Source organism: Halichoeres trimaculatus, unplaced genomic scaffold (assembly GCF_033239565.1).
Source record: "Halichoeres trimaculatus isolate MK-OKI-2021-1 unplaced genomic scaffold, fHalTri1.1 fHalTri1_scaffold_16, whole genome shotgun sequence".
NCBI classification, from domain to species: domain Eukaryota; kingdom Metazoa; phylum Chordata; class Actinopteri; order Labriformes; family Labridae; genus Halichoeres; species Halichoeres trimaculatus.
In genome coordinates, this window is record NW_027437194.1 from 21,234,001 (window position 1) to 21,298,496 (window position 64,496).

The 64,496-nt window shown below is 44.1% G+C and overlaps 6 non-coding genes across 6 annotated transcripts; all 6 read left to right on the top strand.

Moving 5' to 3' along the window:
• The first annotated feature begins 349 nt into the window (after window positions 1–349).
• trnas-gga (transfer RNA serine (anticodon GGA)) lies at window positions 350–422 on the top strand. The gene has a single exon. It is a non-coding gene; the product is annotated as a tRNA-Ser (tRNA).
• A 2,958-nt stretch (window positions 423–3,380) lies between these two features.
• Window positions 3,381–3,453, top strand: trnas-gga (transfer RNA serine (anticodon GGA)). Its single transcript has one exon. It is a non-coding gene; the product is annotated as a tRNA-Ser (tRNA).
• A 35,774-nt stretch (window positions 3,454–39,227) lies between these two features.
• Window positions 39,228–39,300, top strand: trnas-gga (transfer RNA serine (anticodon GGA)). Its single transcript has one exon. It is a non-coding gene; the product is annotated as a tRNA-Ser (tRNA).
• Window positions 39,301–45,288: 5,988 nt separating this feature from the next.
• trnas-gga (transfer RNA serine (anticodon GGA)) lies at window positions 45,289–45,361 on the top strand. The gene has a single exon. It is a non-coding gene; the product is annotated as a tRNA-Ser (tRNA).
• A 5,482-nt stretch (window positions 45,362–50,843) lies between these two features.
• Window positions 50,844–50,916, top strand: trnas-uga (transfer RNA serine (anticodon UGA)). Its single transcript has one exon. It is a non-coding gene; the product is annotated as a tRNA-Ser (tRNA).
• A 4,472-nt stretch (window positions 50,917–55,388) lies between these two features.
• Window positions 55,389–55,461, top strand: trnas-gga (transfer RNA serine (anticodon GGA)). The gene has a single exon. It is a non-coding gene; the product is annotated as a tRNA-Ser (tRNA).
• Window positions 55,462–64,496: the final 9,035 nt, after the last annotated feature.

The following is a 64,496-nucleotide window of genomic DNA, read 5'->3' on the forward strand; positions in this document are numbered from 1 at the left end:
CAGAAAGGCACTTTGAGTCCAACTTCCAGCCCAACTGTCCTGAGGCCAGGCACATTGAAGTCCATTTTCTGAGAGCTCATGATGTCAGAAAGAGTTTTCTGTTCTTGGTTTTGACCAGTCCATTTCATGGTCCCATGGTCATTGAAGGGCCCCTCGTTTGGACTTTGGGCTTTGCTTGAAGGCAATGTTTCAATCATGGGCATATTATTGAGTCCAAACTCTATTGCAATCCTCCCTTGTTAAAGCTTTTTCAACCTCACCAAGCTTGTCCTCTTTCAACTATCACAGTGTGAAAGAAGGCACACATGTCCATGAGGTTTTTCACATGTATCTGATTGGAGCTGAAGGAGCCGTAATAGCTCAGTTGGGAGAGCTTTAGTCTGGAGATCTAAAGGTTACTGGTTCAATCCTGGGTTTCGGCAGCCAAGCATTGCGTGCACACATGTGTCTTTCAAATGGTATTCATTGTAGGCCAAGTGACCAAAAACCTTTGAAGCTTGAAAAACAGAAAGGAACTTTGTGTCCCTTTTTTCAGCCAGACTGTCCTGAGGCCAGGCACATGGAAGTCCATTTTCTGAGAGCCCATGATGTCAGAAAGAGTTTTCTGTTCTTGGTTTTGACCAGTACATTTCAGGTTCCCATGGTTATCGAAGGGCCCATAGTTTGGACTTTGGGCTTTGCTTGAAGGCAATGTTTCCATCATGGGCACTGTATTGAGTCCAAACTCTATTGCAATCCTCCCTTGTGAAAGCTTTTTCAACCTCACCAAGCTTGTCCTCTTTCAACTATCACAGTGTGAAAGGAGGCACACATGTCCATGAGGTTTTTCACATGTATCTGATTGGAGCTGAAGGAGCCGAAATAGCTCAGGAGGGAGAGCTTTGGTCTGAAGATCTAAAGGTTACTGGTTCAATCCTGGGTTTCGCCAACCAAACATTGCGTGCACACATGTGTCTTTCAAATTGTATTCTCAGTTGGCCAAGTGACCAAAAACCTTTGAAGCTTGAAAAACAGAAAGGCACTTTGTATCCAACTTCCAGCCAAACTGTCCTGAGGCCAGGCACATGGAAGTCCATTTTCTGAGAGCCCATGATGTCAGAAAGAGTTTTCTGTTCTTGGTTTTGACAAGTACATTTCAGGTTCCCATGGTCATTGAAGGGCCCCTAGTTTGGACTTTGGGCTTTGCTTGAAGGCAATGTTTCTATCATGGGAACTGTATTGAGTCCAAACTCTATTGCAATCCTCCCTTGTGAAAGCTTTTTCAACCTCACCAAGCTTGTTTTCTTTCAACTATCACAGTGTGAAAGGAGGCACACATGTCCATGAGGTTTTTCACATGTATCTGATTGGAGCTGAAGGAGCCGAAATAGCTCAGTTGGGAGAGCTTTGGTCTGAAGATCTAAAGGTTACTGGTTCAATCCTGGGTTTCGGCAACCAAGCATTGCGTGCACACATGTGTCTTTCAAATGGTATTCATAGTAGGCCAAGTGACCAAAAACCTTTGAAGCTTGAAAAACAGAAAGGCACTTTGTATCCTATTTTCAGCCAGACTGTCCTGAGGCCAGGCACATGGAAGTCCATTTTCTGAGAGCCCATGATGTCAGAAAGAGTTTTCTGTTCTTGGTTTTGACCAGTACAATTCAGGTTCCCATGGTCATTGAAGGGCCCCTAGTTTGGACTTTGGGCTTTGCTTGAAGGCAATGTTTCTATCATGGGAACTGTATTGAGTCCAAACTCTTTTGCAATCCTCCCTTGTGAAAGCTTTTTCAACCTCACCAAGCTTGTCCTCTTTCAACTATCACAGTGTGAAAGGAGGCACACATGTCCATGAGGTTTTTCACATGTATCTGATTGGAGCTGAAGGAGCCGAAATAGCTCAGTTGGGAGAGCTTTGGTCTGAAGATCTAAAGGTTACTGGTTCAATCCTGGGTTTCGCCAACCAAGCATTGCGTGCACACATGTGTCTTTCAAATTGTATTCTCAGTTGGCCAAGTGACCAAAAACCTTTGAAGCTGGAAAAAAAGAAAGGCACTGTGAGTCGGACTTCCAGCCAAAATGTCCTGAGGCTAGGCACATTGAAGTCCATTTTCTGAGAGCCCATGATGTCAGAAAGAGTTTTCTGTTCTTGGTTTTGACCAGTACATTTCAGGTTCCCATGGTCATCGAAGGGCCCATAGTTTGGACTTTGGGCTTTGCTTGAAGGCATTGTTTCCATCATGGGCATTGTATTGAGTCCAAACTCTATTGCAATCCTCCCTTGTGAAAGCTTTTTCAACCTCACCAAGCTTGTCCTCTTTCAACTATCACAGTGTGAAAGGAGGCACACATGTCCATGAGGTTTTTCACATGTATCTGATTGGAGCTGAAGGAGCTGAAATAGCTCAGTTGGGAGAGCTTAAGTCTGAAGATCTAAAGGTTACTGGTTCAATCCTGGGTTTCGGCAACCAAGCTTTGCGTGCACACATGTGTCTTTCAAATTTAATTCTCAGTTGGCCAACTGACCAAAAACCTTTGAAGCTTGAAAAACAGAAAGGCACTTTGTGTCCTGTTTTCAGCCAAACTGTCCTGAGGCCAGGCACATTGAAGTCCATTTTCTGAGAGCCCATGATGTCAGAAAGAGTTTTCTGTTCTTGGTTTTGACCAGTACATTTCAGGTTCCCATGGTCATTGAAGGGCCCCTCGTTTGGACGTTGGGCTTTGCTTGAAGGCATTGTTTTCATCATGGGCATTGTATTAAGTCCAAAGTCTATTGCAATCCCCCCTTGTGAAAGCTTTTTCAACCTCACCAAGCTTGTCCTCTTTCAACTATCACAGTGTGAAAGGAGGCACACATGTCCATGGGGTATTTCACATGTATCTGATTGGAGCTGAAGGAGCCGAAATAGCTCAGTTGGGAGAGCTTTGGTCTGAAGATCTAAAGGTTACTGGTTCAATCCTGGGTTTCAGCAGCCAAGCTTTGCGTGCACACATGTGTCTTTCAAATTTAATTCTCATTTGGCCAAGTGACCAAAAACCTTTGAAGCTTGAAAAACAGAAAGGCACTTTGAGTCCAACTTCCAGCCCAACTGTCCTGAGGCCAGGCACATTGAAGTCCATTTTCTGAGAGCTCATGATGTCAGAAAGAGTTTTCTGTTCTTGGTTTTGACCAGTCCATTTCATGGTCCCATGGTCATTGAAGGGCCCCTCGTTTGAACTTTGGGCTTTGCTTGAAGGCAATGTTTCTATCATGGGCACTGTATTGAGTCCAAACTCTATTGCAATCCTCCCTTGTTAAAGCTTTTTCAACCTCACCAAGCTTGTCCTCTTTCAACTATCACAGTGTGAAAGAAGGCACACATGTCCATGAGGTTTTTCACATGTATCTGATTGGAGCTGAAGGAGCTGTAATAGCTCAGTTGGGAGAGCTTTAGTCTGGAGATCTAAAGGTTACTGGTTCAATCCTGGGTTTCGGCAGCCAAGCATTGCGTGCACACATGTGTCTTTCAAATGGTATTCATTGTAGGCCAAGTGACCAAAAACCTTTGAAGCTTGAAAAACAGAAAGGAACTTTGTGTCCCTTTTTTCAGCCAGACTGTCCTGAGGCCAGGCACATGGAAGTCCATTTTCTGAGAGCCCATGATGTCAGAAAGAGTTTTCTGTTCTTGGTTTTGACCAGTACATTTCAGGTTCCCATGGTTATCGAAGGGCCCATAGTTTGGACTTTGGGCTTTGCTTGAAGGCAATGTTTCTATCATGGGCACTGTATTGAGTCCAAACTCTATTGCAATCCTCCCTTGTGAAAGCTTTTTCAACCTCACCAAGCTTGTCCTCTTTCAACTATCACAGTGTGAAAGGAGGCACACATGTCCATGAGGTTTTTCACATGTATCTGATTGGAGCTGAAGGAGCCGAAATAGCTCAGTTGGGAGAGCTTTGGTCTGAAGATCTAAAGGTTACTGGTTCAATCCTGGGTTTCGCCAACCAAGCATTGCGTGCACACATGTGTCTTTCAAATTGTATTCTCAGTTGGCCAAGTGACCAAAAACCTTTGAAGCTTGAAAAACAGAAAGGCACTTTGAGTCCAACTTCCAGCCAAACTGTCCTGAGGCCAGGCACATTGAAGTCCATTTTCTAAGAGCCCATGATGTCAGAAAGAGTTTTCTGTTCTTGGTTTTGACCAGTACATTTCAGGTTCCCATGGTTATCGAAGGGCCCATAGTTTGGACTTTGGGCTTTGCTTGAAGGCAATGTTTCTATCATGGGCACTGTATTGAGTCCAAAGTCTATTGCAATCCTCCCTTGTGAAAGCTTTTTCAACCTCACCAAGCTTGTCCTCTTTCAACTATCACGATGTGAAAGGAGGCACACATGTCCATGAGGTTTTTCACATGTATCTGATTGGAGCTGAAGGAGCTGAAATAGCTCAGTTGGGAGAGCTTAAGTCTGAAGATCTAAAGGTTACTGGTTCAATCCTGGGATTCGGCAACCAAGCATTGCGTGCACACATGTGTCTTTCAAATGGTATTCATAGTAGGCCAAGTGAACAAAAACCTTTGAAGCTTGAAAAACAGAAAGGCACTTTGTATCCTATTATCAGCCAGACTGTCCTGAGGCCAGGCACATTGAAGTCCATTTTCTGAGAGCCCATGATGTCAGAAAGAGTTTTCTGTTCTTGGTTTTGACAAGTACATTTCAGGTTCCCATGGTCATTGAAGGGCCCCTAGTTTGGACTTTGGGCTTTGCTTGAAGGCAATGTTTCTATCATGGGAACTGTATTGAGTCCAAACTCTATTGCAATCCTCCCTTGTGAAAGCTTTTTCAACCTCACCAAGCTTGTCCTCTTTCAACTATCACAGTGTGAAAGGAGGCACACATGTCCATGAGGTTTTTCACATGTATCTGATTGGAGCTGAAGGAGCCGACATAGCTCAGTTGGGAGAGCTTTGGTCTGAAGATCTAAAGGTTACTGGTTCAATCCTGGGTTTCGCCAACCAAGCATTGCGTGCACACATGTGTCTTTCAAATTGTATTCTCAGTTGGCCAAGTGACCAAAAACCTTTGAAGCTGGAAAAACAGAAATGAACTTTGTGTCCTATTTTCAGCCAGACTGTCCTGAGGCCAGGCACATGGAAGTCCATTTTCTGAGAGCCCATGATGTCAGAAAGAGTTTTCTGTTCTTGGTTTTGACCAGTACATTTCAGGTTCCCATGGTCATTGATGGGCCCCTAGTTTGGACTTTGGGCTTTGCTTGAAGGCAATGTTTCTATCATGGGAACTGTATTGAGTCCAAACTCTATTGCAATCCTCCCTTGTGAAAGCTTTTTCAACCTCACCAAGCTTGTTTTCTTTCAACTATCACAGTGTGAAAGGAGGCACACATGTCCATGAGGTTTTTCACATGTATCTGATTGGAGCTGAAGGAGCCGAAATAGCTCAGTTGGGAGAGCTTTGGTCTGAAGATCTAAAGGTTACTGGTTCAATCCTGGGTTTCGCCAACCAAGCATTGCGTGCACACATGTGTCTTTCAAATGGTATTCATAGTAGGCCAAGTGACCAAAAACCTTTGAAGCTTGAAAAACAGAAAGGCACTTTGTATCCTATTTTCAGCCAGACTGTCCTGAGGCCAGGCACATTGAAGTCCATTTTCTGAGAGCCCATGATGTCAGAAAGAGTTTTCTGTTCTTGGTTTTGACCAGTACATTTCAGGTTCCCATGGTCATTGAAGGGCCCCTAGTTTGGACTTTGGGCTTTGCTTGAAGGCAATGTTTCTATCATGGGAACTGTATTGAGTCCAAACTCTTTTGCAATCCTCCCTTGTGAAAGCTTTTTCAACCTCACCAAGCTTGTCCTCTTTCAACTATCACAGTGTGAAAGGAGGCACACATGTCCATGAGGTTTTTCACATGTATCTGATTGGAGCTGAAGGAGCCGAAATAGCTCAGTTGGGAGAGCTTTGGTCTGAAGATCTAAAGGTTACTGGTTCAATCCTGGGTTTCGGCAACCAAGCATTGCGTGCACACATGTGTCTTTCAAATTGTATTCTCAGTTGGCCAAGTGACCAAAAACCTTTGAAGCTTGAAAAACAGAAAGGCACTTTGTGTCCTATTTTCAGCCAGACTGTCCTGAGGCCAGGCACATTGAAGTCCATTTTCTAAGAGCCCATGATGTCAGAAAGAGTTTACTGACCTGGTTTTGACCAGTCCATTTCAGGTTCCCATGGTCACCGAAGGGCCCATAGTTTGGACTTTGGGCTTTGCTTGAAAGCATTGTTTCCATCATGGGCATTGTATTGAGTCCAAACTTTATTACAATCCTCCCTTGTGAAAGCTTTTTCAACCTCACCAAGCTTGTCCTCTTTCAACTATCACAGTGTGAAAGGAGGCACACATGTCCATGAGGTATTTCACATGTATCTGATTGGAGCTGAAGGAGCCGAAATAGCTCAGTTGGGAGAGCTTAAGTCTGAAGATCTAAAGGTTACTGGTTCAATCCTGGGTTTCGGCAGCCAAGAATTGCGTGCACACATGTGTCTTTCAAATGGTATTCATACTAGGCCATGTGACCAAAAACCTTTGAAGCTTGAAAAACAGAAATGCACTTTGTGTCCTGTTTTCAGCAAGACTGTCCTGAGGCCAGGCACATTGAAGTCCATTTTCTGAGAGCCCATGATGTCAGAAAGAGTTTTCTGTTCTTGGTTTTGACCAGTACATTTCAGGTTCCCATGGTTATCGAAGGGCCCCTAGTTTGGACTTTGGGCTTTGCTTGAAGGCAATGTTTCTATCATGGGCACTGTATTGAGTCCAAACTCTATTGCAATCCTCCCTTGTGAAAGCTTTTTCAACCTCACCAAGCTTGTCCTCTTTCAACTATCACGATGTGAAAGGAGGCACACATGTCCATGAGGTTTTTCACATGTATCTGATTGGAGCTGAAGGAGCCGAAATAGCTCAGTTGGGAGAGCTTAAGTCTGAAGATCTAAAGGTTACTAGTTCAAATTCTGGGTTTCAGCAACCAAGCATTGCGTGCACACATGTGTCTTTCAAATTGTATTCTCAGTTGGCCAAGTGACCAAAAACCTTTGAAGCTGGAAAAACAGAAAGGCACTGTGAGTCGGACTTCCAGCCAAACTGTCCTGAGGCTAGGCACATTGAAGTCCATTTTCTGAGAGCCCATGATGTCAGAAAGAGTTTTCTGTTCTTGGTTTTGACCAGTCCATTTCAGGTTCCCATGGTCATCGAAGGGCCCCTCGTTTGGACTTTGGGCTTTGCTTGAAGGCAATGTTTCCATCATGGGCATTGTATTGAGTCCAAACTCTATTGCAATCCTCCCTTGTGAAAGCTTTTTCAACCTCACCAAGCTTGTCCTCTTTCAACTATCACAGTGTGAAAGGAGGCACACATGTCCATGAGGTATTTCACATGTATCTGATTGGAGCTGAAGGAGCTGAAATAGCTCAGTTGGGAGAGCTTTGGTCTGAAGATCTAAAGGTTACTGGTTCAATCCTGGGTTTCAGCAGCCAAGCTTTGCGTGCACACGTGTCTTTCAAATTGTATTCTCAGTTGGCCAAGTGACAAAAAACCTTTGAAGCTTGAAAAACAGAAAGGAACTTTGTATCCTGTTTTCAGCCAGACTGTCCTGAGGCCAGGCACATTGATGTCCTTTTTCTGAGAGCCTATGATGTCAGAAAGAGTTTTCTGTTCTTGTTTTTGACCAGTCCATTTCAGGTTCCCATGGTAATCGAAGGGCCCCTAGTTTGGACTTTGGGCTTTGCTTGAAGGCAATGTTTCCATCATGGGCATTGTATTGAGTCCAAAGTCTATTGCAATCCTCCCTTGTGAAAGCTTTTTCAACCTCACCACGCTTGTCCTTTTTCAACTATCACAGTGGGAAAGAAGGCACACATGTCCATGAGATTTTTCACATGTATCTGATTGGAGCTGAAGGAGCCGAAATAGCTCAGTTGGGAGAGCTTTGGTCTGAAGATCTAAAGGTTACTGGTTCAATCCTGGGTTTCGCCAACCAAGCATTGCGTGCACAAATGTGTCTTTCAAATTGTATTCTCAGTTGGCCAAGTGACAAAAAACCTTTGAAGCTTGAAAAACAGAAAGGCACTTTGTGTCCTATTTTCAGCCAGACTGTCCTGAGGCCAGACACATTGAAGTCCATTTTCTGAGAGCCCATGATGTCAGAAAGAGTTTTCTGTTCTTGGTTTTGACCAGTACATTTCAGGTTCCCATGGTCATTGAAAGGCCCCTAGTTTGGACTTTGGGCTTTGCTTGAAGGCAATGTTTCTATCATGGGCACTGTATTGAGTCCAAACTCTATTGCAATCCTCCCTTGTGAAAGCTTTTTCAACCTCACCAAGCTTGTCCTCTTTCAACTATCACAGTGTGAAAGGAGGCACACATGTCCATGAGGTTTTTCACATGTATCTGATTGGAGCTGAAGGAGCCGAAATAGCTCAGTTGGGAGAGCTTTGGTCTGAAAATCTAAAGGTTACTGGTTCAATCCTGGGATTCGGCAACCAAGCATTGCGTGCACACATGTGTCTTTCAAATGGTATTCATAGTAGGCCAAGTGACCAAAAACCTTTGAAGCTTGAAAAACAGAGGGCACTTTGTATCCTATTTTCAGCCAGACTGTCCTGAGGCCAGGCACATTGAAGTCCATTTTCTGAGAGCCCATGATGTCAGAAAGAGTTTTCTGTTCTTGGTTTTGACCAGTACATTTCAGGTTCCCATGGTCATTGAAGGGCCCCTAGTTTGGACTTTGGGCTTTGCTTGAAGGCAATGTTTCTATCATGGGAACTGTATTGAGTCCAAACTCTATTGCAATCCTCCCTTGTGAAAGCTTTTTCAACCTCACCAAGCTTGTCCTCTTTCAACTATCACAGTGTGAAAGGAGGCACACATGTCCATGAGGTTTTTCACATGTATCTGATTGGAGCTGAAGGAGCCGAAATAGCTCAGTTGGGAGAGCTTTGGTCTGAAGATCTAAAGGTTACTGGTTCAATCCTGGGTTTCGGCAACCAAGCATTGCGTGCACACATGTGTCTTTCAAATTGTATTCTCAGTTGGCCAAGTGACCAAAAACCTTTGAAGCTTGAAAAACAGAAAGGCACTTTGTGTCCTATTTTCAGCCAGACTGTCCTGAGGCCAGGCACATTGAAGTCCATTTTCTAAGAGCCCATGATGTCAGAAAGAGTTTACTGACCTGGTTTTGACCAGTCCATTTCAGGTTCCCATGGTCACCGAAGGGCCCATAGTTTGGACTTTGGGCTTTGCTTGAAAGCATTGTTTCCATCATGGGCATTGTATTGAGTCCAAACTTTATTACAATCCTCCCTTGTGAAAGCTTTTTCAACCTCACCAAGCTTGTCCTCTTTCAACTATCACAGTGTGAAAGGAGGCACACATGTCCATGAGGTATTTCACATGTATCTGATTGGAGCTGAAGGAGCCGAAATAGCTCAGTTGGGAGAGCTTAAGTCTGAAGATCTAAAGGTTACTGGTTCAATCCTGGGTTTCGGCAGCCAAGAATTGCGTGCACACATGTGTCTTTCAAATGGTATTCATACTAGGCCATGTGACCAAAAACCTTTGAAGCTTGAAAAACAGAAATGCACTTTGTGTCCTGTTTTCAGCAAGACTGTCCTGAGGCCAGGCACATTGAAGTCCATTTTCTGAGAGCCCATGATGTCAGAAAGAGTTTTCTGTTCTTGGTTTTGACCAGTACATTTCAGGTTCCCATGGTCATTGAAGGGCCCCTCGTTTGGACTTTGGGCTTTGCTTGAAGGCAATGTTTCTATCATGGGAACTGTATTGAGTCCAAACTCTTTTGCAATCCTCCCTTGTGAAAGCTTTTTCAACCTCACCAAGCTTGTCCTCTTTCAACTATCACAGTGTGAAAGGAGGCACACATGTCCATGAGGTTTTTCACATGTATCTGATTGGAGCTGAAGGAGCCGAAATAGCTCAGTTGGGAGAGCTTGAGTCTGAAGATCTAAAGGTTACTGGTTCAATCCTGGGTTTCGGCAACCAAGCTTTGCGTGCACACATATGTCTTTCAAATTGTATTCTCAGTTGGCCAAGTGACCAAAAACCTTTGAAGCTTGAAAAACAGATAGGCACTTTGTGTCCTGTTTTCAGCCAAACTGTCCTGAGGCCAGGCACATTGAAGTCCATTTTCTGAGAGCCCATGATGTCAGAAAGAGTTTTCTGTTCTTGGTTTTGACCAGTCCATTTCATGGTCCCATGGTCATTGAAGGGCCCCTCGTTTGGACTTTGGGCTTTGCTTGAAGGCAATGTTTCCATCATGGGCATTGTATTGAGTCCAAACTCTATTGCAATCCTCCCTTGTGAAAGCTTTTTCAACCTCACCAAGCTTGTCCTCTTTCAACTATCACAGTGTGAAAGGAGGCACACATGTCCATGAGGTTTTTCACATGTATCTGATTGGAGCTGAAGGAGCTGAAATAGCTCAGTTGGGAGAGCTTTGGTCTGAAGATCTAAAGGTTACTGGTTCAATCCTGGGTTTCAGCAGCCAAGCTTTGCGTGCACACGTGTCTTTCAAATTGTATTCTCAGTTGGCCAAGTGACCAAAAACCTTTGAAGCTGGAAAAACAGAAAGGCACTGTGAGTCCAACTTCCAGCCAAACTGTCCTGAGGCTAGGCACATTGAAGTCCATTTTCTGAGAGCCCATGATGTCAGAAAGAGTTTTCTGTTCTTGGTTTTGACCAGTACATTTCAGGTTCCCATCGTCATCGAAGGGCCCATAGTTTGGACTTTGGGCTTTGCATGAAGGCATTGTTTCCATCATGGGCATTGTATTGAGTCCAAACTCTATTGCAATCCTCCCTTGTGAAAGCTTTTTCGACCTCACCAAGCTTGTCCTCTTTCAACTATCACAGTGTGAAAGGAGGCACACATGTCCATGAGGTATTTCACATGTATCTGATTGGAGCTGAAGGAGCTGAAATAGCTCAGTTGGGAGAGCTTTGGTCTGAAGATCTAAAGGTTACTGGTTCAATCCTGGGTTTCGGCAGCCAAGCTTTGCGTGCACACATGTGTCTTTCAAATTGTATTCTCAGTTGGCCAAGTGACAAAAAACCTTTGAAGCTGGAAAAACAGAAAGGCACTGTGAGTCCAACTTCCAGCCCAACTGTCCTGAGGCCAGGCACATTGAAGTCCATTTTCTGAGAGCCCATGATGTCAGAAAGAGTTTTCTGTTCTTGGTTTTGACCAGTCCATTTCATGGTCCCATGGTCATTGAAGGGCCCCTCGTTTGGACTTTGGGCTTTGCTCGAAGGCAATGTTTCAATCATGGGCATATTATTGAGTCCAAAGTCTATTGCAATCCTCCCTTGTGAAAGCTTTTTCAACCTCACCAAGCTTGTCCTCTTTCAACTATCACAGTGTGAAAGGAGGCACACATGTCCATGAGGTATTTCACATGTATCTGATTGGAGCTGAAGGAGCTGAAATAGCTCAGTTGGGAGAGCTTAAGTCTGAAGATCTAAAGGTTACTAGTTCAATCCTGGGTTTTGGCAACCAAGCTTTGCGTGCACACATGTGTCTTTCAAATTTAATTCTCATTTGGCCAAGTGACCAAAAACCTTTGAAGCTTGAAAAACAGAAAGGCACTTTGTGTTCTGTTTTCAGCCAAACTGTCCTGAGGCCAGGCACATTGAAGTCCATTTTCTGAGAGCCCATGATGTCAGAAAGAGTTTTCTGTTCTTGGTTTTGACCAGTACATTTCAGGTTCCCATGGTCATTGAAGGGCCCCTAGTTTGGACTTTGGGCTTTGCTTGAAGGCAATGTTTCTATCATGGGAACTGTATTGAGTCCAAACTCTATTGCAATCCTCCCTTGTGAAAGCTTTTTCAACCTCACCAAGCTTGTCCTCTTTCAACTATCACAGTGTGAAAGGAGGCACACATGTCCATGAGGTTTTTCACATGTATCTGATTGGAGCTGAAGGAGCCGAAATAGCTCAGTTGGGAGAGCTTTGGTCTGAAGATCTAAAGGTTACTGGTTCAATCCTGGGTTTCGGCAACCAAGCTTTGCGTGCACACATGTGTCTTTCAAATTGTATTCTCAGTTGGCCAAGTGACCAAAAACCTTTGAAGCTTGAAAAACAGAAAGGCACTTTGTGTTCTGTTTTCAGCCAAACTGTCCTGAGGCCAGGCACATTGAAGTCCATTTTCTGAGAGCCCATGATGTCAGAAAGAGTTTTCTGTTCTTGGTTTTGACCAGTCCATTTCATGGTCCCATGGTCATTGAAGGGCCCCTCGTTTGGACTTTGGGCTTTGCTTGAAGGCAATGTTTCCATCATGGGCATTGTATTGAGTCCAAACTCTATTGCAATCCTCCCTTGTGAAAGCTTTTTCAACCTCACCAAGCTTGTCCTCTTTCAACTATCACAGTGTGAAAGGAGGCACACATGTCCATGAGGTATTTCACATGTATCTGATTGGAGCTGAAGGAGCCGAAATAGCTCAGTTGGGAGAGCTTTGGTCTGAAGATCTAAAGGTTACTGGTTCAATCCTGGGTTTCGGCAACCAAGCATTGCGTGCACACATGTGTCTTTCAAATTGTATTCTCAGTTGGCCAAGTGACCAAAAACCTTTGAAGCTGGAAAAACAGAAAGGCACTGTGAGTCGGACTTCCAGCCAAACTGTCCTGAGGCTGGGCACATTGAAGTCCATTTTCTGAGAGCCCATGATGTCAGAAAGAGTTTTCTGTTCTTGGTTTTGACCAGTCCATTTCAGGTTCCCATGGTCATCGAAGGGCCCATAGTTTGGACTTTGGGCTTTGCTTGAAGGCAATGTTTCCATCATGGGCATTGTATTGAGTCCAAACTCTATTGCAATCCTCCCTTGTGAAAGCTTTTTCAACCTCACCAAGCTTGTCCTCTTTCAACTATCACAGTGTGAAAGGAGGCACACATGTCCATGAGGTTTTTCACATGTATCTGATTGGAGCTGAAGGAGCTGAAATAGCTCAGTTGGGAGAGCTTAAGTCTGAAGATCTAAAGGTTACTGGTTCAATCCTGGGTTTCGGCAACCAAGCTTTGCGTGCACACATGTGTCTTTCAAATTTAATTCTCAGTTGGCCAAGTGACCAAAAACCTTTGAAGCTTGAAAAACATAAAGGCACTTTGTGTCCTGTTTTCAGCCAAACTGTCCTGAGGCCAGGCACATTGAAGTCCATTTTCTGAGAGCCCATGATGTCAGAAAGAGTTTTCTGTTCTTGGTTTTGACAAGTACATTTCAGGTTCCCATGGTCATTGAAGGGCCCCTAGTTTGGACTTTGGGCTTTGCTTGAAGGCAATGTTTCTATCATGGGAACTGTATTGAGTCCAAACTCTATTGCAATCCTCCCTTGTGAAAGCTTTTTCAACCTCACCAAGCTTGTCCTCTTTCAACTATCACAGTGTGAAAGGAGGCACACATGTCCATGAGGTTTTTCACATGTATCTGATTGGAGCTGAAGGAGCCGAAATAGCTCAGTTGGGAGAGCTTTGGTCTGAAGATCTAAAGGTTACTGGTTCAATCCTGGGATTCGGCAACCAAGCATTGCGTGCACACATGTGTCTTTCAAATTGTATTCTCAGTTGGCCAAGTGACCAAAAACCTTTGAAGCTTGAAAAACAGAAAGGCACTTTGGGTCCAACTTCCAGCCAAACTGTCCTGAGGCCAGGCACATTGAAGTCCATTTTCTGAGAGCCCATGATGTCAGAAAGAGTTTTCTGTTCTTGGTTTTGACCAGTCCATTTCATGGTCCCATGGTCATTGAAGGGCCCCTCGTTTGGACTTTGGGCTTTGCTCGAAGGCAATGTTTCAATCATGGGCATATTATTGAGTCCAAAGTCTATTGCAATCCTCCCTTGTGAAAGCTTTTTCAACCTCACCAAGCTTGTCCTCTTTCAACTATCACAGTGTGAAAGGAGGCACACATGTCCATGAGGTATTTCACATGTATCTGATTGGAGCTGAAGGAGCTGAAATAGCTCAGTTGGGAGAGCTTAAGTCTGAAGATCTAAAGGTTACTAGTTCAATCCTGGGTTTTGGCAACCAAGCTTTGCGTGCACACATGTGTCTTTCAAATTTAATTCTCATTTGGCCAAGTGACCAAAAACCTTTGAAGCTTGAAAAACAGAAAGGCACTTTGTGTTCTGTTTTCAGCCAAACTGTCCTGAGGCCAGGCACATTGAAGTCCATTTTCTGAGAGCCCATGATGTCAGAAAGAGTTTTCTGTTCTTGGTTTTGACCAGTACATTTCAGGTTCCCATGGTCATTGAAGGGCCCCTAGTTTGGACTTTGGGCTTTGCTTGAAGGCAATGTTTCTATCATGGGAACTGTATTGAGTCCAAACTCTATTGCAATCCTCCCTTGTGAAAGCTTTTTCAACCTCACCAAGCTTGTCCTCTTTCAACTATCACAGTGTGAAAGGAGGCACACATGTCCATGAGGTTTTTCACATGTATCTGATTGGAGCTGAAGGAGCCGAAATAGCTCAGTTGGGAGAGCTTTGGTCTGAAGATCTAAAGGTTACTGGTTCAATCCTGGGTTTCGGCAACCAAGCTTTGCGTGCACACATGTGTCTTTCAAATTGTATTCTCAGTTGGCCAAGTGACCAAAAACCTTTGAAGCTTGAAAAACAGAAAGGCACTTTGTGTTCTGTTTTCAGCCAAACTGTCCTGAGGCCAGGCACATTGAAGTCCATTTTCTGAGAGCCCATGATGTCAGAAAGAGTTTTCTGTTCTTGGTTTTGACCAGTCCATTTCATGGTCCCATGGTCATTGAAGGGGCCCTCGTTTGGACTTTGGGCTTTGCTTGAATGCAATGTTTCCATCATGGGCATTGTATTGAGTCCAAACTCTATTGCAATCCTCCCTTGTGAAAGCTTTTTCAACCTCACCAAGCTTGTCCTCTTTCAACTATCACAGTGTGAAAGGAGGCACACATGTCCATGAGGTATTTCACATGTATCTGATTGGAGCTGAAGGAGCCGAAATAGCTCAGTTGGGAGAGCTTTGGTCTGAAGATCTAAAGGTTACTGGTTCAATCCTGGGTTTCGGCAACCAAGCATTGCGTGCACACATGTGTCTTTCAAATTGTATTCTCAGTTGGCCAAGTGACCAAAAACCTTTGAAGCTGGAAAAACAGAAAGGCACTGTGAGTCGGACTTCCAGCCAAACTGTCCTGAGGCTGGGCACATTGAAGTCCATTTTCTGAGAGCCCATGATGTCAGAAAGAGTTTTCTGTTCTTGGTTTTGACCAGTCCATTTCAGGTTCCCATGGTCATCGAAGGGCCCATAGTTTGGACTTTGGGCTTTGCTTGAAGGCAATGTTTCCATCATGGGCATTGTATTGAGTCCAAACTCTATTGCAATCCTCCCTTGTGAAAGCTTTTTCAACCTCACCAAGCTTGTCCTCTTTCAACTATCACAGTGTGAAAGGAGGCACACATGTCCATGAGGTTTTTCACATGTATCTGATTGGAGCTGAAGGAGCTGAAATAGCTCAGTTGGGAGAGCTTAAGTCTGAAGATCTAAAGGTTACTGGTTCAATCCTGGGTTTCGGCAACCAAGCTTTGCGTGCACACATGTGTCTTTCAAATTTAATTCTCAGTTGGCCAAGTGACCAAAAACCTTTGAAGCTTGAAAAACATAAAGGCACTTTGTGTCCTGTTTTCAGCCAAACTGTCCTGAGGCCAGGCACATTGAAGTCCATTTTCTGAGAGCCCATGATGTCAGAAAGAGTTTTCTGTTCTTGGTTTTGACAAGTACATTTCAGGTTCCCATGGTCATTGAAGGGCCCCTAGTTTGGACTTTGGGCTTTGCTTGAAGGCAATGTTTCTATCATGGGAACTGTATTGAGTCCAAACTCTATTGCAATCCTCCCTTGTGAAAGCTTTTTCAACCTCACCAAGCTTGTCCTCTTTCAACTATCACAGTGTGAAAGGAGGCACACATGTCCATGAGGTTTTTCACATGTATCTGATTGGAGCTGAAGGAGCCGAAATAGCTCAGTTGGGAGAGCTTTGGTCTGAAGATCTAAAGGTTACTGGTTCAATCCTGGGATTCGGCAACCAAGCATTGCGTGCACACATGTGTCTTTCAAATTGTAATCTCAGCTGGCCAAGTGACCAAAAACCTTTGAAGCTTGAAAAACAGAAAGGCACTTTGGGTCCAACTTCCAGCCAAACTGTCCTGAGGCCAGGCACATTGAAGTCCATTTTCTGAGAGCCCATGATGTCAGAACGAGTTTACTGTTCTTGGTTTTGACCAGTCCATTTCAGGTTCCCATGGTCATCGAAGGGCCCATAGTTTGGACTTTGGGCTTTGCTTGAAGGCATTGTTTCCATCATGGGCATGGTATTGAGTCCAAACTTTATTACAATCCTCCCTTGTGAAAGCTTTTTCAACCTCACCAAGCTTGTCCTCTTTCAACTATCACAGTGTGAAAGGAGGCACACATGTTCATGAGGTTTTTCACATGTATCTGATTGGAGCTGAAGGAGCCGAAATAGCTCAGTTGGGAGAGCTTTGGTCTGAAGATCTAAAGGTTACTGGTTCAATCCTTGGTTTCGGCAACCAAGCTTTGCGTGCACACATGTGTCTTTCAAATTGTATTCTCAGTTGGCCAAGTGACCAAAAACCTTTGAAGCTTGAAAAACAGAAAGGAACTTTGTATCCTGTTTTCAGCCAGACTGTCCTGAGCCCAGGCACATTGATGTCCTTTTTCTGAGAGCCCATGATGTCAGAAAGAGTTTTCTGTTCTTGTTTTTGACCAGTCCGTTTCAGGTTCCCATGGTAATCGAAGGGCCCCTAGTTTGGACTTTGGGCTTTGCTTGAAGGCAATGTTTCCATCATGGGCATTGTATTGAGTCCAAACTTTATTACAATCCTCCCTTGTGAAAGCTTTTTCAACCTCACCAAGCTTGTCCTTTTTCAACTATCACAGTGTGAAAGGAGGCACACATGTCCATGAGATTTTTCACATGTATCTGATTGGAGCTGAAGGAGCCGAAATAGCTCAGTTGGGAGAGCTTTGGTCTGAAGATCTAAAGGTTACTGGTTCAATCCTGGGTTTCAGCAGCCAAGCTTTGCGTGCACACATGTGTCTTTCAAATTGTATTCTCAGTTGGCCAAGTGACCAAAAACCTTTGAAGCTTGAAAAACAGAAAGGCACTTTGTGTCCTATTTTCAGCCAGACTGTCCTGAGGCCAGGCACATGGACGTCCATTTTCTGAGAGCCCATAATGTCAGAAAGAGTTTTCTGTTCTTGGTTTTGACCAGTCCATTTCAGGTTCCCATGGTCATTGAAGGGCCCCTAGTTTGGACTTTGGGCTTTGCTTGAAGGCAATGTTTCTATCATGGGAACTGTATTGAGTCCAAACTCTATTGCAATCCTCCCTTGTGAAAGCTTTTTCAACCTCACCAAGCTTGTTTTCTTTCAACTATCACAGTGTGAAAGGAGGCACACATGTCCATGAGGTTTTTCACATGTATCTGATTGGAGCTGAAGGAGCCGAAATAGCTCAGTTGGGAGAGCTTTGGTCTGAAGATCTAAAGGTTACTGGTTCAATCCTGGGTTTCGGCAGCCAAGCTTTGCATGCACACATGTGTCTTTCAAATTGTATTCTCAGTTGGCCAAGTGACCAAAAACCTTTGAAGCTTGAAAAACAGAAAGGAACTTTGTGTCCTATTTTCAGCCAGACTGTCCTGAGGCCAGGCACATGGAAGTCCATTTTCTGAGAGCCCATGATGTCAGAAAGAGTTTTCTGTTCTTGGTTTTGACCAGTACATTTCAGGTTCAAATGGTCATTGAAGGGCCCATAGTTTGGACTTTGGGCTTTGCTTGAAGGCAATGTTTCTATCATGGGAACTGTATTGAGTCCAAACTCTATTGCAATCCTCCCTTGTGAAAGCTTTTTCAACCTCACCAAGCTTGTTTTCTTTCAACTATCACAGTGTGAAAGGAGGCACACATGTCCATGAGGTTTTTCACATGTATCTGATTGGAGCTGAAGGAGCCGAAATAGCTCAGTTGGGAGAGCTTTGGTCTGAAGATCTAAAGGTTACTGGTTCAATCCTGGGTTTCGGCAACCAAGCATTGCGTGCACACATGTGTCTTTCAAATTGTATTCTCAGTTGGCCAAGTGACCAAAAACCTTTGAAGCTGGAAAAACAGAAAGGCACTGTGAGTCGGACTTCCAGCCAAACTGTCCTGAGGCTAGGCACATTGAAGTCCATTTTCTGAGAGCCCATGATGTCAGAAAGAGTTTTCTGTTCTTGGTTTTGACCAGTACATTTCAGGTCCCATGGTCATCGAAGGGCCCATAGTTTGGACTTTGGGCTTTGCTTGAAGGCATTGTTTCCATCATGGGCATTGTATTGAGTCCAAACTCTATTGCAATCCTCCCTTGTGAAAGCTTTTTCAACCTCACCAAGCTTGTCCTCTTTCAACTATCACAGTGTGAAAGGAGGCACACATGTCCATGAGGTTTTTCACATGTATCTGATTGGAGCTGAAGGAGCTGAAATAGCTCAGTTGGGAGAGCTTAAGTCTGAAGATCTAAAGGTTACTGGTTCAATCCTGGGTTTCGGCAACCAAGCTTTGCGTGCACACATGTGTCTTTCAAATTGTATTCTCAGTTGGCCAAGTGACCAAAAACCTTTGAAGCTTGAAAAACATAAAGGCACTTTGTGTCCTGTTTTCAGCCAAACTGTCCTGAGGCCAGGCACATTGAAGTCCATTTCCTGAGAGCCCATGATGTCAGAAAGAGTTTTCTGTTCTTGGTTTTGACCAGTCCATTTCATGGTCCCATGGTCATTGAAGGGCCCCTCGTTTGGACTTTGGGCTTTGCTCGAAGGCAATGTTTCAATCATGGGCATATTATTGAGTCCAAAGTCTATTGAAATCCTCCCTTGTGAAAGCTTTTTCGACCTCACCAAGCTTGTCCTCTTTCAACTATCACAGTGTGAAAGGAGGCACACATGTCCATGAGGTATTTCACATGTATCTGATTGGAGCTGAAGGAGCTGAAATAGCTCAGTTGGGAGAGCTTAAGTCTGAAGATCTAAAGGTTACTGGTTCAATCCTGGGTTTCGGCAGCCAAGCTTTGCGTGCACACATGTGTCTTTCAAATCTAATTCTCATTTGGCCAAGTGACCAAAAACCTTTGAAGCTTGAAAAACAGAAAGGCACTTTGAGTCCAACTTCCAGCCCAAATGTCCTGAGGCCAGGCACATTGAAGTCCATTTTCTGAGAGCCTATGATGTCAGAAAGAGTTTTCTGTTCTTGGTTTTGACCAGTCCATTTCATGGTCCCATGGTCATTGAAGGGCCCCTCGTTTGGACTTTGGGCTTTGCTCGAAGGCAATGTTTCAATCATGGGCATATTATTGAGTCCAAAGTCTATTGCAATCCTCCCTTGTGAAAGCTTTTTCAACCTCACCAAGCTTGTCCTCTTTCAACTATCACAGTGTGAAAGGAGGCACACATGTCCATGAGGTATTTCACATGTATCTGATTGGAGCTGAAGGAGCTGAAATAGCTCAGTTGGGAGAGCTTAAGTCTGAAGATCTAAAGGTTACTAGTTCAATCCTGGGTTTTGGCAACCAAGCTTTTCGTGCACACATGTGTCTTTCAAATTTAATTCTCATTTGGCCAAGTGACCAAAAACCTTTGAAGCTTGAAAAACAGAAAGGCACTTTGAGTCCAACTTCCAGCCCAACTGTCCTGAGGCCAGGCACATTGAAGTCCATTTTCTGAGAGCCCATGATGTCAGAAAGAGTTTTCTGTTCTTGGTTTTGACCAGTACATTTCAGGTTCCCATGGTCATTGAAGGGCCCCTAGTTTGGACTTTGGGCTTTGCTTGAAGGCAATGTTTCTATCATGGGAACTGTATTGAGTCCAAACTCTATTGCAATCCTCCCTTGTGAAAGCTTTTTCAACCTCACCAAGCTTGTCCTCTTTCAACTATCACAGTGTGAAAGGAGGCACACATGTCCATGAGGTTTTTCACATGTATCTGATTGGAGCTGAAGGAGCCGAAATAGCTCAGTTGGGAGAGCTTTGGTCTGAAGATCTAAAGGTTACTGGTTCAATCCTGGGTTTCGGCAACCAAGCTTTGCGTGCACACATGTGTCTTTCAAATTGTATTCTCAGTTGGCCAAGTGACCAAAAACCTTTGAAGCTTGAAAAACAGAAAGGCACTTTGTGTTCTGTTTTCAGCCAAACTGTCCTGAGGCCAGGCACATTGAAGTCCATTTTCTGAGAGCCCATGATGTCAGAAAGAGTTTTCTGTTCTTGGTTTTGACCAGTCCATTTCATGGTCCCATGGTCATTGAAGGGCCCCTCGTTTGGACTTTGGGCTTTGCTTGAAGGCAATGTTTCCATCATGGGCATTGTATTGAGTCCAAACTCTATTGCAATCCTCCCTTGTGAAAGCTTTTTCAACCTCACCAAGCTTGTCCTCTTTCAACTATCACAGTGTGAAAGGAGGCACACATGTCCATGAGGTTTTTCACATGTATCTGATTGGAGCTGGAGGAGCCGAAATAGCTCAGTTGGGAGAGCTTTGGTCTGAAGATCTAAAGGTTACTGGTTCAATCCTGGGTTTCGGCAACCAAGCATTGCGTGCACACATGTGTCTTTCAAATTGTATTCTCAGTTGGCCAAGTGACCAAAAACCTTTGAAGCTGGAAAAACAGAAAGGCACTGTGAGTCGGACTTCCAGCCAAACTGTCCTGAGGCTAGGCACATTGAAGTCCATTTTCTGAGAGCCAATGATGTCAGAAAGAGTTTTCTGTTCTTGGTTTTGACCAGTCCATTTCAGGTTCCCATGGTCATCGAAGGGCCCATAGTTTGGACTTTGGGCTTTGCTTGAAGGCATTGTTTCCATCATGGGCATTGTATTGAGTCCAAACTCTATTGCAATCCTCCCTTGTGAAAGCTTTTTCAACCTCACCAAGCTTGTCCTCTTTCAACTATCACAGTGTGAAAGGAGGCACACATGTCCATGAGGTTTTTCACATGTATCTGATTGGAGCTGAAGGAGCTGAAATAGCTCAGTTGGGAGAGCTTAAGTCTGAAGATCTAAAGGTTACTGGTTCAATCCTGGGATTCGGCAACCAAGCATTGCGTGCACACATGTGTCTTTCAAATGGTATTCATAGTAGGCCAAGTGACCAAAAACCTTTGAAGCTTGAAAAACAGAAAGGCACTTTGTATCCTATTTTCAGCCAGACTGTCCTGAGGCCAGGCACATTGAAGTCCATTTTCTGAGAGCCCATGATGTCAGAAAGAGTTTTCTGTTCTTGGTTTTGACCAGTACATTTCAGGTTCCCATGGTCATTGAAGGGCCCCTCGTTTGGACTTTGGGCTTTGCTTGAAGGCAATGTTTCTATCATGGGAACTGTATTGAGTCCAAACTCTATTGCAATCCTCCCTTGTGAAAGCTTTTTCAACCTCACCAAGCTTGTTTTCTTTCAACTATCACAGTGTGAAAGGAGGCACACATGTCCATGAGGTTTTTCACATGTATCTGATTGGAGCTGAAGGAGCCGAAATAGCTCAGTTGGGAGAGCTTGAGTCTGAAGATCTAAAGGTTACTGGTTCAATCCTGGGTTTCGGCAACCAAGCTTTGCGTGCACACATGTGTCTTTCATATTGTATTCTCAGTTGGCCAAGTGACCAAAAACCTTTGAAGCTTGAAAAACAGATAGGCACTTTGCGTCCTGTTTTCAGCCAAACTGTCCTGAGGCCAGGCACATTGAAGTCCATTTTCTGAGAGCCCATGATGTCAGAAAGAGTTTTCTGTTCTTGGTTTTGACCAGTCCATTTCATGGTCCCATGGTCATTGAAGGGCCCCTCGTTTGGACTTTGGGCTTTGCTTGAAGGCGATGTTTCTATCATGGGCACTGTATTGAGTCCAAACTCTATTGCAATCCTCCCTTGTGAAAGCTTTTTCAACCTCACCAAGCTTGTCCTCTTTCAACTATCACAGTGTGAAAGGAGGCACACATGTCCATGAGGTTTTTCACATGTATCTGATTGGAGCTGAAGGAGCTGAAATAGCTCAGTTGGGAGAGCTTTGGTCTGAAGATCTAAAGGTTACTGGTTCAATCCTGGGTTTCAGCAGCCAAGCTTTGCGTGCACACATGTGTCTTTCAAATTGTATTCTCAGTTGGCCAAGTGACCAAAAACCTTTGAAGCTGGAAAAACAGAAAGGCACTGTGAGTCCAACTTCCAGCCAAACTGTCCTGAGGCTAGGCACATTGAAGTCCATTTTCTGAGAGCCCATGATGTCAGAAAGAGTTTTCTGTTCTTGGTTTTGACCAGTCCATTTCATGGTCCCATGGTCATTGAAGGGCCCCTCGTTTGGACTTTGGGCTTTGCTCGAAGGCAATGTTTCAATCATGGGCATATTATTGAGTCCAAAGTCTATTGAAATCCTCCCTTGTGAAAGCTTTTTCGACCTCACCAAGCTTGTCCTCTTTCAACTGTCACAGTGTGAAAGGAGGCACACATGTCCATGAGGTATTTCACATGTATCTGATTGGAGCTGAAGGAGCTGAAATAGCTCAGTTGGGAGAGCTTAAGTCTGAAGATCTAAAGGTTACTGGTTCAATCCTGGGTTTTGGCAACCAAGCTTTTCGTGCACACATGTGTCTTTCAAATTTAATTCTCATTTGGCCAAGTGACCAAAAACCTTTGAAGCTTGAAAAACAGAAAGGCACTTTGAGTCCAACTTCCAGCCCAACTGTCCTGAGGCCAGGCACATTGAAGTCCATTTTCTGAGAGCCCATGATGTCAGAAAGAGTTTTCTGTTCTTGGTTTTGACCAGTACATTTCAGGTTCCCATGGTCATTGAAGGGCCCCTAGTTTGGACTTTGGGCTTTGCTTGAAGGCAATGTTTCTATCATGGGAACTGTATTGAGTCCAAACTCTATTGCAATCCTCCCTTGTGAAAGCTTTTTCAACCTCACCAAGCTTGTCCTCTTTCAACTATCACAGTGTGAAAGGAGGCACACATGTCCATGAGGTTTTTCACATGTATCTGATTGGAGCTGAAGGAGCCGAAATAGCTCAGTTGGGAGAGCTTTGGTCTGAAGATCTAAAGGTTACTGGTTCAATCCTGGGTTTCGGCAACCAAGCTTTGCGTGCACACATGTGTCTTTCAAATTGTATTCTCAGTTGGCCAAGTGACCAAAAACCTTTGAAGCTTGAAAAACAGAAAGGCACTTTGTGTTCTGTTTTCAGCCAAACTGTCCTGAGGCCAGGCACATTGAAGTCCATTTTCTGAGAGCCCATGATGTCAGAAAGAGTTTTCTGTTCTTGGTTTTGACCAGTCCATTTCATGGTCCCATGGTCATTGAAGGGCCCCTCGTTTGGACTTTGGGCTTTGCTTGAAGGCAATGTTTCCATCATGGGCATTGTATTGAGTCCAAACTCTATAGCAATCCTCCCTTGTGAAAGCTTTTTCAACCTCACCAAGCTTGTCCTCTTTCAACTATCACAGTGTGAAAGGAGGCACACATGTCCATGAGGTATTTCACATGTATCTGATTGGAGCTGGAGGAGCCGAAATAGCTCAGTTGGGAGAGCTTTGGTCTGAAGATCTAAAGGTTACTGGTTCAATCCTGGGTTTCGGCAACCAAGCATTGCGTGCACACATGTGTCTTTCAAATTGTATTCTCAGTTGGCCAAGTGACCAAAAACCTTTGAAGCTGGAAAAACAGAAAGGCACTGTGAGTCGGACTTCCAGCAAAACTGTCCTGAGGCTAGGCACATTGAAGTCCATTTTCTGAGAGCCCATGATGTCAGAAAGAGTTTTCTGTTCTTGGTTTTGACCAGTCCATTTCAGGTTCCCATGGTCATCGAAGGGCCCATAGTTTGGACTTTGGGCTTTGCTTGAAGGCATTGTTTCCATCATGGGCATTGTATTGAGTCCAAACTCTATTGCAATCCTCCCTTGTGAAAGCTTTTTCAACCTCACCAAGCTTGTCCTCTTTCAACTATCACAGTGTGAAAGGAGGCACACATGTCCATGAGGTTTTTCACATGTATCTGATTGGAGCTGAAGGAGCTGAAATAGCTCAGTTGGGAGAGCTTAAGTCTGAAGATCTAAAGGTTACTGGTTCAATCCTGGGTTTCGGCAACCAAGCTTTGCGTGCACACATGTGTCTTTCAAATTTAATTCTCAGTTGGCCAAGTGACCAAAAACCTTTGAAGCTTGAAAAACAGAAAGGCACTTTGAGTCCAACTTCCAGCCCAACTGTCCTGAGGCCAGGCACATTGAAGTCCATTTTCTGAGAGCTCATGATGTCAGAAAGAGTTTTCTGTTCTTGGTTTTGACCAGTCCATTTCATGGTCCCATGGTCATTGAAGGGCCCCTCGTTTGGACTTTGGGCTTTGCTTGAAGGCAATGTTTCTATCATGGGCATATTATTGAGTCCAAACTCTATTGCAATCCTCCCTTGTTAAAGCTTTTTCAACCTCACCAAGCTTGTCCTCTTTCAACTATCACAGTGTGAAAGGAGGCACACATGTCCATGAGGTTTTTCACATGTATCTGATTGGAGCTGAAGGAGCCGTAATAGCTCAGTTGAGAGAGCTTTAGTCTGGAGATCTAAAGGTTACTGGTTCAATCCTGGGTTTCAGCAGCCAAGCATTGCGTGCGCACATGTGTCTTTCAAATGGTATTCATAGTAGGCCAAGTGACCAAAAACCTTTGAAGCTTGAAAAACAGAAAGGCACTTTGTATCCTATTTTCAGCCAGACTGTCCTGAGGCCAGGCACATTGAAGTCCATTTTCTGAGAGCCCATGATGTCAGAAAGAGTTTTCTGTTCTTGGTTTTGACAAGTACATTTCAGGTTCCCATGGTCATTGAAGGGCCCCTAGTTTGGACTTTGGGCTTTGCTTGAAGGCAATGTTTCTATCATGGGAACTGTATTGAGTCCAAACTCTATTGCAATCCTCCCTTGTGAAAGCTTTTTCAACCTCACCAAGCTTGTCCTCTTTCAACTATCACAGTGTGAAAGGAGGCACACATGTCCATGAGGTTTTTCACATGTATCTGATTGGAGCTGAAGGAGCCGAAATAGCTCAGTTGGGAGAGCTTTGGTCTGAAGATCTAAAGGTTACTGGTTCAATCCAAGGTTTCAGCAGCCAAGCTTCGCATGCACACATGTGTCTTTCAAATTGTATTCTCAGTTGGCCAAGTGACCAAAAACCTTTGAAGCTTGAAAAACAGAAAGGCACTTTGTGTCCTATTTTCAGCCAGACTGTCCTGAGGCCAGGCACATGGAAGTCCATTTTCTGAGAGCCCATGATGTCAGAAAGAGTTTTCTGTTCTTGGTTTTGACCAGTACATTTCAGGTTCAAATGGTCATTGAAGGGCCCATAGTTTGGACTTTGGGCTTTGCTTGAAGGCAATGTTTCTATCATGGGAACTGTATTGAGTCAAAACTCTATTGCAATCCTCCCTTGTGAAAGCTTTTTCAACCTCACCAAGCTTGTTTTCTTTCAACTATCACAGTGTGAAAGGAGGCACACATGTCCATGAGGTTTTTCACATGTATCTGATTGGAGCTGAAGGAGCCGAAATAGCTCAGTTGGGAGAGCTTTGGTCTGAAGATCTAAAGGTTACTGGTTCAATCCTGGGTTTCGGCAACCAAGCATTGCGTGCACACATGTGTCTTTCAAATTGTATTCTCAGTTGGCCAAGTGACCAAAAACCTTTGAAGCTGGAAAAACAGAAAGGCACTGTGAGTCGGACTTCCAGCCAAACTGTCCTGAGGCTAGGCACATTGAAGTCCATTTTCTGAGAGCCCATGATGTCAGAAAGAGTTTTCTGTTCTTGGTTTTGACCAGTCCATTTCAGGTTCCCATGGTCATCGAAGGGCCCATAGTTTGGACTTTGGGCTTTGCTTGAAGGCAATGTTTCCATCATGGGCATTGTATTGAGTCCAAACTCTATTGCAATCCTCCCTTGTGAAAGCTTTTTCAACCTCACCAAGCTTGTTTTCTTTCAACTATCACAGTGTGAAAGGAGGCACACATGTCCATGAGGTTTTTCACATGTATCTGATTGGAGCTGAAGGAGCTGAAATAGCTCAGTTGGGAGAGCTTAAGTCTGAAGATCTAAAGGTTACTGGTTCAATCCTGGGTTTCGGCAACCAAGCTTTGCGTGCACACATGTGTCTTTCAAATTTAATTCTCAGTTGGCCAAGTGACCAAAAACCTTTGAAGCTTGAAAAACATAAAGGCACTTTGTGTCCTGTTTTCAGCCAAACTGTCCTGAGGCCAGGCACATTGAAGTCCATTTTCTGAGAGCCCATGATGTCAGAAAGAGTTTTCTGTTCTTGGTTTTGACAAGTACATTTCAGGTTCCCATGGTCATTGAAGGGCCCCTAGTTTGGACTTTGGGCTTTGCTTGAAGGCAATGTTTCTATCATGGGAACTGTATTGAGTCCAAACTCTATTGCAATCCTCCCTTGTGAAAGCTTTTTCAACCTCACCAAGCTTGTCCTCTTTCAACTATCACAGTGTGAAAGGAGGCACACATGTCCATGAGGTTTTTCACATGTATCTGATTGGAGCTGAAGGAGCCGAAATAGCTCAGTTGGGAGAGCTTTGGTCTGAAGATCTAAAGGTTACTGGTTCAATCCTGGGTTTCGGCAACCAAGCTTTGCGTGCACACATGTGTCTTTCAAATTGTATTCTCAGTTGGCCAAGTGACCAAAAACCTTTGAAGCTTGAAAAACAGAAAGGCACTTTGGGTCCAACTTCCAGCCAAACTGTCCTGAGGCCAGGCACATTGAAGTCCATTTTCTGAGAGCCCATGATGTCAGAACGAGTTTACTGTTCTTGGTTTTGACCAGTCCATTTCAGGTTCCCATGGTCATCGAAGGGCCCATAGTTTGGACTTTGGGCTTTGCTTGAAGGCATTGTTTCCATCATGGGCATGGTATTGAGTCCAAACTTTATTACAATCCTCCCTTGTGAAAGCTTTTTCAACCTCACCAAGCTTGTCCTCTTTCAACTATCACAGTGTGAAAGGAGGCACACATGTTCATGAGGTTTTTCACATGTATCTGATTGGAGCTGAAGGAGCCGAAATAGCTCAGTTGGGAGAGCTTTGGTCTGAAGATCTAAAGGTTACTGGTTCAATCCTTGGTTTCGGCAACCAAGCTTTGCGTGCACACATGTGTCTTTCAAATTGTATTCTCAGTTGGCCAAGTGACCAAAAACCTTTGAAGCTTGAAAAACAGAAAGGAACTTTGTATCCTGTTTTCAGCCAGACTGTCCTGAGCCCAGGCACATTGATGTCCTTTTTCTGAGAGCCCATGATGTCAGAAAGAGTTTTCTGTTCTTGTTTTTGACCAGTCCGTTTCAGGTTCCCATGGTAATCGAAGGGCCCCTAGTTTGGACTTTGGGCTTTGCTTGAAGGCAATGTTTCCATCATGGGCATTGTATTGAGTCCAAACTTTATTACAATCCTCCCTTGTGAAAGCTTTTTCAACCTCACCAAGCTTGTCCTTTTTCAACTATCACAGTGTGAAAGGAGGCACACATGTCCATGAGATTTTTCACATGTATCTGATTGGAGCTGAAGGAGCCGAAATAGCTCAGTTGGGAGAGCTTTGGTCTGAAGATCTAAAGGTTACTGGTTCAATCCTGGGTTTCAGCAGCCAAGCTTTGCGTGCACACATGTGTCTTTCAAATTGTATTCTCAGTTGGCCAAGTGACCAAAAACCTTTGAAGCTTGAAAAACAGAAAGGCACTTTGTGTCCTATTTTCAGCCAGACTGTCCTGAGGCCAGGCACATGGACGTCCATTTTCTGAGAGCCCATAATGTCAGAAAGAGTTTTCTGTTCTTGGTTTTGACCAGTCCATTTCAGGTTCCCATGGTCATTGAAGGGCCCCTAGTTTGGACTTTGGGCTTTGCTTGAAGGCAATGTTTCTATCATGGGAACTGTATTGAGTCCAAACTCTATTGCAATCCTCCCTTGTGAAAGCTTTTTCAACCTCACCAAGCTTGTTTTCTTTCAACTATCACAGTGTGAAAGGAGGCACACATGTCCATGAGGTATTTCACATGTATCTGATTGGAGCTGAAGGAGCCGAAATAGCTCAGTTGGGAGAGCTTTGGTCTGAAGATCTAAAGGTTACTGGTTCAATCCTGGGTTTCGGCAGCCAAGCTTTGCATGCACACATGTGTCTTTCAAATTGTATTCTCAGTTGGCCAAGTGACCAAAAACCTTTGAAGCTTGAAAAACAGAAAGGAACTTTGTGTCCTATTTTCAGCCAGACTGTCCTGAGGCCAGGCACATGGAAGTCCATTTTCTGAGAGCCCATGATGTCAGAAAGAGTTTTCTGTTCTTGGTTTTGACCAGTACATTTCAGGTTCAAATGGTCATTGAAGGGCCCATAGTTTGGACTTTGGGCTTTGCTTGAAGGCAATGTTTCTATCATGGGAACTGTATTGAGTCCAAACTCTATTGCAATCCTCCCTTGTGAAAGCTTTTTCAACCTCACCAAGCTTGTTTTCTTTCAACTATCACAGTGTGAAAGGAGGCACACATGTCCATGAGGTTTTTCACATGTATCTGATTGGAGCTGAAGGAGCCGAAATAGCTCAGTTGGGAGAGCTTTGGTCTGAAGATCTAAAGGTTACTGGTTCAATCCTGGGTTTCGGCAACCAAGCATTGCGTGCACACATGTGTCTTTCAAATTGTATTCTCAGTTGGCCAAGTGACCAAAAACCTTTGAAGCTGGAAAAACAGAAAGGCACTGTGAGTCGGACTTCCAGCCAAACTGTCCTGAGGCTAGGCACATTGAAGTCCATTTTCTGAGAGCCCATGATGTCAGAAAGAGTTTTCTGTTCTTGGTTTTGACCAGTACATTTCAGGTCCCATGGTCATCGAAGGGCCCATAGTTTGGACTTTGGGCTTTGCTTGAAGGCATTGTTTCCATCATGGGCATTGTATTGAGTCCAAACTCTATTGCAATCCTCCCTTGTGAAAGCTTTTTCAACCTCACCAAGCTTGTCCTCTTTCAACTATCACAGTGTGAAAGGAGGCACACATGTCCATGAGGTTTTTCACATGTATCTGATTGGAGCTGAAGGAGCTGAAATAGCTCAGTTGGGAGAGCTTAAGTCTGAAGATCTAAAGGTTACTGGTTCAATCCTGGGTTTCGGCAACCAAGCTTTGCGTGCACACATGTGTCTTTCAAATTGTATTCTCAGTTGGCCAAGTGACCAAAAACCTTTGAAGCTTGAAAAACATAAAGGCACTTTGTGTCCTGTTTTCAGCCAAACTGTCCTGAGGCCAGGCACATTGAAGTCCATTTCCTGAGAGCCCATGATGTCAGAAAGAGTTTTCTGTTCTTGGTTTTGACCAGTCCATTTCATGGTCCCATGGTCATTGAAGGGCCCCTCGTTTGGACTTTGGGCTTTGCTCGAAGGCAATGTTTCAATCATGGGCATATTATTGAGTCCAAAGTCTATTGAAATCCTCCCTTGTGAAAGCTTTTTCGACCTCACCAAGCTTGTCCTCTTTCAACTATCACAGTGTGAAAGGAGGCACACATGTCCATGAGGTATTTCACATGTATCTGATTGGAGCTGAAGGAGCTGAAATAGCTCAGTTGGGAGAGCTTAAGTCTGAAGATCTAAAGGTTACTGGTTCAATCCTGGGTTTCGGCAGCCAAGCTTTGCGTGCACACATGTGTCTTTCAAATCTAATTCTCATTTGGCCAAGTGACCAAAAACCTTTGAAGCTTGAAAAACAGAAAGGCACTTTGAGTCCAACTTCCAGCCCAAATGTCCTGAGGCCAGGCACATTGAAGTCCATTTTCTGAGAGCCCATGATGTCAGAAAGAGTTTTCTGTTCTTGGTTTTGACCAGTCCATTTCATGGTCCCATGGTCATTGAAGGGCCCCTCGTTTGGACTTTGGGCTTTGCTCGAAGGCAATGTTTCAATCATGGGCATATTATTGAGTCCAAAGTCTATTGCAATCCTCCCTTGTGAAAGCTTTTTCAACCTCACCAAGCTTGTCCTCTTTCAACTATCACAGTGTGAAAGGAGGCACACATGTCCATGAGGTATTTCACATGTATCTGATTGGAGCTGAAGGAGCTGAAATAGCTCAGTTGGGAGAGCTTAAGTCTGAAGATCTAAAGGTTACTAGTTCAATCCTGGGTTTTGGCAACCAAGCTTTTCGTGCACACATGTGTCTTTCAAATTTAATTCTCATTTGGCCAAGTGACCAAAAACCTTTGAAGCTTGAAAAACAGAAAGGCACTTTGAGTCCAACTTCCAGCCCAACTGTCCTGAGGCCAGGCACATTGAAGTCCATTTTCTGAGAGCCCATGATGTCAGAAAGAGTTTTCTGTTCTTGGTTTTGACCAGTACATTTCAGGTTCCCATGGTCATTGAAGGGCCCCTCGTTTGGACTTTGGGCTTTGCTTGAAGGCAATGTTTCTATCATGGGAACTGTATTGAGTCCAAACTCTATTGCAATCCTCCCTTGTGAAAGCTTTTTCAACCTCACCAAGCTTGTCCTCTTTCAACTATCACAGTGTGAAAGGAGGCACACATGTCCATGAGGTTTTTCACATGTATCTGATTGGAGCTGAAGGAGCCGAAATAGCTCAGTTGGGAGAGCTTTGGTCTGAAGATCTAAAGGTTACTGGTTCAATCCTGGGTTTTGGCAACCAAGCTTTGCGTGCACACATGTGTCTTTCAAATTGTATTCTCAGTTGGCCAAGTGACCAAAAACCTTTGAAGCTTGAAAAACAGAAAGGCACTTTGTGTTCTGTTTTCAGCCAAACTGTCCTGAGGCCAGGCACATTGAAGTCCATTTTCTGAGAGCCCATGATGTCAGAAAGAGTTTTCTGTTCTTGGTTTTGACCAGTCCATTTCATGGTCCCATGGTCATTGAAGGGCCCCTCGTTTGGACTTTGGGCTTTGCTTGAAGGCAATGTTTCCATCATGGGCATTGTATTGAGTCCAAAGTCTATTGCAATCCTCCCTTGTGAAAGCTTTTTCAACCTCACCAAGCTTGTCCTCTTTCAACTATCACAGTGTGAAAGGAGGCACACATGTCCATGAGGTATTTCACATGTATCTGATTGGAGCTGGAGGAGCCGAAATAGCTCAGTTGGGAGAGCTTTGGTCTGAAGATCTAAAGGTTACTGGTTCAATCCTGGGTTTCGGCAACCAAGCATTGCGTGCACACATGTGTCTTTCAAATTGTATTCTCAGTTGGCCAAGTGACCAAAAACCTTTGAAGCTGGAAAAACAGAAAGGCACTGTGAGTCGGACTTCCAGCCAAACTGTCCTGAGGCTAGGCACATTGAAGTCCATTTTCTGAGAGCCAATGATGTCAGAAAGAGTTTTCTGTTCTTGGTTTTGACCAGTCCATTTCAGGTTCCCATGGTCATCGAAGGGCCCATAGTTTGGACTTTGGGCTTTGCTTGAAGGCATTGTTTCCATCATGGGCATTGTATTGAGTCCAAACTCTATTGCAATCCTCCCTTGTGAAAGCTTTTTCAACCTCACCAAGCTTGTCCTCTTTCAACTATCACAGTGTGAAAGGAGGCACACATGTCCATGAGGTTTTTCACATGTATCTGATTGGAGCTGAAGGAGCTGAAATAGCTCAGTTGGGAGAGCTTAAGTCTGAAGATCTAAAGGTTACTGGTTCAATCCTGGGATTCGGCAACCAAGCATTGCGTGCACACATGTGTCTTTCAAATGGTATTCATAGTAGGCCAAGTGACCAAAAACCTTTGAAGCTTGAAAAACAGAAAGGCACTTTGTATCCTATTTTCAGCCAGACTGTCCTGAGGCCAGGCACATTGAAGTCCATTTTCTGAGAGCCCATGATGTCAGAAAGAGTTTTCTGTTCTTGGTCTTGACCAGTACATTTCAGGTTCCCATGGTCATTGAAGGGCCCCTCGTTTGGACTTTGGGCTTTGCTTGAAGGCAATGTTTCTATCATGGGAACTGTATTGAGTCCAAACTCTATTGCAATCCTCCCTTGTGAAAGCTTTTTCAACCTCACCAAGCTTGTTTTCTTTCAACTATCACAGTGTGAAAGGAGGCACACATGTCCATGAGGTTTTTCACATGTATCTGATTGGAGCTGAAGGAGCCGAAATAGCTCAGTTGGGAGAGCTTGAGTCTGAAGATCTAAAGGTTACTGGTTCAATCCTGGGTTTCGGCAACCAAGCTTTGCGTGCACACATGTGTCTTTCATATTGTATTCTCAGTTGGCCAAGTGACCAAAAACCTTTGAAGCTTGAAAAACAGATAGGCACTTTGCGTCCTGTTTTCAGCCAAACTGTCCTGAGGCCAGGCACATTGAAGTCCATTTTCTGAGAGCCCATGATGTCAGAAAGAGTTTTCTGTTCTTGGTTTTGACCAGTCCATTTCATGGTCCCATGGTCATTGAAGGGCCCCTCGTTTGGACTTTGGGCTTTGCTTGAAGGCAATGTTTCTATCATGGGCACTGTATTGAGTCCAAACTCTATTGCAATCCTCCCTTGTGAAAGCTTTTTCAACCTCACCAAGCTTGTCCTCTTTCAACTATCACAGTGTGAAAGGAGGCACACATGTCCATGAGGTTTTTCACATGTATCTGATTGGAGCTGAAGGAGCTGAAATAGCTCAGTTGGGAGAGCTTTGGTCTGAAGATCTAAAGGTTACTGGTTCAATCCTGGGTTTCAGCAGCCAAGCTTTGCGTGCACACTGTGTCTTTCAAATTGTATTCTCAGTTGGCCAAGTGACCAAAAACCTTTGAAGCTGGAAAAACAGAAAGGCACTGTGAGTCCAACTTCCAGCCAAACTGTCCTGAGGCTAGGCACATTGAAGTCCATTTTCTGAGAGCCCATGATGTCAGAAAGAGTTTTCTGTTCTTGGTTTTGACCAGTCCATTTCATGGTCCCATGGTCATTGAAGGGCCCCTCGTTTGGACTTTGGGCTTTGCTCGAAGGCAATGTTTCAATCATGGGCATATTATTGAGTCCAAAGTCTATTGAAATCCTCCCTTGTGAAAGCTTTTTCGACCTCACCAAGCTTGTCCTCTTTCAACTGTCACAGTGTGAAAGGAGGCACACATGTCCATGAGGTATTTCACATGTATCTGATTGGAGCTGAAGGAGCTGAAATAGCTCAGTTGGGAGAGCTTAAGTCTGAAGATCTAAAGGTTACTGGTTCAATCCTGGGTTTCGGCAGCCAAGCTTTGCGTGCACACATGTGTCTTTCAAATTTAATTCTCATTTGGCCAAGTGACCAAAAACCTTTGAAGCTTGAAAAACAGAAAGGCACTTTGAGTCCAACTTCCAGCCCAAATGTCCTGAGGCCAGGCACATTGAAGTCCATTTTCTGAGAGCCCATGATGTCAGAAAGAGTTTTCTGTTCTTGGTTTTGACCAGTCCATTTCATGGTCCCATGGTCATTGAAGGGCCCCTCGTTTGGACTTTGGGCTTTGCTCGAAGGCAATGTTTCAATCATGGGCATATTATTGAGTCCAAAGTCTATTGCAATGCTCCCTTGTGAAAGCTTTTTCAACCTCACCAAGCTTGTCCTCTTTCAACTATCACAGTGTGAAAGGAGGCACACATGTCCATGAGGTATTTCACATGTATCTGATTGGAGCTGAAGGAGCTGAAATAGCTCAGTTGGGAGAGCTTAAGTCTGAAGATCTAAAGGTTACTAGTTCAATCCTGGGTTTTGGCAACCAAGCTTTTCGTGCACACATGTGTCTTTCAAATTTAATTCTCATTTGGCCAAGTGACCAAAAACCTTTGAAGCTTGAAAAACAGAAAGGCACTTTGAGTCCAACTTCCAGCCCAACTGTCCTGAGGCCAGGCACATTGAAGTCCATTTTCTGAGAGCCCATGATGTCAGAAAGAGTTTTCTGTTCTTGGTTTTGACCAGTACATTTCAGGTTCCCATGGTCATTGAAGGGCCCCTAGTTTGGACTTTGGGCTTTGCTTGAAGGCAATGTTTCTATCATGGGAACTGTATTGAGTCCAAACTCTATTGCAATCCTCCCTTGTGAAAGCTTTTTCAACCTCACCAAGCTTGTCCTCTTTCAACTATCACAGTGTGAAAGGAGGCACACATGTCCATGAGGTTTTTCACATGTATCTGATTGGAGCTGAAGGAGCCGAAATAGCTCAGTTGGGAGAGCTTTGGTCTGAAGATCTAAAGGTTACTGGTTCAATCCTGGGTTTCGGCAACCAAGCTTTGCGTGCACACATGTGTCTTTCAAATTTAATTCTCAGTTGGCCAAGTGACCAAAAACCTTTGAAGCTTGAAAAACAGAAAGGCACTTTGTGTTCTGTTTTCAGCCAAACTGTCCTGAGGCCAGGCACATTGAAGTCCATTTTCTGAGAGCCCATGATGTCAGAAAGAGTTTTCTGTTCTTGGTTTTGACCAGTCCATTTCATGGTCCCATGGTCATTGAAGGGCCCCTCGTTTGGACTTTGGGCTTTGCTTGAAGGCAATGTTTCCATCATGGGCATTGTATTGAGTCCAAACTCTATTGCAATCCTCCCTTGTGAAAGCTTTTTCAACCTCACCAAGCTTGTCCTCTTTCAACTATCACAGTGTGAAAGGAGGCACACATGTCCATGAGGTATTTCACATGTATCTGATTGGAGCTGGAGGAGCCGAAATAGCTCAGTTGGGAGAGCTTTGGTCTGAAGATCTAAAGGTTACTGGTTCAATCCTGGGTTTCGGCAACCAAGCATTGCGTGCACACATGTGTCTTTCAAATTGTATTCTCAGTTGGCCAAGTGACCAAAAACCTTTGAAGCTGGAAAAACAGAAAGGCACTGTGAGTCGGACTTCCAGCAAAACTGTCCTGAGGCTAGGCACATTGAAGTCCATTTTCTGAGAGCCCATGATGTCAGAAAGAGTTTTCTGTTCTTGGTTTTGACCAGTCCATTTCAGGTTCCCATGGTCATCGAAGGGCCCATAGTTTGGACTTTGGGCTTTGCTTGAAGGCATTGTTTCCATCATGGGCATTGTATTGAGTCCAAACTCTATTGCAATCCTCCCTTGTGAAAGCTTTTTCAACCTCACCAAGCTTGTCCTCTTTCAACTATCACAGTGTGAAAGGAGGCACACATGTCCATGAGGTTTTTCACATGTATCTGATTGGAGCTGAAGGAGCTGAAATAGCTCAGTTGGGAGAGCTTAAGTCTGAAGATCTAAAGGTTACTGGTTCAATCCTGGGTTTCGGCAACCAAGCTTTGCGTGCACACATGTGTCTTTCAAATTTAATTCTCAGTTGGCCAAGTGACCAAAAACCTTTGAAGCTTGAAAAACAGAAAGGCACTTTGTGTTCTGTTTTCAGCCAAACTGTCCTGAGGCCAGGCACATTGAAGTCCATTTTCTGAGAGCTCATGATGTCAGAAAGAGTTTTCTGTTCTTGGTTTTGACCAGTCCATTTCATGGTCCCATGGTCATTGAAGGGCCCCTCGTTTGGACTTTGGGCTTTGCTTGAAGGCAATGTTTCTATCATGGGCATATTATTGAGTCCAAACTCTATTGCAATCCTCCCTTGTTAAAGCTTTTTCAACCTCACCAAGCTTGTCCTCTTTCAACTATCACAGTGTGAAAGGAGGCACACATGTCCATGAGGTTTTTCACATGTATCTGATTGGAGCTGAAGGAGCCGTAATAGCTCAGTTGAGAGAGCTTTAGTCTGGAGATCTAAAGGTTACTGGTTCAATCCTGGGTTTCAGCAGCCAAGCATTGCGTGCGCACATGTGTCTTTCAAATGGTATTCATAGTAGGCCAAGTGACCAAAAACCTTTGAAGCTTGAAAAACAGAAAGGCACTTTGTATCCTATTTTCAGCCAGACTGTCCTGAGGCCAGGCACATTGAAGTCCATTTTCTGAGAGCCCATGATGTCAGAAAGAGTTTTCTGTTCTTGGTTTTGACAAGTACATTTCAGGTTCCCATGGTCATTGAAGGGCCCCTAGTTTGGACTTTGGGCTTTGCTTGAAGGCAATGTTTCTATCATGGGAACTGTATTGAGTCCAAACTCTATTGCAATCCTCCCTTGTGAAAGCTTTTTCAACCTCACCAAGCTTGTCCTCTTTCAACTATCACAGTGTGAAAGGAGGCACACATGTCCATGAGGTTTTTCACATGTATCTGATTGGAGCTGAAGGAGCCGAAATAGCTCAGTTGGGAGAGCTTTGGTCTGAAGATCTAAAGGTTACTGGTTCAATCCTGGGATTCGGCAACCAAGCATTGCGTGCACACATGTGTCTTTCAAATTGTATGCTCAGTTGGCCAAGTGACCAAAAACCTTTGAAGCTTGAAAAACAGAAAGGCACTTTGTGTTCTGTTTTCAGCCAAACTGTCCTGAGGCCAGGCACATTGATGTCCTTTTTCTGAGAGCCCATGATGTCAGAAAGAGTTTTCTGTTCTTGTTTTTGACCAGTCCGTTTCAGGTTCCCATGGTAATCGAAGGGCCCCTAGTTTGGACTTTGGGCTTTGCTTGAAGGCAATGTTTCCATCATGGGCATTGTATTGAGTCCAAAGTCTATTGCAATCCTCCCTTGTGAAAGCTTTTTCAACCTCACCAAGCTTGTCCTTTTTCAACTATCACAGTGTGAAAGGAGGCACACATGTCCATGAGATTTTTCACATGTATCTGATTGGAGCTGAAGGAGCCGAAATAGCTCAGTTGGGAGAGCTTTGGTCTGAAGATCTAAAGGTTACTGGTTCAATCCTGGGTTTCAGCAGCCAAGCTTTGCGTGCACACATGTGTCTTTCAAATTGTATTCTCAGTTGGCCAAGTGACCAAAAACCTTTGAAGCTTGAAAAACAGAAAGGCACTTTGTGTCCTATTTTCAGCCAGACTGTCCTGAGGCCAGGCACATGGAAGTCCATTTTCTGAGAGCCCATGATGTCAGAAAGAGTTTTCTGTTCTTGGTTTTGACCAGTACATTTCAGGTTCCCATGGTCATTGAAGGGCCCCTCGTTTGGACTTTGGGCTTTGCTTGAAGGCAATGTTTCTATCATGGGAACTGTATTGAGTCCAAACTCTATTGCAATCCTCCCTTGTTAAAGCTTTTTCAACCTCACCAAGCTTGTCCTCTTTCAACTATCACAGTGTGAAAGGAGGCACACATGTCCATGAGGTTTTTCACATGTATCTGATTGGAGCTGAAGGAGCCGAAATAGCTCAGTTGGGAGAGCTTTGGTCTGAAGATCTAAAGGTTACTGGTTCAATCCAAGGTTTCAGCAGCCAAGCTTCGCATGCACACATGTGTCTTTCAAATTGTATTCTCAGTTGGCCAAGTGACCAAAAACCTTTGAAGCTTGAAAAACAGAAAGGAACTTTGTGTCCTATTTTCAGCCAGACTGTCCTGAGGCCAGGCACATGGAAGTCCATTTTCTGAGAGCCCATGATGTCAGAAAGAGTTTTCTGTTCTTGGTTTTGACCAGTACATTTCAGGTTCAAATGGTCATTGAAGGGCCCATAGTTTGGACTTTGGGCTTTGCTTGAAGGCAATGTTTCTATCATGGGAACTGTATTGAGTCAAAACTCTATTGCAATCCTCCCTTGTGAAAGCTTTTTCAACCTCACCAAGCTTGTTTTCTTTCAACTATCACAGTGTGAAAGGAGGCACACATGTCCATGAGGTTTTTCACATGTATCTGATTGGAGCTGAAGGAGCCGAAATAGCTCAGTTGGGAGAGCTTTGGTCTGAAGATCTAAAGGTTACTGGTTCAATCCTGGGTTTCGGCAACCAAGCATTGCGTGCACACATGTGTCTTTCAAATTGTATTCTCAGTTGGCCAAGTGACCAAAAACCTTTGAAGCTGGAAAAACAGAAAGGCACTGTGAGTCGGACTTCCAGCCAAACTGTCCTGAGGCTAGGCACATTGAAGTCCATTTTCTGAGAGCCCATGATGTCAGAAAGAGTTTTCTGTTCTTGGTTTTGACCAGTCCATTTCAGGTTCCCATGGTCATCGAAGGGCCCATAGTTTGGACTTTGGGCTTTGCTTGAAGGCAATGTTTCTATCATGGGAACTGTATTGAGTCAAAACTCTATTGCAATCCTCCCTTGTGAAAGCTTTTTCAACCTCACCAAGCTTGTTTTCTTTCAACTATCACAGTGTGAAAGGAGGCACACATGTCCATGAGGTTTTTCACATGTATCTGATTGGAGCTGAAGGAGCCGAAATAGCTCAGTTGGGAGAGCTTAAGTCTGAAGATCTAAAGGTTACTGGTTCAATCCTGGGTTTCGGCAGCTAAGCTTTGCGTGCACACATGTGTCTTTCAAATTGTATTCTCAGTTGGCCAAGTGACCAAAAACCTTTGAAGCTTGAAAAACAGAAAGGCACTATGTGTCCTGTTTTCAGCCAAACTGTCCTGAGGCCAGGCACATTGAAGTCCATTTTCTGAGAGCCCATGATGTCAGAAAGAGTTTTCTGTTCTTGGTTTTGACCAGTACATTTCAGGTTCCCATGGTCATTGAAGGGCCCCTAGTTTGGACTTTGGGCTTTGCTTGAAGGCATTGTTTTCATCATGGGCATTTTATTGAGTCCAAAGTCTATTGCAATCCTCCCTTGTGAAAGCTTTTTCAACCTCACCAAGCTAGTCCTCTTTCAACTATCACAGTGTGAAAGGAGGCACACATGTCCATGGGGTATTTCACATGTATCTGATTGGAGCTGAAGGAGCCGAAATAGCTCAGTTGGGAGAGCTTTGGTCTGAAGATCTAAAGGTTACTGGTTCAATCCTGGGTTTCGGCAGCTAAGCTTTGCGTGCACACATGTGTCTTTCAAATTTAATTCTCATTTGGCCAAGTGACCAAAAACCTTTGAAGCTTGAAAAACAGAAAGGCACTTTGAGTCCAACTTCCAGCCCAACTGTCCTGAGGCCAGGCACATTGAAGTCCATTTTCTGAGAGCTCATGATGTCAGAAAGAGTTTTCTGTTCTTGGTTTTGACCAGTCCATTTCATGGTCCCATGGTCATTGAAGGGCCCCTCGTTTGGACTTTGGGCTTTGCTTGAAGGCAATGTTTCAATCATGGGCATATTATTGAGTCCAAACTCTATTGCAATCCTCCCTTGTTAAAGCTTTTTCAACCTCACCAAGCTTGTCCTCTTTCAACTATCACAGTGTGAAAGGAGGCACACATGTCCATGAGGTTTTTCACATGTATCTGATTGGAGCTGAAGGAGCCGTAATAGCTCAGTTGGGAGAGCTTTAGTCTGGAGATCTAAAGGTTACTGGTTCAAACCTGGGTTTCGGCAGCCAAGCATTGCGTGCACACATGTGTCTTTCAAATTTAATTCTCATTTGGCCAAGTGACCAAAAACCTTTGAAGCTTGAAAAACAGAAAGGAACTTTGTGTCCCTTTTTTCAGCCAGACTGTCCTGAGGCCAGGCACATGGAAGTCCATTTTCTGAGAGCCCATGATGTCAGAAAGAGTTTTCTGTTCTTGGTTTTGACCAGTACATTTCAGGTTCCCATGGTTATCGAAGGGCCCATAGTTTGGACTTTGGGCTTTGCTTGAAGGCAATGTTTCTATCATGGGCACTGTATTGAGTCCAAAGTCTATTGCAATCCTCCCTTGTGAAAGCTTTTTCAACCTCACCAAGCTTGTCCTCTTTCAACTATCACAGTGTGAAAGGAGGCACACATGTCCATGAGGTTTTTCACATGTATCTGATTGGAGCTGAAGGAGCCGAAATAGCTCAGTTGGGAGAGCTTAAGTCTGAAGATCTAAAGGTTACTGGTTCAATCCTGGGATTCGGCAACCAAGCATTGCGTGCACACATGTGTCTTTCAAATGGTGTTCATAGTAGGCCAAGTGACCAAAAACCTTTGAAGCTTGAAAAACAGAAAGGCACTTTGTATCCTATTTTCAGCCAGACTGTCCTGAGGCCAGGCACATTGAAGTCCATTTTCTGAGAGCCCATGATGTCAGAAAGAGTTTTCTGTTCTTGGTTTTGACCAGTACATTTCAGGTTCCCATGGTCATTGAAGGGCCCCTCGTTTGGACTTTGGGCTTTGCTTGAAGGCAATGTTTCTATCATGGTAACTGTATTGAGTCCAAACTCTATTGCAATCCTCCCTTGTGAAAGCTTTTTCAACCTCACCAAGCTTGTCCTCTTTCAACTATCACAGTGTGAAAGGAGGCACACATGTCCATGAGGTTTTTCACATGTATCTGATTGGAGCTGAAGGAGCCGAAATAGCTCAGTTGGGAGAGCTTTGGTCTGAAGATCTAAAGGTTACTGGTTCAATCCTGGGTTTCGCCAACCAAGCATTGCGTGCACACATGTGTCTTTCAAATTGTATTCTCAGTTGGCCAAGTGACCAAAAACCTTTGAAGCTTGAAAAACAGAAAGGCACTTTGAGTCCAACTTCCAGCCAAACTGTCCTGAGGCCAGGCACATTGAAGTCCATTTTCTAAGAGCCCATGATGTCAGAAAGAGTTTTCTGTTCTTGGTTTTGACCAGTACATTTCAGGTTCCCATGGTTATCGAAGGGCCCATAGTTTGGACTTTGGGCTTTGCTTGAAGGCAATGTTTCTATCATGGGCACTGTATTGAGTCCAAAGTCTATTGCAATCCTCCCTTGTGAAAGCTTTTTCAACCTCACCAAGCTTGTCCTCTTTCAACTATCACGATGTGAAAGGAGGCACACATGTCCATGAGGTTTTTCACATGTATCTGATTGGAGCTGAAGGAGCCGAAATAGCTCAGTTGGGAGAGCTTAAGTCTGAAGATCTAAAGGTTACTGGTTCAATCCTGGGATTCGGCAACCAAGCATTGCGTGCACACATGTGTCTTTCAAATGGTATTCATAGTAGGCCAAGTGACCAAAAACCTTTGAAGCTGGAAAAACAGAAAGGCACTTTGTATCCTATTTTCAGCCAGACTGTCCTGAGGCCAGGCACATTGAAGTCCATTTTCTGAGAGCCCATGATGTCAGAAAGAGTTTTCTGTTCTTGGTTTTGACCAGTACATTTCAGGTTCCCATGGTCATTGAAGGGCCCCTCGTTTGGACTTTGGGCTTTGCTTGAAGGCAATGTTTCTATCATGGGAACTGTATTGAGTCCAAACTCTATTGCAATCCTCCCTTGTGAAAGCTTTTTCAACCTCACCAAGCTTGTCCTCTTTCAACTATCACAGTGTGAAAGGAGGCACACATGTCCATGAGGTTTTTCACATGTATCTGATTGGAGCTGAAGGAGCCGAAATAGCTCAGTTGGGAGAGCTTGAGTCTGAAGATCTAAAGGTTACTGGTTCAATCCTGGGTTTCGGCAACCAAGCTTTGCGTGCACACATGTGTCTTTCATATTGTATTCTCAGTTGGCCAAGTGACCAAAAACCTTTGAAGCTTGAAAAACAGATAGGCACTTTGTGTCCTGTTTTCAGCCAAACTGTCCTGAGGCCAGGCACATTGAAGTCCATTTTCTGAGAGCCCATGATGTCAGAAAGAGTTTTCTGTTCTTGGTTTTGACCAGTCCATTTCATGGTCCCATGGTCATTGAAGGGCCCCTCGTTTGGACTTTGGGCTTTGCTTGAAGGCAATGTTTCCATCATGGGCATTGTATTGAGTCCAAACTCTATTGCAATCCTCCCTTGTGAAAGCTTTTTCAACCTCACCAAGCTTGTCCTCTTTCAACTATCACAGTGTGAAAGGAGGCACACATGTCCATGAGGTTTTTCACATGTATCTGATTGGAGCTGAAGGAGCTGAAATAGCTCAGTTGGGAGAGCTTTGGTCTGAAGATCTAAAGGTTACTGGTTCAATCCTGGGTTTCAGCAGCCAAGCTTTGCGTGCACACATGTGTCTTTCAAATTGTATTCTCAGTTGGCCAAGTGACCAAAAACCTTTGAAGCTGGAAAAACAGAAAGGCACTGTGAGTCCAACTTCCAGCCAAACTGTCCTGAGGCTAGGCACATTGAAGTCCATTTTCTGAGAGCCCATGATGTCAGAAAGAGTTTTCTGTTCTTGGTTTTGACCAGTACATTTCAGGTTCCCATCGTCATCGAAGGGCCCATAGTTTGGACTTTGGGCTTTGCATGAAGGCATTGTTTCCATCATGGGCATTGTATTGAGTCCAAACTCTATTGCAATCCTCCCTTGTGAAAGCTTTTTCGACCTCACCAAGCTTGTCCTCTTTCAACTATCACAGTGTGAAAGGAGGCACACATGTCCATGAGGTATTTCACATGTATCTGATTGGAGCTGAAGGAGCTGAAATAGCTCAGTTAGGAGAGCTTAAGTCTGAAGATCTAAAGGTTACTGGTTCAATCCTGGGTTTCGGCAGCCAAGCTTTGCGTGCACACATGTGTCTTTCAAATTTAATTCTCATTTGGCCAAGTGACCAAAAACCTTTGAAGCTTGAAAAACAGAAAGGCACTTTGAGTCCAACTTCCAGCCCAACTGTCCTGAGGCCAGGCACATTGAAGTCCATTTTCTGAGAGCCCATGATGTCAGAAAGAGTTTTCTGTTCTTGGTTTTGACCAGTCCATTTCATGGTCCCATGGTCATTGAAGGGCCCCTCGTTTGGACTTTGGGCTTTGCTCGAAGGCAATGTTTCAATCATGGGCATATTATTGAGTCCAAAGTCTATTGCAATCCTCCCTTGTGAAAGCTTTTTCAACCTCACCAAGCTTGTCCTCTTTCAACTATCACAGTGTGAAAGGAGGCACACATGTCCATGAGGTATTTCACATGTATCTGATTGGAGCTGAAGGAGCTGAAATAGCTCAGTTGGGAGAGCTTAAGTCTGAAGATCTAAAGGTTACTAGTTCAATCCTGGGTTTTGGCAACCAAGCTTTGCGTGCACACATGTGTCTTTCAAATTTAATTCTCATTTGGCCAAGTGACCAAAAACCTTTGAAGCTTGAAAAACAGAAAGGCACTTTGAGTCCAACTTCCAGCCCAACTGTCCTGAGGCCAGGCACATTGAAGTCCATTTTCTGAGAGCCCATGATGTCAGAAAGAGTTTTCTGTTCTTGGTTTTGACCAGTACATTTCAGGTTCCCATGGTCATTGAAGGGCCCCTAGTTTGGACTTTGGGCTTTGCTTGAAGGCAATGTTTCTATCATGGGAACTGTATTGAGTCCAAACTCTATTGCAATCCTCCCTTGTGAAAGCTTTTTCAACCTCACCAAGCTTGTCCTCTTTCAACTATCACAGTGTGAAAGGAGGCACACATGTCCATGAGGTTTTTCACATGTATCTGATTGGAGCTGAAGGAGCCGAAATAGCTCAGTTGGGAGAGCTTTGGTCTGAAGATCTAAAGGTTACTGGTTCAATCCTGGGTTTCGGCAACCAAGCTTTGCGTGCACACATGTGTCTTTCAAATTGTATTCTCAGTTGGCCAAGTGACCAAAAACCTTTGAAGCTTGAAAAACAGAAAGGCACTTTGTGTTCTGTTTTCAGCCAAACTGTCCTGAGGCCAGGCACATTGAAGTCCATTTTCTGAGAGCCCATGATGTCAGAAAGAGTTTTCTGTTCTTGGTTTTGACCAGTCCATTTCATGGTCCCATGGTCATTGAAGGGCCCCTCGTTTGGACTTTGGGCTTTGCTTGAAGGCAATGTTTCCATCAAGGGCATTGTATTGAGTCCAAAGTCTATTGCAATCCTCCCTTGTGAAAGCTTTTTCAACCTCACCAAGCTTGTTTTCTTTCAACTATCACAGTGTGAAAGGAGGCACACATGTCCATGAGGTTTTTCACATGTATCTGATTGGAGCTGAAGGAGCCGAAATAGCTCAGTTGGGAGAGCTTTGGTCTGAAGATCTAAAGGTTACTGGTTCAATCCTGGGTTTCGCCAACCAAGCATTGCGTGCACACATGTGTCTTTCAAATTGTATTCTCAGTTGGCCAAGTGACCAAAAACCTTTGAAGCTGGAAAAACAGAAAGGCACTGTGAGTCGGACTTCCAGCCAAACTGTCCTGAGGCTAGGCACATTGAAGTCCATTTTCTGAGAGCCCATGATGTCAGAAAGAGTTTTCTGTTCTTGGTTTTGACCAGTACATTTCAGGTTCCCATGGTCATCGAAGGGCCCATAGTTTGGACTTTGGGCTTTGCTTGAAGGCATTGTTTCCATCATGGGCATTGTATTGAGTCCAAACTCTATTGCAATCCTCCCTTGTGAAAGCTTTTTCAACCTCACCAAGCTTGTCCTCTTTCAACTATCACAGTGTGAAAGGAGGCACACATGTCCATGAGGTTTTTCACATGTATCTGATTGGAGCTGAAGGAGCTGAAATAGCTCAGTTGGGAGAGCTTAAGTCTGAAGATCTAAAGGTTACTGGTTCAATCCTGGGTTTCGGCAGCTAAGCTTTGCGTGCACACATGTGTCTTTCAAATTTAATTCTCAGTTGGCCAAGTGACCAAAAACCTTTGAAGCTTGAAAAACAGAAAGGCACTTTGTGTCCTGTTTTCAGCCAAACTGTCCTGAGGCCAGGCACATTGAAGTCCATTTTCTGAGAGCCCATGATGTCAGAAAGAGTTTTCTGTTCTTGGTTTTGACCAGTACATTTCAGGTTCCCATGGTCATTGAAGGGCCCCTCGTTTGGACTTTGGGCTTTGCTTGAAGGCATTGTTTTCATCATGGGCATTGTATTGAGTCCAAAGTCTATTGCAATCCTCCCTTGTGAAAGCTTTTTCAACCTCACCAAGCTTGTCCTCTTTCAACTATCACAGTGTGAAAGGAGGCACACATGTCCATGAGGTATTTCACATGTATCTGATTGGAGCTGAAGGAGCTGAAATAGCTCAGTTGGGAGAGCTTTGGTCTGAAGATCTAAAGGTTACTGGTTCAATCCTGGGTTTCGGCAGCTAAGCTTTGCGTGCACACATGTGTCTTTCAAATTTAATTCTCATTTGGCCAAGTGACCAAAAACCTTTGAAGCTTGAAAAACAGAAAGGCACTTTGAGTCCAACTTCCAGCCCAACTGTCCTGAGGCCAGGCACATTGAAGTCCATTTTCTGAGAGCTCATGATGTCAGAAAGAGTTTTCTGTTCTTGGTTTTGACCAGTCCATTTCATGGTCCCATGGTCATTGAAGGGCCCCTCGTTTGGACTTTGGGCTTTGCTTGAAGGCAATGTTTCTATCATGGGCATATTATTGAGTCCAAACTCTATTGCAATCCTCCCTTGTTAAAGCTTTTTCAACCTCACCAAGCTTGTCCTCTTTCAACTATCACAGTGTGAAAGGAGGCACACATGTCCATGAGGTTTTTCACATGTATCTGATTGGAGCTGAAGGAGCCGTAATAGCTCAGTTGGGAGAGCTTTAGTCTGGAGATCTAAAGGTTACTGGTTCAATCCTGGGTTTCGGCAACCAAGCATTGCGTGCACACATGTGTCTTTCAAATTTAATTCTCAGTTGGCCAAGTGACCAAAAACCTTTGAAGCTTGAAAAACAGAAAGGAACTTTGTGTCCTATTTTCAGCCAGACTGTCCTGAGGCCAGGCACATGGAAGTCCATTTTCTGAGAGCCCATGATGTCAGAAAGAGTTTTCTGTTCTTGGTTTTGACCAGTACATTTCAGGTTCCCATGGTCATTGAAGGGCCCCTAGTTTGGACTTTGGGCTTTGCTTGAAGGCAATGTTTCTATCATGGGAACTGTATTGAGTCCAAACTCTATTGCAATCCTCCCTTGTGAAAGCTTTTTCAACCTCACCAAGCTTGTCCTCTTTCAACTATCACAGTGTGAAAGGAGGCACACATGTCCATGAGGTTTTTCACATGTATCTGATTGGAGCTGAAGGAGCCGAAATAGCTCAGTTGGGAGAGCTTTGGTCTGAAGATCTAAAGGTTACTGGTTCAATCCAAGGTTTCAGCAGCCAAGCTTTGCATGCACACATGTGTCTTTCAAATTGTATTCTCAGTTGGCCAAGTGACCAAAAACCTTTGAAGCTTGAAAAACAGAAAGGAACTTTGTGTCCTATTTTCAGCCAGACTGTCCTGAGGCCAGGCACATGGAAGTCCATTTTCTGAGAGCCCATGATGTCAGAAAGAGTTTTCTGTTCTTGGTTTTGACCAGTACATTTCAGGTTCAAATGGTCATTGAAGGGCCCATAGTTTGGACTTTGGGCTTTGCTTGAAGGCAATGTTTCTATCATGGGAACTGTATTGAGTCAAAACTCTATTGCAATCCTCCCTTGTGAAAGCTTTTTCAACCTCACCAAGCTTGTTTTCTTTCAACTATCACAGTGTGAAAGGAGGCACACATGTCCATGAGGTTTTTCACATGTATCTGATTGGAGCTGAAGGAGCCGAAATAGCTCAGTTGGGAGAGCTTTGGTCTGAAGATCTAAAGGTTACTGGTTCAATCCTGGGTTTCGCCAACCAAGCATTGCGTGCACACATGTGTCTTTCAAATTGTATTCTCAGTTGGCCAAGTGACCAAAAACCTTTGAAGCTGGAAAAACAGAAAGGCACTGTGAGTCGGACTTCCAGCCAAACTGTCCTGAGGCTAGGCACATTGAAGTCCATTTTCTGAGAGCCCATGATGTCAGAAAGAGTTTTCTGTTCTTGGTTTTGACCAGTACATTTCAGGTTCCCATGGTCATCGAAGGGCCCATAGTTTGGACTTTGGGCTTTGCTTGAAGGCATTGTTTCCATCATGGGCATTGTATTGAGTCCAAACTCTATTGCAATCCTCCCTTGTGAAAGCTTTTTCAACCTCACCAAGCTTGTCCTCTTTCAACTATCACAGTGTGAAAGGAGGCACACATGTCCATGAGGTTTTTCACATGTATCTGATTGGAGCTGAAGGAGCTGAAATAGCTCAGTTGGGAGAGCTTAAGTCTGAAGATCTAAAGGTTACTGGTTCAATCCTGGGTTTCGGCAACCAAGCTTTGCGTGCACACATGTGTCTTTCAAATTGTTTTCTCAGTTGGCCAAGTGACCAAAAACCTTTGAAGCTTGAAAAACAGAAAGGCACTATGTGTCCTGTTTTCAGCCAAACTGTCCTGAGGCCAGGCACATTGAAGTCCATTTTCTGAGAGCCCATGATGTCAGAAAGAGTTTTCTGTTCTTGGTTTTGACCAGTACATTTCAGGTTCCCATGGTCATTGAAGGGCCCCTAGTTTGGACTTTGGGCTTTGCTTGAAGGCATTGTTTTCATCATGGGCATTTTATTGAGTCCAAAGTCTATTGCAATCCTCCCTTGTGAAAGCTTTTTCAACCTCACCAAGCTTGTCCTCTTTCAACTATCACAGTGTGAAAGGAGGCACACATGTCCATGGGGTATTTCACATGTATCTGATTGGAGCTGAAGGAGCCGAAATAGCTCAGTTGGGAGAGCTTTGGTCTGAAGATCTAAAGGTTACTGGTTCAATCCTGGGTTTCGGCAGCTAAGCTTTGCGTGCACACATGTGTCTTTCAAATTTAATTCTCATTTGGCCAAGTGACCAAAAACCTTTGAAGCTTGAAAAACAGAAAGGCACTTTGAGTCCAACTTCCAGCCCAACTGTCCTGAGGCCAGGCACATTGAAGTCCATTTTCTGAGAGCTCATGATGTCAGAAAGAGTTTTCTGTTCTTGGTTTTGACCAGTCCATTTCATGGTCCCATGGTCATTGAAGGGCCCCTAGTTTGGACTTTGGGCTTTGCTTGAAGGCAATGTTTCAATCATGGGCATATTATTGAGTCCAAAGTCTATTGCAATCCTCCCTTGTGAAAGCTTTTTCAACCTCACCAAGCTTGTCCTCTTTCAACTATCACAGTGTGAAAGGAGGCACACATGTCCATGAGGTTTTTCACATGTATCTGATTGGAGCTGAAGGAGCCGTAATAGCTCAGTTGGGAGAGCTTTAGTCTGGAGATCTAAAGGTTACTGGTTCAATCCTGGGATTCGGCAACCAAGCATTGCGTGCACACATGTGTCTTTCAAATGGTATTCATAGTAGGCCAAGTGACCAAAAACCTTTGAAGCTTGAAAAACAGAAAGGAACTTTGTGTCCTATTTTCAGCCAGACTGTCCTGAGGCCAGGCACATGGAAGTCCATTTTCTGAGAGCCCATGATGTCAGAAAGAGTTTTCTGTTCTTGGTTTTGACCAGTACATTTTAGGTTCCCATGGTCATTGAAGGGCCCCTAGTTTGGACTTTGGGCTTTGCTTGAAGGCAATGTTTCAATCATGGGCATATTATTGAGTCCAAAGTCTATTGCAATCCTCCCTTGTGAAAGCTTTTTCAACCTCACCAAGCTTGTCCTCTTTCAACTATCACAGTGTGAAAGGAGGCACACATGTCCATGAGGTTTTTCACATGTATCTGATTGGAGCTGAAGGAGCCGAAATAGCTCAGTTGGGAGAGCTTGAGTCTGAAGATCTAAAGGTTACTGGTTCAATCCTGGGTTTCGGCAGCTAAGCTTTGCGTGCACACATGTGTCTTTCATATTGTATTCTCAGTTGGCCAAGTGACCAAAAACCTTTGAAGCTTGAAAAACAGAAAGGCACTTTGTGTCCTGTTTTCAGCCAAACTGTCCTGAGGCTAGGCACATTGAAGTCCATTTTCTGAGAGCCCATGATGTCAGAAAGAGTTTTCTGTTCTTGGTTTTGACCAGTCCATTTCATGGTCCCATGGTCATTGAAGGGCCCCTCGTTTGGACTTTGGGCTTTGCTTGAAGGCAATGTTTCTATCATGGGCACTGTATTGAGTCCAAACTCTATTGCAATCCTCCCTTGTGAAAGCTTTTTCAACCTCACCAAGCTTGTCCTCTTTCAACTATCACAGTGTGAAAGGAGGCACACATGTCCATGAGGTTTTTCACATGTATCTGATTGGAGCTGAAGGAGCTGAAATAGCTCAGTTGGGAGAGCTTTGGTCTGAAGATCTAAAGGTTACTGGTTCAATCCTGGGTTTCAGCAGCCAAGCTTTGCGTGCACACATGTGTCTTTCAAATTGTATTCTCAGTTGGCCAAGTGACCAAAAACCTTTGAAGCTGGAAAAACAGAAAGGCACTGTGAGTCCAACTTCCAGCCAAACTGTCCTGAGGCCAGGCACATTGAAGTCCATTTTCTGAGAGCCCATGATGTCAGAAAGAGTTTTCTGTTCTTGGTTTTGACCAGTACATTTCAGGTTCCCATCGTCATCGAAGGGCCCATAGTTTGGACTTTGGGCTTTGCATGAAGGCATTGTTTCCATCATGGGCATTGTATTGAGTCCAAACTCTATTGCAATCCTCCCTTGTGAAAGCTTTTTCGACCTCACCAAGCTTGTCCTCTTTCAACTATCACAGTGTGAAAGGAGGCACACATGTCCATGAGGTATTTCACATGTATCTGATTGGAGCTGAAGGAGCTGAAATAGCTCAGTTGGGAGAGCTTAAGTCTGAAGATCTAAAGGTTACTGGTTCAATCCTGGGTTTCGGCAGCCAAGCTTTGCGTGCACACATGTGTCTTTCAAATTTAATTCTCATTTGGCCAAGTGACCAAAAACCTTTGAAGCTTGAAAAACAGAAAGGCACTTTGAGTCCAACTTCCAGCCCAACTGTCCTGAGGCCAGGCACATTGAAGTCCATTTTCTGAGAGCCCATGATGTCAGAAAGAGTTTTCTGTTCTTGGTTTTGACCAGTCCATTTCATGGTCCCATGGTCATTGAAGGGCCCCTCGTTTGGACTTTGGGCTTTGCTCGAAGGCAATGTTTCAATCATGGGCATATTATTTAGTCCAAAGTCTATTGCAATCCTCCCTTGTGAAAGCTTTTTCAACCTCACCAAGCTTGTCCTCTTTCAACTATCACAGTGTGAAAGGAGGCACACATGTCCATGAGGTATTTCACATGTATCTGATTGGAGCTGAAGGAGCTGAAATAGCTCAGTTGGGAGAGCTTAAGTCTGAAGATCTAAAGGTTACTGGTTCAATCCTGGGTTTCGGCAACCAAGCTTTGCGTGCACACATGTGTCTTTCAAATTTAATTCTCAGTTGGCCAAGTGACCAAAAACCTTTGAAGCTTGAAAAACAGAAAGGCACTTTGTGTCCTGTTTTCAGCCAAACTGTCCTGAGGCCAGGCACATTGAAGTCCATTTTCTGAGAGCCCATGATGTCAGAAAGAGTTTTCTGTTCTTGGTTTTGACCAGTACATTTCAGGTTCCCATGGTCATTGAAGGGCCCCTAGTTTGGACTTTGGGCTTTGCTTGAAGGCATTGTTTTCATCATGGGCATTGTATTGAGTCCAAACTCTATTGCAATCCTCCCTTGTGAAAGCTTTTTCAACCTCACCAAGCTTGTCCTCTTTCAACTATCACAGTGTGAAAGGAGGCACACATGTCCATGAGGTATTTCACATGTATCTGATTGGAGCTGAAGGAGCTGAAATAGCTCAGTTGGGAGAGCTTTGGTCTGAAGATCTAAAGGTTACTGGTTCAATCCTGGGTTTCGGCAGCTAAGCTTTGCGTGCACACATGTGTCTTTCAAATTTAATTCTCATTTGGCCAAGTGACCAAAAACCTTTGAAGCTTGAAAAACAGAAAGGCACTTTGAGTCCAACTTCCAGCCCAACTGTCCTGAGGCCAGGCACATTGAAGTCCATTTTCTGAGAGCTCATGATGTCAGAAAGAGTTTTCTGTTCTTGGTTTTGACCAGTCCATTTCATGGTCCCATGGTCATTGAAGGGCCCCTCGTTTGGACTTTGGGCTTTGCTTGAAGGCAATGTTTCTATCATGGGCATATTATTGAGTCCAAACTCTATTGCAATCCTCCCTTGTTAAAGCTTTTTCAACCTCACCAAGCTTGTCCTCTTTCAACTATCACAGTGTGAAAGGAGGCACACATGTCCATGAGGTTTTTCACATGTATCCGATTGGAGCTGAAGGAGCCGTAATAGCTCAGTTGGGAGAGCTTTAGTCTTGAGATCTAAAGGTTACTGGTTCAAACCTGGGTTTCGGCAACCAAGCATTGCGTGCACACATGTGTCTTTCAAATGGTATTCATTGTAGGCCAAGTGACCAAAAACCTTTGAAGCTTGAAAAACAGAAAGGAACTTTGTGTGCCTTTTTTCAGCCAGACTGTCCTGAGGCCAGGTACATGGAAGTCCATTTTCTGAGAGCCCATGATGTCAGAAAGAGTTTTCTGTTCTTGGTTTTGACCAGTACATTTCAGGTTCCCATGGTTATCGAAGGGCCCATAGTTTGGACTTTGGGCTTTGCTTGAAGGCAATGTTTCTATCATGGACACTGTATTGAGTCCAAACTCTATTGCAATCCTCCCTTGTGAAAGCTTTTTCAACCTCACCAAGCTTGTCCTCTTTCAACTATCACAGTGTGAAAGGAGGCACACATGTCCATGAGGTTTTTCACATGTATCTGATTGGAGCTGAAGGAGCCGAAATAGCTCAGTTGGGAGAGCTTTGGTCTGAAGATCTAAAGGTTACTGGTTCAATCCTGGGATTCGGCAACCAAGCATTGCGTGCACACATGTGTCTTTCAAATTGTATGCTCAGTTGGCCAAGTGACCAAAAACCTTTGAAGCTTGAAAAACAGAAAGGCACTTTGTGTTCTGTTTTCAGCCAAACTGTCCTGAGCCCAGGCACATTGATGTCCTTTTTCTGAGAGCCCATGATGTCAGAAAGAGTTTTCTGTTCTTGTTTTTGACCAGTCCGTTTTAGGTTCCCATGGTAATCGAAGGGCCCCTAGTTTGGACTTTGGGCTTTGCTTGAAGGCAATGTTTCCATCATGGGCATTGTATTGAGTCCAAACTCTATTGCAATCCTCCCTTGTGAAAGCTTTTTCAACCTCACCAAGCTTGTCCTTTTTCAACTATCACAGTGTGAAAGGAGGCACACATGTCCATGAGATTTTTCACATGTATCTGATTGGAGCTGAAGGAGCCGAAATAGCTCAGTTGGGAGAGCTTTGGTCTGAAGATCTAAAGGTTACTGGTTCAATCCTGGGTTTCAGCAGCCAAGCTTTGCGTGCACACATGTGTCTTTCAAATTGTATTCTCAGTTGGCCAAGTGACCAAAAACCTTTGAAGCTTGAAAAACAGAAAGGCACTTTGTGTCCTATTTTCAGCCAGACTGTCCTGAGGCCAGGCACATGGAAGTCCATTTTCTGAGAGCCCATGATGTCAGAAAGAGTTTTCTGTTCTTGGTTTTGACCAGTACATTTCAGGTTCCCATGGTCATTGAAGGGCCCCTAGTTTGGACTTTGGGCTTTGCTTGAAGGCAATGTTTCTATCATGGGAACTGTATTGAGTCCAAACTCTATTGCAATCCTCCCTTGTGAAAGCTTTTTCAACCTCACCAAGCTTGTCCTCTTTCAACTATCACAGTGTGAAAGGAGGCACACATGTCCATGAGGTTTTTCACATGTATCTGATTGGAGCTGAAGGAGCCGAAATAGCTCAGTTGGGAGAGCTTTGGTCTGAAGATCTAAAGGTTACTGGTTCAATCCAAGGTTTCAGCAGCCAAGCTTTGCATGCACACATGTGTCTTTCAAATTGTATTCTCAGTTGGCCAAGTGACCAAAAACCTTTGAAGCTTGAAAAACAGAAAGGAACTTTGTGTCCTATTTTCAGCCAGACTGTCCTGAGGCCAGGCACATGGAAGTCCATTTTCTGAGAGCCCATGATGTCAGAAAGAGTTTTCTGTTCTTGGTTTTGACCAGTACATTTCAGGTTCAAATGGTCATTGAAGGGCCCATAGTTTGGACTTTGGGCTTTGCTTGAAGGCAATGTTTCTATCATGGGAACTGTATTGAGTCAAAACTCTATTGCAATCCTCCCTTGTGAAAGCTTTTTCAACCTCACCAAGCTTGTTTTCTTTCAACTATCACAGTGTGAAAGGAGGCACACATGTCCATGAGGTTTTTCACATGTATCTGATTGGAGCTGAAGGAGCCGAAATAGCTCAGTTGGGAGAGCTTTGGTCTGAAGATCTAAAGGTTACTGGTTCAATCCTGGGTTTCGGCAACCAAGCATTGCGTGCACACATGTGTCTTTAAAATTGTATTCTCAGTTGGCCAAGTGACCAAAAACCTTTGAAGCTGGAAAAACAGAAAGGCACTGTGAGTTGGACTTCCAGCCAAACTGTCCTGAGGCTAGGCACATTGAAGTCCATTTTCTGAGAGCCCATGATGTCAGAAAGAGTTTTCTGTTCTTGGTTTTGACCAGTACATTTCAGGTTCCCATGGTCATCGAAGGGCCCATAGTTTGGACTTTGGGCTTTGCTTGAAGGCATTGTTTCCATCATGGGCATTGTATTGAGTCCAAACTCTATTGCAATCCTCCCTTGTGAAAGCTTTTTCAACCTCACCAAGCTTGTCCTCTTTCAACTATCACAGTGTGAAAGGAGGCACACATGTCCATGAGGTTTTTCACATGTATCTGATTGGAGCTGAAGGAGCTGAAATAGCTCAGTTGGGAGAGCTTAAGTCTGAAGATCTAAAGGTTACTGGTTCAATCCTGGGTTTCGGCAACCAAGCATTGCGTGCACACATGTGTCTTTCAAATTGTATTCTCAGTTGGCCAAGTGACCAAAAACCTTTGAAGCTTGAAAAACAGAAAGGCACTATGTGTCCTGTTTTCAGCCAAACTGTCCTGAGGCCAGGCACATTGAAGTCCATTTTCTGAGAGCCCATGATGTCAGAAAGAGTTTTCTGTTCTTGGTTTTGACCAGTACATTTCAGGTTCCCATGGTCATTGAAGGGCCCCTAGTTTGGACTTTGGGCTTTGCTTGAAGGCATTGTTTTCATCATGGGCATTTTATTGAGTCCAAAGTCTATTGCAATCCTCCCTTGTGAAAGCTTTTTCAACCTCACCAAGCTAGTCCTCTTTCAACTATCACAGTGTGAAAGGAGGCACACATGTCCATGGGGTATTTCACATGTATCTGATTGGAGCTGAAGGAGCCGAAATAGCTCAGTTGGGAGAGCTTTGGTCTGAAGATCTAAAGGTTACTGGTTCAATCCTGGGTTTCGGCAGCTAAGCTTTGCGTGCACACATGTGTCTTTCAAATTTAATTCTCAGTTGGCCAAGTGACCAAAAACCTTTGAAGCTTGAAAAACAGAAAGGCACTTTGAGTCCAACTTCCAGCCCAACTGTCCTGAGGCCAGGCACATTGAAGTCCATTTTCTGAGAGCTCATGATGTCAGAAAGAGTTTTCTGTTCTTGGTTTTGACCAGTCCATTTCATGGTCCCATGGTCATTGAAGGGCCCCTCGTTTGGACTTTGGGCTTTGCTTGAAGGCAATGTTTCAATCATGGGCATATTATTGAGTCCAAACTCTATTGCAATCCTCCCTTGTTAAAGCTTTTTCAACCTCACCAAGCTTGTCCTCTTTCAACTATCACAGTGTGAAAGGAGGCACACATGTCCATGAGGTTTTTCACATGTATCTGATTGGAGCTGAAGGAGCCGTAATAGCTCAGTTGGGAGAGCTTTAGTCTGGAGATCTAAAGGTTACTGGTTCAATCCTGGGATTCGGCAACCAAGCATTGCGTGCACACATGTGTCTTTCAAATGGTATTCATAGTAGGCCAAGTGACCAAAAACCTTTGAAGCTTGAAAAACAGAAAGGAACTTTGTGTCCTGTTTTCAGCCAAACTGTCCTGAGGCCAGGCACAGTGAAGTCCATTTTCTGAGAGCCCATGATGTCAGAAAGAGTTTTCTGTTCTTGGTTTTGACCAGTACATTTCAGGTTCCCATGGTCATTGAAAGGCCCCTAGTTTGGTCTTTGGGCTTTGCTTGAAGGCATTGTTTCCATCATGGGCATTTTATTGAGTCCAAAGTCTATTGCAATCCTCCCTTGTGAAAGCTTTTTCAACCTCACCAAGCTTGTCCTCTTTCAACTATCACAGTGTGAAAGGAGGCACACATGTCCATGGGGTATTTCACATGTATCTGATTGGAGCTGAAGGAGCCGAAATAGCTCAGTTGGGAGAGCTTTGGTCTGAAGATCTAAAGGTTACTGGTTCAATCCTGGGTTTCGGCAACCAAGCATTGCGTGCACACATGTGTCTTTCAAATTGTATTCTCAGTTGGCCAAGTGACCAAAAACCTTTGAAGCTGGAAAAACAGAAAGGCACTGTGAGTCGGACTTCCAGCCAAACTGTCCTGAGGCTAGGCACATTGAAGTCCATTTTCTGAGAGCCCATGATGTCAGAAAGAGTTTTCTGTTCTTGGTTTTGACCAGTACATTTCAGGTCCCATGGTCATCGAAGGGCCCATAGTTTGGACTTTGGGCTTTGCTTGAAGGCATTGTTTCCATCATGGGCATTGTATTGAGTCCAAACTCTATTGCAATCCTCCCTTGTGAAAGCTTTTTCAACCTCACCAAGCTTGTCCTCTTTCAACTATCACAGTGTGAAAGGAGGCACACATGTCCATGAGGTTTTTCACATGTATCTGATTGGAGCTGAAGGAGCCGTAATAGCTCAGTTGGGAGAGCTTTAGTCTGGAGATCTAAAGGTTACTGGTTCAAACCTGGGTTTCGGCAGCCAAGCATTGCGTGCACACATGTGTCTTTCAAATTTAATTCTCATTTGGCCAAGTGACCAAAAACCTTTGAAGCTTGAAAAACAGAAAGGAACGTTGTGTCCCTTTTTTCAGCCAGACTGTCCTGAGGCCAGGCACATGGAAGTCCATTTTCTGAGAGCCCATGATGTCAGAAAGAGTTTTCTGTTCTTGGTTTTGACCAGTACATTTCAGGTTCCCATGGTTATCGAAGGGCCCATAGTTTGGACTTTGGGCTTTGCTTGAAGGCAATGTTTCTATCATGGGCACTGTATTGAGTCCAAACTCTATTGCAATCCTCCCTTGTGAAAGCTTTTTCAACCTCACCAAGCTTGTCCTCTTTCAACTATCACAGTGTGAAAGGAGGCACACATTTCCATGAGGTTTTTCACATGTATCTGATTGGAGCTGAAGGAGCCGAAATAGCTCAGTTGGGAGAGCTTAAGTCTGAAGATCTAAAGGTAACTGGTTCAATCCTGGGATTCGGCAACCAAGCATTGCGTGCACACATGTGTCTTTCAAATGGTATTCATAGTAGGCCAAGTGACCAAAAACCTTTGAAGCTTGAAAAACAGAAAGGCACTTTGTATCCTATTTTCAGCCAGACTGTCCTGAGGCCAGGCACATTGAAGTCCATTTTCTGAGAGCCCATGATGTCAGAAAGAGTTTTCTGTTCTTGGTTTTGACCAGTACATTTCAGGTTCCCATGGTCATTGAAGGGCCCCTCGTTTGGACTTTGGGCTTTGCTTGAAGGCAATGTTTCTATCATGGTAACTGTATTGAGTCCAAACTCTATTGCAATCCTCCCTTGTGAAAGCTTTTTCAACCTCACCAAGCTTGTCCTCTTTCAACTATCACAGTGTGAAAGGAGGCACACATGTCCATGAGGTTTTTCACATGTATCTGATTGGAGCTGAAGGAGCCGAAATAGCTCAGTTGGGAGAGCTTTGGTCTGAAGATCTAAAGGTTACTGGTTCAATCCTGGGTTTTGCCAACCAAGCATTGCGTGCACACATGTGTCTTTCAAATTGTATTCTCAGTTGGCCAAGTCACCAAAAACCTTTGAAGCTTGAAAAACAGAAAGGCACTTTGAGTCCAACTTCCAGCCAAACTGTCCTGAGGCCAGGCACATTGAAGTCCATTTTCTAAGAGCCCATGATGTCAGAAAGAGTTTTCTGTTCTTGGTTTTGACCAGTACATTTCAGGTTCAAATGGTCATTGAAGGGCCCATAGTTTGGACTTTGGGCTTTGCTTGAAGGCAATGTTTCTATTATGGGAACTGTATTGAGTCCAAACTCTATTGCAATCCTCCCTTGTGAAAGCTTTTTCAACCTCACCAAGCTTGTTTTCTTTCAACTATCACAGTGTGAAAGGAGGCACACATGTCCATGAGGTTTTTCACATGTATCTGATTGGAGCTGAAGGAGCCGAAATAGCTCAGTTGGGAGAGCTTTGGTCTGAAGATCCAGAGGTTACTGGTTCAATCCTGGGTTTCGGCAACCAAGCATTGCGTGCACACATGTGTCTTTCAAATTGTATTCTCAGTTGGCCAAGTGACCAAAAACCTTTGAAGCTGGAAAAACAGAAAGGCACTGTGAGTCGGACTTCCAGCCAAACTGTCCTGAGGCTAGGCACATTGAAGTCCATTTTCTGAGAGCCCATGATGTCAGAAAGAGTTTTCTGTTCTTGGTTTTGACCAGTCCATTTCATGGTCCCATGGTCATTGAAGGGCCCCTCGTTTGGACTTTGGGCTTTGCTTGAAGGCAATGTTTCCATCATGGGCATTGTATGGAGTCCAAACTCTATTGCAATCCTCCCTTGTGAAAGCTTTTTCAACCTCACCAAGCTTGTCCTCTTTCAACTATCACAGTGTGAAAGGAGGCACACATGTCCATGAGGTTTTTCACATGTATCTGATTGGAGCTGAAGGAGCTGAAATAGCTCAGTTGGGAGAGCTTTGGTCTGAAGATCTAAAGGTTACTGGTTCAATCCTGGGTTTCAGCAGCCAAGCTTTGCGTGCACACATGTGTCTTTCAAATTGTATTCTCAGTTGGCCAAGTGACCAAAAACCTTTGAAGCTGGAAAAACAGAAAGGCACTTTGAGTCCAACTTCCAGCCAAACTGTCCTGAGGCTAGGCACATTGAAGTCCATTTTCTGATAGCCCATGATGTCAGAAAGAGTTTTCTGTTCTTGGTTTTGACCAGTACATTTCAGGTTCCCATCGTCATCGAAGGGCCCATAGTTTGGACTTTGGGCTTTGCATGAAGGCATTGTTTCCATCATGGGCATTGTATTGAGTCCAAACTCTATTGCAATCCTCCCTTGTGAAAGCTTTTTCGACCTCACCAAGCTTGTCCTCTTTCAACTATCACAGTGTGAAAGGAGGCACACATGTCAATGAGGTATTTCACATGTATCTGAATGGAGCTGAAGGAGCTGAAATAGCTCAGTTGGGAGAGCTTAAGTCTGAAGATCTAAAGGTTACTGGTTCAATCCTGGGTTTCGGCAGCCAAGCTTTGCGTGCACACATGTGTCTTTCAAATTTAATTCTCATTTGGCCAAGTGACCAAAAACCTTTGAAGCTTGAAAAACAGAAAGGCACTTTGAGTCCAACTTCCAGCCCAACTGTCCTGAGGCCAGGCACATTGAAGTCCATTTTCTGAGAGCCCATGATGTCAGAAAGAGTTTTCTGTTCTTGGTTTTGACCAGTCCATTTCATGGTCCCATGGTCATTGAAGGGCCCCTCGTTTGGACTTTGGGCTTTGCTTGAAGGCAATGTTTCAATCATGGGCATATTATTGAGTCCAAAGTCTATTGCAATCCTCCCTTGTGAAAGCTTTTTCAACCTCACCAAGCTTGTCCTCTTTCAACTATCACAGTGTGAAAGGAGGCACACATGTCCATGAGGTATTTCACATGTATCTGATTGGAGCTGAAGGAGCTGAAATAGCTCAGTTGGGAGAGCTTAAGTCTGAAGATCTAAAGGTTACTAGTTCAATCCTGGGTTTTGGCAACCAAGCTTTGCGTGCACACATGTGTCTTTCAAATTGTATTCTCAGTTGGCCAAGTGACCAAAAACCTTTGAAGCTTGAAAAACAGAAAGGCACTTTGAGTCCAACTTCCAGCCCAACTGTCCTGAGGCCAGGCACATTGAAGTCCATTTTCTGAGAGCCCATGATGTTAGAAAGAGTTTTCTGTTCTTGGTTTTGACCAGTACATTTCAGGTTCCCATGGTCATTGAAGGGCCCCTAGTTTGGACTTTGGGCTTTGCTTGAAGGCAATGTTTCTATCATGGGCACTGTATTGAGTCCAAAGTCTATTGCAATCCTCCCTTGTGAAAGCTTTTTCAACCTCACCAAGCTTGTCCTCTTTCAACTATCACGATGTGAAAGGAGGCACACATGTCCATGAGGTTTTTCACATGTATCTGATTGGAGCTGAAGGAGCCGAAATAGCTCAGTTGGGAGAGCTTAAGTCTGAAGATCTAAAGGTTACTGGTTCAATCCTGGGTTTCGGCAACCAAGCATTGCGTGCACACATGTGTCTTTCAAATGGTATTCATAGTAGGCCAAGTGACCAAAAACCTTTGAAGCTTGAAAAACAGAAAGGCACTTTGTATCCTATTTTCAGCCAGACTGTCCTGAGGCCAGGCACATTGAAGTCCATTTTCTGAGAGCCCATGATGTCAGAAAGAGTTTTCTGTTCTTGGTTTTGACCAGTACATTTCAGGTTCCCATGGTCATTGAAGGGCCCCTCGTTTGGACTTTGGGCTTTGCTTGAAGGCAATGTTTCTATCATGGGAACTGTATTGAGTCCAAACTCTATTGCAATCCTCCCTTGTGAAAGCTTTTTCAACCTCACCAAGCTTGTTTTCTTTCAACTATCACAGTGTGAAAGGAGGCACACATGTCCATGAGGTTTTTCACATGTATCTGATTGGAGCTGAAGGAGCCGAAATAGCTCAGTTGGGAGAGCTTGAGTCTGAAGATCTAAAGGTTACTAGTTCAATCCTGGGTTTCGGCAACCAAGCTTTGCGTGCACACATGTGTCTTTCATATTGTATTCTCAGTTGGCCAAGTGACCAAAAACCTTTGAAGCTTGAAAAACAGATAGGCACTTTGTGTCCTGTTTTCAGCCAAACTGTCCTGAGGCCAGGCACATTGAAGTCCATTTTCTGAGAGCCCATGATGTCAGAAAGAGTTTTCTGTTCTTGGTTTTGACCAGTCCATTTCATGGTCCCATGGTCATTGAAGGGCCCCTCGTTTGGACTTTGGGCTTTGCTTGAAGGCAATGTTTCCATCATGGGCATTGTATGGAGTCCAAACTCTATTGCAATCCTCCCTTGTGAAAGCTTTTTCAACCTCACCAAGCTTGTCCTCTTTCAACTATCACAGTGTGAAAGGAGGCACACATGTCCATGAGGTTTTTCACATGTATCTGATTGGAGCTGAAGGAGCTGAAATAGCTCAGTTGGGAGAGCTTTGGTCTGAAGATCTAAAGGTTACTGGTTCAATCCTGGGTTTCAGCAGCCAAGCTTTGCGTGCACACATGTGTCTTTCAAATTGTATTCTCAGTTGGCCAAGTGACCAAAAACCTTTGAAGCTGGAAAAACAGAAAGGCACTGTGAGTCCAACTTCCAGCCAAACTGTCCTGAGGCTAGGCACATTGAAGTCCATTTTCTGATAGCCCATGATGTCAGAAAGAGTTTTCTGTTCTTGGTTTTGACCAGTACATTTCAGGTTCCCATCGTCATCGAAGGGCCCATAGTTTGGACTTTGGGCTTTGCATGAAGGCATTGTTTCCATCATGGGCATTGTATTGAGTCCAAACTCTATTGCAATCCTCCCTTGTGAAAGCTTTTTCGACCTCACCAAGCTTGTCCTCTTTCAACTATCACAGTGTGAAAGGAGGCACACATGTCAATGAGGTATTTCACATGTATCTGAATGGAGCTGAAGGAGCTGAAATAGCTCAGTTGGGAGAGCTTAAGTCTGAAGATCTAAAGGTTACTGGTTCAATCCTGGGTTTCGGCAGCCAAGCTTTGCGTGCACACATGTGTCTTTCAAATTTAATTCTCATTTGGCCAAGTGACCAAAAACCTTTGAAGCTTGAAAAACAGAAAGGCACTTTGAGTCCAACTTCCAGCCCAACTGTCCTGAGGCCAGGCACATTGAAGTCCATTTTCTGAGAGCCCATGATGTCAGAAAGAGTTTTCTGTTCTTGGTTTTGACCAGTCCATTTCATGGTCCCATGGTCATTGAAGGGCCCCTCGTTTGGACTTTGGGCTTTGCTTGAAGGCAATGTTTCAATCATGGGCATATTATTGAGTCCAAAGTCTATTGCAATCCTCCCTTGTGAAAGCTTTTTCAACCTCACCAAGCTTGTCCTCTTTCAACTATCACAGTGTGAAAGGAGGCACACATGTCCATGAGGTATTTCACATGTATCTGATTGGAGCTGAAGGAGCTGAAATAGCTCAGTTGGGAGAGCTTAAGTCTGAAGATCTAAAGGTTACTAGTTCAATCCTGGGTTTTGGCAACCAAGCTTTGCGTGCACACATGTGTCTTTCAAATTGTATTCTCAGTTGGCCAAGTGACCAAAAACCTTTGAAGCTTGAAAAACAGAAAGGCACTTTGAGTCCAACTTCCAGCCCAACTGTCCTGAGGCCAGGCACATTGAAGTCCATTTTCTGAGAGCCCATGATGTTAGAAAGAGTTTTCTGTTCTTGGTTTTGACCAGTACATTTCAGGTTCCCATGGTCATTGAAGGGCCCCTAGTTTGGACTTTGGGCTTTGCTTGAAGGCAATGTTTCTATCATGGGCACTGTATTGAGTCCAAAGTCTATTGCAATCCTCCCTTGTGAAAGCTTTTTCAACCTCACCAAGCTTGTCCTCTTTCAACTATCACGATGTGAAAGGAGGCACACATGTCCATGAGGTTTTTCACATGTATCTGATTGGAGCTGAAGGAGCCGAAATAGCTCAGTTGGGAGAGCTTAAGTCTGAAGATCTAAAGGTTACTGGTTCAATCCTGGGTTTCGGCAACCAAGCATTGCGTGCACACATGTGTCTTTCAAATGGTATTCATAGTAGGCCAAGTGACCAAAAACCTTTGAAGCTTGAAAAACAGAAAGGCACTTTGTATCCTATTTTCAGCCAGACTGTCCTGAGGCCAGGCACATTGAAGTCCATTTTCTGAGAGCCCATGATGTCAGAAAGAGTTTTCTGTTCTTGGTTTTGACCAGTACATTTCAGGTTCCCATGGTCATTGAAGGGCCCCTCGTTTGGACTTTGGGCTTTGCTTGAAGGCAATGTTTCTATCATGGGAACTGTATTGAGTCCAAACTCTATTGCAATCCTCCCTTGTGAAAGCTTTTTCAACCTCACCAAGCTTGTTTTCTTTCAACTATCACAGTGTGAAAGGAGGCACACATGTCCATGAGGTTTTTCACATGTATCTGATTGGAGCTGAAGGAGCCGAAATAGCTCAGTTGGGAGAGCTTGAGTCTGAAGATCTAAAGGTTACTAGTTCAATCCTGGGTTTCGGCAACCAAGCTTTGCGTGCACACATGTGTCTTTCATATTGTATTCTCAGTTGGCCAAGTGACCAAAAACCTTTGAAGCTTGAAAAACAGATAGGCACTTTGTGTCCTGTTTTCAGCCAAACTGTCCTGAGGCCAGGCACATTGAAGTCCATTTTCTGAGAGCCCATGATGTCAGAAAGAGTTTTCTGTTCTTGGTTTTGACCAGTCCATTTCATGGTCCCATGGTCATTGAAGGGCCCCTCGTTTGGACTTTGGGCTTTGCTTGAAGGCAATGTTTCCATCATGGGCATTGTATGGAGTCCAAACTCTATTGCAATCCTCCCTTGTGAAAGCTTTTTCAACCTCACCAAGCTTGTCCTCTTTCAACTATCACAGTGTGAAAGGAGGCACACATGTCCATGAGGTTTTTCACATGTATCTGATTGGAGCTGAAGGAGCTGAAATAGCTCAGTTGGGAGAGCTTTGGTCTGAAGATCTAAAGGTTACTGGTTCAATCCTGGGTTTCAGCAGCCAAGCTTTGCGTGCACACATGTGTCTTTCAAATTGTATTCTCAGTTGGCCAAGTGACCAAAAACCTTTGAAGCTGGAAAAACAGAAAGGCACTGTGAGTCCAACTTCCAGCCAAACTGTCCTGAGGCTAGGCACATTGAAGTCCATTTTCTGAGAGCCCATGATGTCAGAAAGAGTTTTCTGTTCTTGGTTTTGACCAGTACATTTCAGGTTCCCATCGTCATCGAAGGGCCCATAGTTTGGACTTTGGGCTTTGCATGAAGGCATTGTTTCCATCATGGGCATTGTATTGAGTCCAAACTCTATTGCAATCCTCCCTTGTGAAAGCTTTTTCGACCTCACCAAGCTTGTCCTCTTTCAACTATCACAGTGTGAAAGGAGGCACACATGTCCATGAGGTATTTCACATGTATCTGAATGGAGCTGAAGGAGCTGAAATAGCTCAGTTGGGAGAGCTTAAGTCTGAAGATCTAAAGGTTACTGGTTCAATCCTGGGTTTCGGCAGCCAAGCTTTGCGTGCACACATGTGTCTTTCAAATTTAATTCTCATTTGGCCAAGTGACCAAAAACCTTTGAAGCTTGAAAAACAGAAAGGCACTTTGAGTCCAACTTCCAGCCCAACTGTCCTGAGGCCAGGCACATTGAAGTCCATTTTCTGAGAGCCCATGATGTCAGAAAGAGTTTTCTGTTCTTGGTTTTGACCAGTCCATTTCATGGTCCCATGGTCATTGAAGGGCCCCTAGTTTGGACTTTGGGCTTTGCTCGAAGGCAATGTTTCAATCATGGGCATATTATTGAGTCCAAACTCTATTGCAATCCTCCCTTGTGAAAGCTTTTTCAACCTCACCAAGCTTGTCCTCTTTCAACTATCACAGTGTGAAAGGAGGCACACATGTCCATGAGGTATTTCACATGTATCTGATTGGAGCTGAAGGAGCTGAAATAGCTCAGTTGGGAGAGCTTAAGTCTGAAGATCTAAAGGTTACTAGTTCAATCCTGGGTTTTGGCAACCAAGCTTTGCGTGCACACATGTGTCTTTCAAATTGTATTCTCAGTTGGCCAAGTGACCAAAAACCTTTGAAGCTTGAAAAACAGAAAGGCACTTTGAGTCCAACTTCCAGCCCAACTGTCCTGAGGCCAGGCACATTGAAGTCCATTTTCTGAGAGCCCATGATGTCAGAAAGAGTTTTCTGTTCTTGGTTTTGACCAGTACATTTCAGGTTCCCATGGTCATTGAAGGGCCCCTAGTTTGGACTTTGGGCTTTGCTTGAAGGCAATGTTTCTATCATGGGAACTGTATTGAGTCCAAACTCTATTGCAATCCTCCCTTGTGAAAGCTTTTTCAACCTCACCAAGCTTGTCCTCTTTCAACTATCACAGTGTGAAAGGAGGCACACATGTCCATGAGGTTTTTCACATGTATCTGATTGGAGCTGAAGGAGCCGAAATAGCTCAGTTGGGAGAGCTTTGGTCTGAAGATCTAAAGGTTACTGGTTCAATCCTGGGTTTCGGCAACCAAGCTTTGCGTGCACACATGTGTCTTTCAAATTGTATTCTCAGTTGGCCAAGTGACCAAAAACCTTTGAAGCTTGAAAAACAGAAAGGCACTTTGTGTTCTGTTTTCAGCCAAACTGTCCTGAGGCCAGGCACATTGAAGTCCATTTTCTGAGAGCCCATGATGTCAGAAAGAGTTTTCTGTTCTTGGTTTTGACCAGTCCATTTCATGGTCCCATGGTCATTGAAGGGCCCCTCGTTTGGACTTTGGGCTTTGCTTGAAGGCAATGTTTCCATCAAGGGCATTGTATTGAGTCCAAACTCTATTGCAATCCTCCCTTGTGAAAGCTTTTTCAACCTCACCAAGCTTGTCCTCTTTCAACTATCACAGTGTGAAAGGAGGCACACATGTCCATGAGGTATTTCACATGTATCTGATTGGAGCTGGAGGAGCCGAAATAGCTCAGTT